The sequence below is a fragment of the Triticum aestivum genome, chromosome 4D (genome assembly GCF_018294505.1).
Source record: "Triticum aestivum cultivar Chinese Spring chromosome 4D, IWGSC CS RefSeq v2.1, whole genome shotgun sequence".
Classification (NCBI taxonomy): Eukaryota; Viridiplantae; Streptophyta; class Magnoliopsida; order Poales; family Poaceae; genus Triticum; species Triticum aestivum.
This window is the reverse complement of record NC_057805.1, coordinates 96,091,506-96,163,594: the sequence shown is the minus strand read 5'-3', so window position 1 is coordinate 96,163,594 and position 72,089 is coordinate 96,091,506. Positions and strand designations below refer to the sequence as shown.

Here is a 72,089-nt window from a genome sequence, read left to right as displayed (position 1 = left end):
GTGCCAAGTTAGAGCATACACCTCAGTGGGGGAATAGGACTGGTCATCTGTCTCTGAATCCATCTCTGAGGAGCTATCGGGACCCAACAAGAGATCTGCTTCGACAGGTAGCACTGTCTGCTCTGAAGGCCTTGTTTTCACTCCAGATTTTTCCATCTCCCACCCAAATGGCTGATTCACAGGAAGAGTAGTTTAATGTACAAGCATTGTCGACAAATGGAAATGTAATGAAGAAAAGGATGGGCAAGATATCATTCAAATATATGATGCCTGGTTAAACAGGATGGCATTGCACATTTCACATATATTATGGCTGGCTAAAAGACATGAGACTGCATAATTCCCATATATGATATAGAAACTAAACAGGTGGCATTACAGAACATGTCTAAACTAAGCAGATGACATATATGATGTCAAAAGTAGGCACTGCAAGGCAACATATGCATGATATGACTAACATCATCATGCCAAGGTAGAGCAAACACCTTGGGGGTAAATAGGAGTGGTCAGCGGTGTCTGAATCCGCCTCAGAACAGATATCTTCCTCTGGATTACAATCTGGAGAGGGGTGGGGAGGGTTTGCCATTGAACCCACCATGGAGCGATGTCTGCATGACATTGTATTGCCGCGCAAAACTCTTCTCTTTTTCTCTACATGTTCAGCATGACTGTGTACAATATCTGACATGCATACGTAAAAAATATGGTGAGATTATGTAAGGAGAGCATGCAGAAATTTAGAGTGATGGTAACAACCACTGGATCGACGTTTTTCCGTTGAACCAAAATAGCCCTAATGAATCGACGTGAATGTATAGTAATAAGTGATGCAACAAGTATACAACCTCTTTTCCGTAGCCGTGTCGACCTCAGCATCATTGGGTTGGTCGCTGAAGCAGTTGAGGCAGAGGTGGCTGTCGGAGGTGTGGAGGAAGATCTGAGGAATCTGTAGACGGCGTCCAGGGCACTGCTCTGTTGTGATGGATCGTTATGTCGTTGGAGCAGCTCCGGTGAGCCGTAAGACGTCAAGGCTGAAGCAGCACAAGACAGACATCGTCAATTTCAAGTGGGATTCTAATAGTATCTCCAATAGATGATGTATAATGGATGTAAAATTAACATCACCAAAAACCACCTGACTACAACAGATGAGGTAAAAACTGTTGACTCTGAACTTAACTGTCGAAACTGAAATTTACTGTGGAATCTGAATGCTACTGTCAAAACTGAACGCAATGGTAGCAGAGAGGCACTTGACATGTACTTTAGGGAGGGCCTGCAGTTCATCTTCAATCTGCACCCCCCTGAGCCGCCAGCCACCACCGGCTGAACTGCCGGCCCCAGCGCCGCCTCGCCGCCCCGAAACAACTCGCCACCGCCGCCCCAGCCAGCCCTCTAGGCCCCCCGCCCCCACCCTGAACCCTAGTATAGATAGTGGGGTACCTCTCCGGCGAGCCCCCGTCCCCGCTGCGGGTGGTTCTTCCTTAACTCCGGCGAGCCCCCCCAACCCCTGAAAATCGACTAACCCAAAAGTCAATTCAGTCGACTGAAGTGTGGCTTAATCGGAGCAGAGCAGCAGCACGAGCGAGGGGGACAGCAGCAGCAGCTGGGCGAGCGAGCGATCAAGCGAGAGCTGGAGCAGCAGCAGCAGCGCGAGCGAGCGAGAGCCGGAGCAGCAGCAACAGATCCGGCTGGTATGGACGCCGCCGCCGAAGGGGCCTCGCACTGGGGGAGAGCCGCCATGGAGATGTCGCCCGCGGCGCCGGCTTTAAGGTAGCCGCTCCATGGGGGTGCGGGATGGAGCACCATCGGCGCCGGGAGGTCGAGTTAAGGAGAAGGTGCGATGCGATGAGTGTACAACCTCTTTGGTGGCGCCGAATAGGCCTCGGCTTCGTCCGAGGAGTCGGTGAGGATGCTGCGGTTCCGGTGGAGCAGGTTAAGGCGGCGCTGTGGGGATGGAGCAGCCGCGATAGACGAGGCGATCGTCGGAGCAGCTCCTTGGAGGTGGAGGACGGGGCGGCTGAACCGGCGGGACGGCGAGATGGACGACGGATCCTCATCCGGGGAGGTGGACGAGGGACTTCAAGCTGTTGCGGTGGACAATGTCGTCAGGCAAGAGGCTCCGGCTGGGCAGCGGTGACGTGGCGGACGAAGGAGGGTGGGGTTTCGCGGCTGGGGCGGAGAGGTTATGGCGGCCTGGGATTTCGAATGGCGAAAAGGGGGCAATGGGAGGGGGTGAAGCGTGACTTAGGGACGCGCTTGTCCAAAATGTAGGGTGTGTTACAAAAGTACCCCCCCACCGATTTGAACTAGCGGCCCTTTCGGCTCAGGGTTAGAAGGGGGATTTCGCGTGTCGGGATTTGGCAGCTGGAGGGAGTTTTCGCGCGCGTTGTATTTCGGGATAGCAAGGCGCGGGTTGTGAAGGCGCCAGTTTTGGGAGCACGATATCTGAATTTTCGGGATATAACAAGACGCGGGTTGAATTTTAGGGACAAGCCTAACGTGTAGTAATATTGTACTTGTACGTACCAAATCAATTCGCACTTCCCTCAACCAAAAAGAAAACGAAAAAAATAAAACTATTCGCACCACACAAAGAGAGAGTCTTGCCCCGTTTTACTATACAAATGCTATTCAAAGCTACTCCCTCCTTCCATCTATATAGGGCCTATTGCGTTTTTTGATGCTAACTTTGACCAAATATTAGAGCAATGATATATGACATGCAACTTACACAAAGCACACAGTTAAATTCGTCTGTGAAAGGTTCTTTCAATGATATAATTTTCACATTGTGCATGTCATGTACTATTAATCTTGTCAATAGTCAAAGGCGGTCTTAAAAATCTCATTACGCCCTATATAGATGGAAGGAGGGAGTATGAATCCATGTTATGTCCGATTAAATTTTTTCGCTTGCTGTATAATGCATGTAACCTACTCATACCAACATTTTAGTGCATTTCAAATGTCTATACTATCGCTGCAATTCGAACTAAATTTGAATTCGTTTCTCTATTTCAATAAGAATCTACAATCATGATTGTTGCCAACTTCAACCATCATAGTTTCCTTGCTATCTACCAGATATAAATCGGACGACCTATAATACAGGATGGCAGGCACACCATCATCAACAACTCCATTTTTTTAAGAGTAGAGATAAAATATATTAAATGTAGTATAACATGTTCATAACCACACCATGTGTATCACCGTTATATATATTCACACATGCGTCGGTTTGAAACACTATGATAAATTCTTCAAATATCCGAATTCGCTTTTTATAATGAAGTATATATGATCTCTATTCGTCTTTTACACCCACACAACCCTCTTATCTTTGTAGCTAGCGCTAACTTTCTCTTGTGCATGCACACGCCCGCATCCCTCTCACCCTCCCTCAGCATTCTCTAGCTCCATCGTGCAAATTCGTCTTTTCACTTTAGGTCGTTCACCCACGGTGTGTGTAGGCCCCCCAGCTCCTTCTTTACGGCACACATCGATCGATATGCCTCTCTAGACAGGTGTGCCTAGCACAAACACAAGCTTCCCCTCTTCTCTTGTCACCGTCCATGCCTCACTCCCACCACTCTTTTCATCGTTCTCGTACTCGCACACTCCTCCCCCCTCGATATAGTATGCCTCTCGTACCACCTCCTACATGCATCCCTCTCTCTCTATCCTTCTCCTCGTGCCTCATTTGCTTCTAACACACACATGCATGTATACCGATCGATCTCCCAACATATACCTAGATCGACTTTAACTACCCCCCATCGATCGACGTACCTCACAAGTTATGTCTCTCCTTTCTCTAACAAAGGGAGATTGATCTTCCTATGTAGTTACGTCTGCTTACCAGAGCCACATCGTCCCCCCTCATCATTCGTGCATGCCTCGTGACCTGTCTCTCACACGCACGTGCACAGACAACAAGCAGCCATCTCCTCTCTTATTGATATTGCGGGCGTGCCCTCCGTTTGTCTAGCAAGCCTATCCCACCATTTGTTAGAAGCAACTCCACTACCACCCCCTCCAACACTCTAGCTCTATCTCTCTCCCAACCTTATTCCTCTCCTGCACATATGCATGGATGCCGATCGATCTCCCTTAATACATGAGGCAGATCGATCTCCTTAATACATGAGGTAGGCCTCTCTCCTCCTCCACACATATACCAGCCATTGTACCTCTATAGTTAATTGGGCCTCCCTCTTCCCCCACCACACACCGATAGTCGAGCGCTGCAGGTAGATATCCATGCCACAGAGACAAACTGCACATGTCCCATCTCACGTTCCAGTAGGCCAGCCACTCTATATCTTTGACGTGGGCACACACAAATTCGATGGCACTCTTTATCGATCACGCGCGCACACACACACACATCATCCCTCTCTTCGATTCTATGGACACCTCAAGCCGATGATACCTCCACTCTCTTCTCGTGGATCGCCCCCTCTATATATATGTTATATCCAGGACTCTATTTCACACACATTGCATATGTTACATTTTTTGATTGACCCCCCCCCCAAAAAAACTCTCAAGAACCCACACACTATATCTCTCTAGGTTTGTATCTCTCTCACACAACCCCACGTAGGTGGTGTACGTATACAAGAAGAGAATAGGTGCACCATGCACGTACTCACGCTTCGTGCCCAGCCACACCCGCGCGGGTGCACGGTGGAGCTCATTTCTTTACGAAATGGCAGCCCACGTGCTAATTTGAACGCCTGTAGCGGTTTTTTACCTAGGGAGGCCGTGTACCACGCGTGCACGAAACAAAGTTCGACTTGACGCGTTGCCGCGTTATTTTTTTAAATAAAGTTATAGCGCTCAATGGCACGTACACAGAATATAAAACGATTTTATGGAGAAAAAGGTAGTCCGCTCACTATATACAATGGAGCCTGCCTGCCTGGTTTGTCGCTCTTCAGAGTATCTCACACAAGGCTGCGGTGGCCTCTCTCTCTCTCTCTCACCGTTGGTCACTGATCCGGCCGCATCCCGTCCGCCGGGGGAAAGGGAGTGCGGTGGCCTCTCTCTCTCTCTCACCGTTGGTCACTGATCCGGCATCTATGATGATACCGGGTTTTGTCACAATTATCGTCATAGAAGTGTCATATGTATGACAGAATTTTTTTTCATTCGGCCCAAAATGTCACGGATGTGTCTTTTTTTACTAGTGATAGTAACTCGAACATGTAAGAAGAAGATAATGGACCGCACGGAAGTAAATAATTGTAATCACAAAGGAGTTCATCTATATCTCCAAGAACAAAAATATGACTACTCAAACATAAAGACGAACAACATAGAAGTTAGGGTGAAGTTACAAGGGGACATCGATCCGGTAAAGGGAGAAGTCATGGCGGTGTTGGTGGAGACGGCGGCACCGATGAAGATGGCGGCAGCGCCGGTGGTGGTGATGATGAGGGTGGCGCCGGTGGAGGTGCCGGTGCAGTGCAGATGGCATCGGCTTGAAGGCCGGTGCTCACGGTGGTGGAGCATTCTCTTCTTCCCTTGATCTTCTCTCTCTTTTATGGTGGTGGATGGGGAAGCAACGGAGATGAACTTGGATTCAGGCCGGTGCTCACGCTGGTGGAGCATTCTCTTCTCCCCTTGATCTTCTCCCTCTTCTATGGTGATAGATGGAGAAGCAATGGAGACGAACTTGGATGTGGTGGTCATGAACGAGAGATCTGACGACAACGAATAGGGTTGGAGGTGCATATATAGGACACTCCTCGGTCTCCTCTGTTGATGGGATGCATCCAAGGGCTCAAAGCGAGCATTATCCTTTACCAAAGCCTTCAGTATTGTCCAAAGATCACGTGAGAACAAACGGGGACGGAATCGGTGAAGAATCCTGGCTGAAAAGGCAACTACCAGAGCTGAAATCACCTCATACGACCGCGTGCGGTCGCATGGATGGTGGTCTTGCATTTTGTCTTTCTCCGATAAAACGACTAGTTTCCTCATATGGACTCCGATTTTGATGTTCTTGGGCTCATTGGATTCGCGACAGAGACACCATCATTCCAGTGGTGTTAGATCTTGATTCGGAGCACTTTGAAAAAATTACTTTTTCTACCTACCGAAACCCGAAGTCTGGTACTTTAAGTCCTTCATATTGAACGCATCTTTGATCCTTTCATCGTGCTTGGTCCTAGGTTCCTCCAAAACACCTGTAGACACAAGAAAACAAAGAAAATTAATAAAAACTAAATAAAAACAGAAATGTGTAATGCTCATAATGAAAAGTGTAAAAACTGGTAATCATGCATAATGGAGACACATTTGGTTCAATGGGGCACAATATATGAAGAGAACATGCAAAAAATGAGCTCTAAAAATGCGTAAAATATAGAGCCACCAACAATAGAGTTGGCTAGACCCAACTTATGAACTATCGCGGAATCATATCGTTCCGATGTTATCATTATTTATATAAAGTGTTAATATTTACTTAGTTTCTTAGACCATGACAATATAGTATACTAACGTACCAGATGGTTACTTTGAGGTTAACGAATGTCACTACGTAATTGGATGTGAATAGAAGTAACTTACGGGTATTACCAAAAACGTATGTCTCGGTATCGATAGTTTAGGACTAGGATTTGCTCCTCAAACGATAGAGAGATACTCTCTAGGCCTACATGTTATTATGGTATTATTGTTGTCTGGCTAGACACATGTGATTGAGATCAGAGAATACCATAATAAAATTACTAGTAAAAAGAACAAAATCGGTAACGAGGATAACCGCTATAGTGATCAAAGTGCTGATCACGGGGATACCAAAAATATATCTCACCTCGGATTTTTTGACGTATCACAAACCAAAGGAAATGGCATTCCATATTTTTTGACGTGTCACGAACAAAAGGTTCGCTCAAGAACTTCACGAGTATGCGGGACTTATTAGGGGTGTCTAGATCTTGCTGTTAACTATTGACCAAAAAGTGTTATGGGTCACACGCTTAGCGGGTGTAATTAAGAACTGAAGTTGAGGTAATGAGCACCGAAAGAGTTTCAGATGGATTCAAGAGTGTTCACTATGGTCTCGAAAGCATTTTTATAATTCCAGAATAATGTAACATGTCTGGAGATGTTTCGGGTCTATACATGGAAAGTTTCAAGAAGTTCTAGAATGTTCTAGAAACCTATAAAAAATTTAGAATATATTTTAGGAGAGAAGTCCCTATTGGGTTAGCCCAAGTGGTATCCCTTAGTGGGCCAAAAGGGCCCACAAGGTGTGCCCCCCCATATATGGAAGGGGTGGGCCGAATTGAGAGAAGGAGAAGGAGTCCTCCCTCTCTAGTTCGGGATGTAGGACTCCTCCTAGTCGGCTGCCCTTTGGGCCCTTGCCCTCTCCCACCTATATATGTTCGGAGACACCCCCCACTTTGAGCACAACAAATCCTAATGGGATCTCTCCCATGTAGTTTCTAATTAAACGGGCTCTAATACCGATCTAATTGGTCTAATAGAATCAGATGGAACGCCGCTAGGCTTATCTCTCTTTAGTTTTCTCGGACCCCTTCTTCTTGGACATTGAAGTATTGCGAATTACTACTACGGAATGTGTGGATACCTCGGAGGGGTCGTACACTTCGACTCTAGACCAACGGACCGCCCCGGAGATATTCTCGCGGCTGGGAGGTATAATCTAGCTGCGGGAATCGTCACCGCTTCACCAACTTCTTCACTGCTTGATGGTGAGTTTAATCGTTATCCACCATCTTCATAGTGTTCTTGGGTGTGATAGTGTAGCATGATTTTTTGTTGCGTGACGGGTTCTCCTACAATGGTTGGGTTCGGTCCATGCAACATCCGGGCTATCTAGCATGGCAAATAAGGGGAAAGTAGGGGTCAGGTTAGGAGGACAGTGGTATCCCAGCCCATCAGGGTTTAAATTCTGGTGCTGGCATTTATCCTGAATTTATTTTAAGATTTTTGGCGATACGCGTTCAGTGGGAGGAGACGTTTCCGTTGACTACGAGGTGTCTACGTTGACTTCGTAAAATCTCAGGATGACATGCTGGTTCAATCTCTCGGAGGTGCTCATAGGGATAGGATGTGCCATAGGGATAAGTGTATGCGCGTATATATGAGCCGATTGAGCGTATATATGAGCGATTGCGTCTGTACTATGTTAAAAAAATGACTCGGAAATAACTATTTATAAGTTTTCTTTGCGATGACTACTTAATTCTAAGTTTTGTTTTAAAAAAAATCCAACTTACTCATTAATTATCTTGACAGCACAAAGAACTTGAAAGTAACAAAAATTGTTGCAGTAGATGACTGCAATCACTGAAGCAAGTCGAAGGTGTGAGGTCATGATTATCCATCCCTCATAGACAACCAATAAGTCGCCGTACTAAGGTCCCAGACCAGAGCAACCAATGCAGGTAGCGACAGACGCAAGGTGATCATGGCCCTGCAAGTTCCGCATAGCCAAATGGGGTCACGAAAGACGCAATATGCTCCCCGAAATATTATTGGATTGGATGTGCGGTGCACCTTGCACAATTACTGGTGTTCTAAAAGGTGCCAAACCAGCAGAACGCTGATAGGTGGAGACCACCACAGAATGATATGATCTGTTAGAAGGGAGAGAGGGATTGTTGCGGAATATGATGGATGTATTATTGAGCCTCGAGGGCGAGTATATATTGAGTACAAGACTTGAAGGGCAAGACACCTCTCCTGGAGATAAGGTAGGAGACGGATTACAAATCCTAGACTACCAAATACAAGTATCCCAAATATATCTCTAACATCCCCCCGCAGTCGTAGCGGTAGCGTTGCGAACAACAGAAGCGTCGCGGACGGTCAGACTGGAGAGAATAGCAGCCGACGGACTGACATCCCACCGCAGTCCTAGCGGGAGCGTCGTGGACGGTGTCGCGTCGTGGACGCGTTGACTGTAGAGGAAGCCGACGAGTTGCTCAAGCGGATGATAGCCCTTTGTGCCGATGTCGATGTAGCCGAGAGCGTAGGGTGGTGTAGTCGTGGTCGAGGTAGCCGTGCGAAGAACGCCGTGGTCGATGTCGAGTCGAGGTAGCCGGTGTCGAGGGAGTCGCCTTGGCGACCGACGGGCAGACGCGCGGACGACGCGCGAGCCGCCGGGTCGGTGAAGAAGCCGGCCAATCGCGCCGGTGTTGGAGTAGAGGCGCACGGGGTCGACGGCGGCGGTGGGCGACGCAAACCGGATCACATAGACCGGAAAACCAAAAAGTAGACGCCAGTCAAAGCGACCGGCGAGAGAGAGAAAACCCGGATCAAAGGATCGGGAAAAAAAGACTCTCTAGGGCAGCCGGCCAACACGGCCGGCGGACGAACCCTAGGTACGGGCGGCGCGGCCCCCGGCGGCGGTCATGGAGGTCGACCGTCCCGGGGGCGGCGCGCAGGTGCGGAAGCGGCGGCGGCTAGAGTTTAGGATCGACTTGCGATAGATACCATGTTAGAAGGGAGAGAGGGATTGTTGCGGAATATGATGGATGTATTATTGAGCCTCGAGGGCGAGTATATATTGAGTACAAGACTTGAAGGGCAAGACGCCCCTCCTGGAGATAAGGTAGGAGACGGATTACAAATCCTAGACTACCAAATACAAGTATCCTAAATATATCTCTAACATAATCAAAATCAATGTGGACGGCTCATTTGTGCCGGGAAGAAAACCACGCTGGCTGGGGTGTGGTTGCGAGGGATATGGGGGGCTCCGTCATCTGTGCCCGCGCAGGGCGGCAAGAGCATGTTGGTGATGCTTTCGGCGCAGAGGTGAATGCCATGGCACAGGGCGTCGCACTAGTTGCTGACTTGGGCATGCTGAGGGTGATCTTTGAGACCGACTCCAACTTGTCGCGGATGCCATGGATCTGAGTAGGGTAGATTCTTCTGCTTACTCTGCAGTCATCGAGGACACTAAGCTCCAGCTGAAGTTATGGTTCTCGCGTCATGTAATCGTGTCATGTAAGAGAGAGGCAAATTCTGTAGCCCACGAACTCGTTAGTCGTGAACCACTCTGTGCAGTGGGACTATGATGTACCAGCCGTTGTGGCGGCTCGTGCCCTGGGTGACTTGCCTGGGCACCGTTAAGTATAAAGCTATGCTTTGTCTAAAAAAAAAGGAACATAGTATAAGACAAGGGTAGTTAAGAAAATGTGATTCCCAAATAATTATTTTGGGAAATTAGATTCATCATTTATGGTCCGTGTGGTCCAGGTTTTCTGTTTGTACGGCCTCTTTGATTCAACTGATATTCGTAGGATTTTTAGAAGATTAGAATCTTAAGAACTTTCCTATGTTGATCGTTCGATTTGTAGAATTGGCTTATGAATTTCTTTTTCATAAGGAATCACTTGTAGTGCATTTCATAGGAAATCTACCCTCCAGTGCAACCTCTTGGAAAAATTCTTTTGTATTTCCTGTGATGTAATCATACAAACTCAAATCCTGCAGACTTTGCATGGACATGGCGTTCCATTCCAGTGCTTTTTCTATTCTTGCGCTTTTACAACAATGTGAATCAAAGAGTGTCTATTTCTACCCGCAAAAAAAAGAGTGTCTATTTCTAAGTCAGCTAACAAATTCTGATATTTAAGTTGAGGATCATATTTCTCAAACAAGAAAAAAAGGTTGATGAACCTAAACATTAATATGGGAACCCAATACAAATTTGACATCATATTTTTTATCATGGCAATTTTTTTTTAAGGATGACAAGTTTAATTGGCGAATTCGTCTATGCTTATTTTCTCCAGAAAATTATCATGCTTGCAAATTAAATTTTCCATCATCATGCCTCTATAAATTGCCATAAAAATGCCAAATTTGCCATGCCTAAAAATCTGACATCAGCTTAGTGTTTCCGTTAATATTTCAGCCTATAAATTGAGCGGTTAAATATTCTGTAAATTTTGTGCAATTAAGAAAATAACGACCGCCCACTCGACTTAGAAATTGGATACACGTCTTTTTTCTGACTTCGATTCATTAATCTTGTATTTCGTCATGTCAAGCCTCTCGGGTTAAGTAACCCATCTCACTCACTCGCAGCAGGAGTGGTACACATCAACGATCGTCTAAATATTCTCACATTGTTCAAAGCAGTAATGGTGATCAGTACTGCCGTTTAATACATGCATGCATGCAACGGGTATATGCGAGCATGCAGTTCCCATCACCGTGGAGACGCTGGTACGTTTTGAAACCCTAACAGTTATGCACGCCTGAAACTCTGAATGCATTCTTACAGCATAATCTTTCCACGTTTTCAATCAACCTGCGTGTGCGTACTCTGCAGGCCAACTAGAAGCCGTCGCCATATATCCCTTTTCCTCATTAAAACCTCGCCTTTCTCACGTACGTATGAGTTGGACGTGGAGCTGTACGCATATCTGATCGTGCCGTGAACCTGCTCCAAAAACGATGATAATTAATCCTATAGACGTTGAAGGCTATTGTGCCGAAAAGCTAGCGATCGATGGAGTCGGTTTCGTCTACAAGTCGCACGTATGTACTGAACGTTATGTATGTTATGTTACTCACCCCGGCCGGCCACACTCACTGCATGCTCTCCCATATGCTAATTATGTTTACCTAAAAAAATGTTAATTATGTGATGGCACTGTCGTGGTTAAGATTGGTCCATATGTTAATTATGTGATGGCACTGTCGTGGTTAAGATTGGTCCATATGTTAATTATGTGATGGCACTGTCGTGGTTAAGATTGGTATTGAATTTTTAAAGGCGCGTGTGTGTCCCCCTGCCTGAAAGTTAATTAAGTGGAATGTGTATGGCAGGTTATGCAGCAAGTTGATGATTGAGGAGAAAAATAATAATTTTAAATGTTCATCATCAGTCATCGGTGACATGACATGACATGTAGGTTCTTGTCAATTTGCTTTTGTCTTCTTTTCTTTCTTGTATCTTTGACTTGTACAAACTTGATCTAGAAGCTATGGCTGTGTTGAACTGATCAATATATGAACTATATATTTATATTGAAATCCAACAACCCGCACAACGGTTTATGCTATTATGCTCTCCCTACGGTTTTCAAAATCTTATAGGGGCACATATTAAGTGCACTAGTAGACCATGCCCCTGGTATGATATTGTATACGTCTTAAAAAATGATTTTTTCCCTCAAAACAATAGTGTATATTTTCATATGATATATTATAAGTTCTTATATCCGAATTCGGTATACGACTCAACAAAAAAACCCGCTTTCGGCTATGAATTAGTAATGGTAGCAGGTTGTTGTTCAGTCCAACAGATATGAATTTTGTACTAGTCAGATTTTCTTTTCTTTTGCTTAAGAAGTTGTGATAATTAGTTGAACCTTGGATCCTGGCTTTTGGTATGAGGATGAGCTAGTTACTGAGGAGGAGAATGCTATTTTAGAAAAGCCCTTCCCTGAGAAGGAAATTAAGGCTCCATATGCTAGTGGTGCTCCTAGACCAGATAGTTTATCCTTTATTTTCTAGCAAACCTTTCGGGACTTGATTAAGAAAGATTTCATGTGGCTTATTAAAGATTTTGAGCATGGAACTTTGGATGTCTATCGACTAAATTTTGCCATTATCACTCTTATTCCTAAAGTTACTAATGCTAAAGAAATGAAAAGCTTCAGACGTGTAAGTTTGAGTAATTGTGCAATAAAGATTTTCTCTAAGGCCAAGACAATTAGAGCTTCTCCCTTGTGTGATAGGCTCATCTCTCCCAACTAGACTGCCTTTATTAAAGGTAGATTCGCCTTGGAAAATATGGTTATGGCCCATGAGGTCATCCATGGTATTCATAGGACTGGGGTTGGCGGACTGGTGTTAAAACTAGACTATGAGAAAGCCTATGACAGAGTAAGTTGGGATTTCCTTGTGGAGATGCTTACTTCTAGAGGCTTTGGTAGTAAATGGGTAAGTTTGATATGTAGTTCTCTACACAAAGTTCCTTTTGAATTACCATTAATGATACTAATGGCCTCACTTTAGGGGGGGGGGGGGCAAGAAGACCCTCTCTCTCCATTGCTCTTCAACATGGTAGTTGATGTCTTCTCTAAGATGTTATTTTAAGTTATTAATCATGGTTTGATTGCTGGTCTTCTTCCAGATGTTGTTCATGGTGGTGTTATCAGCCTGCAGTATGTTGATGACAACATCCATTCTTTTCTTACATGCTTTGTTTCGAGCATGGTAGGAACCTTAAATGGATTCTAGCCTATTTTGAATAACTTTCTGGTTTAATTTTTCTCATAAGAGTGATCTGCATGCGGATGAGGAAATATGTAAATGTTTTGCCCAAATATAATGTTGTCAAACCGGGGAATTTCTTTTCAAATACTTGGGTGTTTCTTTGCGTTTCAAAAAACTTAGGAGGGAGGACCTCCAACCTATTATTGGTAGGATCATTAAAATATCATTGAATGGCTGGGTAGGAATCTTCCATACACGGGCAAGCTTATTGTGCTTACTACCTGTATTACTAGTATCCCAACTTATCTTATGTCTCTTATGAAGTTCCCTAAATGGGCTCTTAAAGCCATTAATTCTCAGATGTCTCATTTTTTGGGGTAATTTAGGTGATGAACACAAATATTATCTTGCTAGTTGGGGGCTTATATCTAGGAAAATATAATTTGGTGGTATGGAGGTTACTAATCTTAGAGATTTCAATTTGGCTATGCTTTGCTTCTTGGAGTAAAATGTTTTTTGTTGAAAGAGATAGTGACTGGAAAAAGCTTCTTTGCTTCAAATATGCCACTAACAAAACTAATGTTCTTTAGACTAAATCTAGGGTTGGTTCTCCCTTCTGGAAGAGTATCTCCTGGGCTTTCACTGCTGCAAAAACATTTTACAAATAAATTCCTGGTGATGGACAAAATGTGGCCTTCTGACATGACATTTGGATAAGTGACTGCTCCCTTAAAACTATATTTTGTGGTCTTTTCTAGATCTGTCAGCAGCAAAATGCTACCATTGCACAAGTTTGAGATGGGGAGGTTCTGCTTCTTACATTTAGAAGACGTGTAGATGAACACACCTTGTTTAGATGGTTTGATTTAGTTACTATGGTTAAGAGTTTAACTTTTGTAGTGGTAAAGATCAATCGGTTTGGATGCTTGAACCTTCTGGTAAATATTCTATAAATCCCTTTACAAAATGGTTAACTCCAGGGGTGTGTATTTTAGGCTAATTCATTTGGAAAATTAAAGTTCCACCTAACATTCATGTGTTTCTTTGGCTTATTATTAATAATAAAAGCTTGACTAGAGATAATCTTGCTAAGCGGCAACATGTGGATGACACCTCTTGTGTCTTTTGCAATGAACCTGAAACCATAGAACACCAGTTCTTTGACAACATTGTTGCAGAAAATATTTAGTTTGTCATTGTTGAAAGTGTTTGCATTTCTGTACCTAATTATTTTTCCTTCTTACTCTCCTTCCGGAAGCTTAAGAAAATGTACGAGGCTTTTAACTTGGTTACATCTGCTATCTTATGGGGCTTATGGCTTTTGCGTAATGATTTGTGTTCTAGGGTCAAAAATGGCGAAGCGTGTGATGCATCCTGGATTTGGTTGGCTCACTCATCAGGCAATGGAAGATCTTGTGTTCTGACACTCAAGCTGCTCTACTTCTTCAGTGCTTAAGGTTGCTCGATCGTCGGTGAGGGGAGTTGCCTAGGATTGTTTGGTATGATGATATGTAGTGGTTGCTGATATCCTGTTTTGTTGCTCTAAAGTTGTATCCTATCGAGTGCTATTCATGTCTGTTTAGGGGCAAAAAACCGTTACACTTCACATGGACTATTGCAGCTACTTTTGGTCTGCGCTGAGAGCTGTAAACAGGGCTGTCTCCAGAAATTTGGGGGCCCTGGACGAAATGCAATATGGGGTCCTAAATTTTGATGTACTCATATAACTGAAGTTCTAAGCTTATCGTTTATAGCAAGATAAGAAACGAAAATGCTCATACCTTGAAATTTGAATGAGCAATTATCTCCAAAAATAGCTGCACTAATCCATGTGAAGGATAAACCTCCAACTACAAAGTGTAGAGAAAATTATCGTTTATCAATATATAGGAATGGCTAATGCTAAAATTTATTAACTATCAACATATTCTAGAAAAAAATCAATGTGGTCATTTTGTGCACCAAAACTCACAAACGAAGAGCATACATATAATAGTGTTGGCAGGAGTGTGTCTCTCGAGATTCGTTTGGGTCTTCTTTACTGTAATTCAGAAATTGGTTATGTGAATTCTGAAGAACTCATGTGGGATCATGGATTAGGGAACTAGTCAACTACGCCAGCAAACAGATCTTGCGAGGCTACAGGATGAAGCCTGTGTGAGGGACGAAGGGCAATGACGACCAGGGTGACAAGGCGAGTGATCGGGCAAGCAGCAGATGGAACAAGCCCTAGCGGTTATTATTAATGTTCTTTAGACTAAATCTAGGGTTGGTTCTCCCTTCTGGAAGAGTATCTCCTGGGCTTTCACTGCTGCAAAAACATTTTACAAATAAATTCCTGGTGATGGACAAAATGTGGCCTTCTGACATGACATTTGGATAAGTGACTGCTCCCTTAAAACTATATTTTGTGGTCTTTTCTAGATCTGTCAGCAGCAAAATGCTACCATTGCACAAGTTTGAGATGGGGAGGTTCTGCTTCTTACATTTAGAAGACGTGTAGATGAACACACCTTGTTTAGATGGTTTGATTTAGTTACTATGGTTAAGAGTTTAACTTTTGTAGTGGTAAAGATCAATCGGTTTGGATGCTTGAACCTTCTGGTAAATATTCTATAAATCCCTTTACAAAATGGTTAACTCCAGGGGTGTGTATTTTAGGCTAATTCATTTGGAAAATTAAAGTTCCACCTAACATTCATGTGTTTCTTTGGCTTATTATTAATAATAAGAGCTTGACTAGAGATAATCTTGCTAAGCGGCCGAGGTCGTGACCCGCTAGGCGTCTACGATAAGGATGAGCTTTGTTCGATCTGCCCCGACGTGCTCGTTTCGCTGGCCTCCTCGCTCGGCTAGACCTAGCGACTTGGGCCCCCCAGAATTTTGGGGGCCCTGGGCGGTTGGCCAATTTGGCCTGCCCCACCGACGGGCCTGGCTGTAAATTGTCTGACTCGGGTTTCTGGCTTGTGGTTTAATAAAAGTTGAGATAGGAGGAAACCCTTATGATTTCCAAAAAAATAAATTAGTCGACCTTTATAAGCGAACATGTAGCTTCACGCGGTACCCGTATCACGTAGTTCTGGATTCTGGCATTACTGGAACCAAATTCATTCAGTAGCAAAACAATTTTAAGTTAACACTAGCAAAAGAGCATGTGCGTTGTAACGGAAGAGAAAATAACACATGTTTTTAGCCCAATAACCATGACTCAAGATCTCAATAGGTCCATGTCCTTTATTTTCATTTTTTTTTAGAAAAGGAGATGACCCCGGCCTCTGCATCTGGGAGATGCATGCGGCCATGTTATTAATTATTCTCGAGAACCTTACAAAGTAGAACAACAATATGCCTAAATCCACCATCTTGGCAATCTGCTGTTACTCCTATCCATATGATGAAGGGGTGCAACCTGGGCCACATACCCGGACCTCTCACCTAAGCCTAACATCTAAAACCGGAGGCCCTGACCGAGCCATCTGCTAGGTCCGGGGCACAAACCGGTCCGACGCACTCACATGTGTCATCGCCGCCATCTTCCACCGGTCCATCTTCAGAGCAGATTGAGGTGTCAACCTTGGCAGGTCCTCCGCCATCGACGCCACCACGACGCCAAACGACGACCTCCACCTACGCGAGCCTTGGCAGGTCCTCCGCCATCGACGTCACCACGACGCCAAACGACGACCTCCACCTACGCGAGCCTTGGCAGGTCCTCCGCCATCGACGCCACCACGACGCCAAATGACAACATCCACCTACGCGAGCCTTGGCAGGTCCTCCGCCATCGACGCCACCACGACGCCAAACGTCGACCTCCACGAACGCGAGTCCATCTCCAAGCAACGGACGTAGATCCATGCTAGGATAGGACCGCACCACCGCGATCGCCCACCACCCGCAAGCGCCACCCAACCCCAAAGTTCCCAAAGCGGCGCCTTCAAGAAGGGAACGGCGCCATGAGCGCCGCCGCCGCCCAACAAAGTTAGGGCTTTCGCCCGGGAGACTTAGGGGAAGGGGAAGTGAGGAGATCAGTCCATACCGACGCCTTCCAAGGAGGAGAACGACGCCCTCAGGCGTCGTCGTCGGCGTGGCCGGTCATGGCCGGCCAGGCATTTCGCCCGAACTAGATCCCCGCCACATGCAGCGCCTCATGTACAGAACCGGCGACCAAGGGAGCCACGGCCCGACCAGGCTGGCCCGCACGCCGAAAAGGGGAGGAGGGGAGGCGCCAGATCGCGCGCACCGACCGCCGCAGAAGCCGCCGCCAGCCGCCAACGACCACGGGGATCCCGTCGCCCATGTGACCAGGACGCCAGATCCACCGCCCACACGGCTGCTCGCCGGAGCCTGCCGTGCCTCGCCAAAGGAGCCGCCGCTCCAGATCCGGGACTCCCCACGCAGGTAGGGCAGCCGAGGCCCCGCCGCCACCATCCTTAGCGCCCCAGGCTTGCCCGGCGGCTGCCTCAGGCGGCGGCGAGGAGGTGGGGCGAGGTGGGGAGGGTGTCGTGGCGGCGCAGCTAGGATTCCCCCGCCGCCGCCGGGGGAGGCGACGCGGGGGTCGCAGGACATTTGTGTTGCCGACGGTGGGCTCAGTGCTCACACAATAAAACACGTTTGAATGTGGTCAATCCTAAGGCATCGCGCGCACACATGCACACTCGCTCGGAATAAGATGAGAAATATTGTTGCAAGGGTTTTTTTTCTTTCTGTTTGCCGAGTACGTATCCACAATTCTTTTTGTCTCTTAGAATGAGACAACCAGATCACATCAGTACGAGCGCGGAGTGTACTGGTTAGGTGCAAAGCATATAATAAGAGATAAGTGTAACAATATCCTGTAAATAACAAGTCGCGACTTAGCTGCCGCTGATCCATTGACTGATTGCTACTTCTCTGCGCCGAAGCCTCTGGGCAGGTTCGCCGTGGAGATGACGCCGCCATACCATGCATGCATCATGCATGAGAGTAGTACCAGTATTATCCTTGGAGACTGCTTTTCGATAAAGATTATCCTGGGAGTTGGTGGAGTGGTCGTTAACCCGTCAGTTTGGTGCAGAGTCTCTCCCGCCGAGCGCCTGTTCCAGTTGACACTCTTTTTGCGGCTGGACTAGATGCATTCACCACCCGCCTCGTTATCAGCACGTAAGTACTCCTGCTAGGTGCAGCCATGCAGCGATGCCCCGGTCGTCACTCATGCGCGTGGACCTGGCGTTTGCGCCGCTGTTGTGCGAAGCAGACCGTGGAATTGGGCATAGGAGGGTAGTCGTCCAGGTGCTCGAGTCCAAACGGACTCGTGGTCATGTCTCAGTTCACACGGCAGTCGTCCGATGCATCCGCTTTGATTCACGCGTCGTATAGTCGTGGCGCGGAACTGCGGATGCGAGATAATGAGACTGGATTGCACCTGTCCAACACACTGGAAGGTGCCTTTTTCCCGTGGGAGACATCCTGTATGACGTCGGAGACTTCGCTAAAGGCTGCGGTTTTTTTTCTTTGGGTTTTATCCAAAAAAGTGTCTGTTATTTTTAGGAACTAAATATTTTTTAAATTGTTTTTTTCGAATGTAGATATTTAAAAAATCTATTAGAAATAGGAATATATAATTTATAAAACTGTTCAGTATATAAAGAAAGTTCAATGAATATGAGAAGATGTTCACTGTCTGCCGCAAAAAAAAGGAAAAGATGTTCACTGTGTGTTATTAAAAGGTTCATGTATAATTGATAATGGTTCAACCTGAGCCCTCGCGTCGCTCCCTCCCCGGGGCGACACGAGCGGCGGCTCAGCCCCGTCCACCGCGCGCCCTCCTCCCACTCACTTCCCTCGCCGTCGCCGGTGGGCTCCGTCGGGCGAAGCCCGCGCGGATCCGGCGGCGTCGGGGCCTCTTCTCCCCGTCGTTTCCTGGGCGCTCGCGAGGGGGAGCTCGCGGCGGCGGGCGGCGGATGGCGGCCGGCGCGCGGAGCTTCGCGTAGGCTGCGGGCGGAGGGAAGGGTGCTGGGGCGGCGGCTTCGGTCCAAGCTCCCGGCGCGGCCTGGGCGTGGACTGCGTGGGCAGGCGGCGTGCGTGTGCGCGGCGACTTCGGATGCGCGCGTGGGGCGCGGACCGGCGGCCGGCGCGCGGCGGGGGCGGCGACTGCTGGGCGTGGTGGGCTTGACGTCCCCGTAGCGCGAGGTGCGCTGCGTGTGGAGGGCCGCTCCTGCTCAGCTGCTTCGCTCGAGCGGTTCGATCTGGATCTGGCGTGTCGGTGCTCCGTTCTGGTTGCTGCTTCTTGCGATGCAGGTGGTTGCTGCGGTGGTGGTTGGCGGCTACGGCCAGGGGTGGTGCATATCTGGGCGTGGTGGATCGTGGGATCCCGCGGTCAGTGTGAGGTCGACCTCGGCTGGGATGGTGGATCGTGGGCGGCGGTCGGTGACGATTGATGGTGGCACAACTCTGGGAGCATCGGAGCCGGCGACGGTGGCGCCCGCGGGTGTCGTGACCTTTCTTGGAGGCGTCGTCTTGAGCTGTGCTCCTCCTCTCCACGGCATTGGCTTCGGAGGGAAACCTCAGATCAGCTGGATCGGGCGATGGAAGCGTCTTCGCGTATTTCTCCTTGGGGGCATCGTCTCGGAGCCGACTACGACTGGGAGGCTGGTGGATGGCGGCATCTTCGCTGCGTGGCTTGCTGAGCGGGGCGTTGGTTTCTGTTTTGGCAACGATGATGGTGTTGAGAGGAGCTCGGATCGCAGCGTGGACTTCGGTAGTCGGTTCTTCCCGGCGTGTCCGAGGTGCCCTTTCGTTATGGATGGCACGTTCGGCGCAAGTCCTGCATATTTCCCTTTCGAAGCTCGTCGTCAAAGTCGGAGCTGACGGTTGCTTGCGCGTGTGGCCATCTGTTGGCATGTGCCGTCGTGGCTTTGGCGGCTGTTTGCGGGTTGACTTCGATGGTGGAGCTCTACGGTGAAGTCGGAGTCGCCCGTTCGAGGCAACCGGTGATGACGATAACGCTTGCGACTCCTCGGCGGATGTCTTTCTTCTTTGTAGCTCCGAGTTTTATGTCAGTGGCCAGGTTGGCCGGTGGTGCCCATGTCACGTGGGTTGAGTTGTATCGGTTTTAGCCCGGTTTTCCGCCAATTAACGGGGCAATTCTCTTCTTCTTAATCAATGAAATGGCAAGTCTTTTACCTCGTTTCAAAAATAATGATTCAACATATATATTAATAAATGTTAAATGTATATAAGTATATATATATAAATGTTCATCATATTAGCAAAATGTTCAGTGTATATTGAAAAATTGTTCACTGTATAAACTATAAGAAATAGGAAAGATTAAGAAAAGTAGAAAAATTAGAAAACATCATAAAAAACTGTAAAAGGGGAAATAAAGAAAAACCGAAAAAGAAATCCGAAAGCAATAGCACATACAGAAAAAAGAACCGAAAAGGAAAAAATGTGTGCACGCGTCAAATGGGCTGGCTCTCTTGCGTCGCCCTTCAGCTAAGCGCGCCTATATGACGCATGCCGGCGTCATATAGGGTTTTCCCTTTATATATCGCTCCTACGTCTCGCCTTTGGCGTCCGCACAATTTGGGCCAGACATAAATCAGGTTTCTTAGCAACTTTCGCCCGCCTTGGTCGATGGACTTGTCCGGGAGGGCAACTAATGGGAACCAGTTGCAGGAGCCCTTCGGGTTCACCCGCCACCACGCGTCGCATGTTGAGCGCTTCATCTGGATTATTTTTTGCTGTACGCGTTTTCTAGTTTTTGATGGGTTTTTGTTTTTTTTCTTTTTGGTTTTTGCCTGATTTTTCCCGAGTTTTGAACAAAAAAAATTACGCGAAGAAACACGTCTTTTCTTCCGCGAGAGGCACACCAGTGCCTCTCGAAATGAAAAAATAATGTGTTTTTTTCTTCCGCAAGAGGCATAGATTTGCTTCTCGTGACGTCACAATTTTACTTTCAAGAGAGGCACGACCGCGACTGTCGGAAAAAGAAAAAACATGTGTTTTCCTCTTTTGGAGAGGCATATATTTGCTTCTCGTGGAGGCACAGTTTTGCTTCTGAGAAACGCACTGTTGTGCCTCTCGGAAAAGAAAAGAAAAAACGAGTTTTTCTTCTTTCGCGTGAGGCACATATTTGCTTCTAGTGGAGGCACATATTTGCTTCCACGAGACGCATAACTGTGCCTTTCGGAAAGAGAAACGGTGGGGTGAAATTGTGCTTCCGGCTTGGGTTTTTTCGTGGAAAATAAGTTCGTCGAAACCTATTAACCTAGGATATAGTTTCTAAGATCTCGACGTGAAAATTCCAACGATGAAAATGGTTCCCGATTTGGACGCACGATTTAACAGATAATATGTTTTGAATAAACAAATCTATGAAAAAAGGGAAAACTTCAAGGTTGCAACAAGTCGTGCACATGTAATGCGTTACTTGTCGCAACCTAGGAAGATGGGAGTGACCTTTGCAAGGGCCACCCTTAATTAGTGATTTCGCTTGTCTGGATTTTCTTTGTCTTTGTTGTCTAACTAGCTGTGGTTCGGCTTTTACTATTTTCCCTTTTCGATGTATTTCCTTAAGGTTTTCTTCTGTTTTTATTGAGTTTTTATTTTTATTTCTTTCGTTTTAGTGTTTTCTTAACGTTTTCACTAGTTATTATTATTTTATTCTATTTTTATACATATTTTTTCTTTTATTTTCATTTCGTGTGTCAGATTCAATAGTCTTTGCCTCCTGTCTCTCGTCCTAGCGAGTGTGCGACTGGGGTTTCTGTTTCCTGTCGTGGAGCTGCCGACCTGCCTTTTCTCCTATGGCCTTGGGGCCATGGGGCGCCGTGGATCCCGACCCTTCGGCGGGAGGGATCCGTTTGTAGATGTTTCTTTGAGTTTTGTTAGGATTTGTGTCCTGCTCAGTAAGAGGAGACGACACACGACTCTTTGGAGATGGAATAAGGTTCTTCCTGTCTAACATCGTCAGAGGGTGTGCGAAGGTGTTTCTCTGGCGGATTTGTCTTTCGTGGATCTTCTCGGATTTGGCCTTCGTTCGTGTGTCTTTAGGTTGGATCATTCCGATCTATGCTTCTCTTCATTGGTGGCGTTGCTATTCAGGTGTGCTGGTCCTATAAGGACTTAGCACAACGACTTTCCAACTATCTGCTACAACAAGTTTTGCCTGACTCCAACGAGGGAGGGGCGATGATGGCAGCGTGCCTTCGCCTCGCTTCATTTTTTGTAGTCATTGTTACGTGGCCTACGGGTCTAGATGTAATTTTTATTATTTCTGATGTTCATTGTACCGGCATGATTGAAAATGAATAGATCAAAAAAATTCCCGCAAGAAAACAATTTCTACATTTTTTATTATTTTATTCACTGCTCAGTTTCCTTGGGACTTTTTATACACATTTAACTTTTTCAAATATATAATTAATATTTTTCATATGCATATATTTTTAATACATCTATTTTACATATGTTTAACATTTCTAAATACACTAGTAAATATGTACATGTAATGCACGTTGCTATTTGACATTATATTAATTGCACATGAAGATATTACTTGCTCATTAATTATGTGATTAATGATGATGCTAATATTTGGTATGATATTAATAACATATGAACATGTGCGCTAATCATTGAAGCAATCTAGGTCATTAGATTGACCTAATTTGACAGCCAAGATTAACTGAACCTGCTCCTTTGGGTCTTTTTTATAGTTATAGATGGTTAATATTATTTTTAAGTACGTCTTGTGAACATTTCTTCGAATAGACATTGAAACATCTTTTTGTGTGATACAAAACCTTTTTGAACTATGTGGACATTTTTTTAATGTATTAACATTTTTTTAAATGTCACTCACGTTTGTTTGAGCACCAAAATTTAAAAAAAATGTAACTTCGTTTTTTTAATGGTACAAAATAATTTTTTGAAAATCACATGAAGATTTATTTACATTGTATGATATTTTTCAAAAATATGACGTACATTTTTTTGAAACACATGAATATTTTTAGAAATGTCACATTTTTTGAATGCTACATACTCCCTTTGTCCCATATTAGTTGTCCCTGAAACGGGTCTAACTAGATGTACTTAAGTGCTAGACTCATCCATTTGAGTGACAACTAATATGGGACATGTGAATTAATCTGTGATTGGATGGTTAGATGGACAGTGGTATCTCCAGCCCACAAGGATTCAAATCCTGGTGCTCACATTTAACTTAGATTTATTTCGGAATTTCCGGCGATGCGCGTTCTGTGGGAGGAGACGTTCCCGTCAATCACGAGGCGCCTACGGTGACTTCGTAAATCTTAAGATGATATGTCGGCTTAGTCTCTCGGAGGTGGTCATAAAATTAGGGTGTGCGTGCATTTATATAGGTGAGTGTATACATGTATATATGAGCGCTTGCGTCTGTACTGTGTTAAAAGAAACTAATATGGGACAGAGGGAGTATGTTTTCTTAAACTTAAGCGAACTTCTTTTACACGGCGAACATTTTAAAAAATTAACTAAATTATTTTACATAATATATGTCGTTAGTATTTTTAAAGATATAAACAAAATAAAAAGACATATGTGACGCCAATATGACAAAAGCATGTACCGGCTCCCTGCTTTCTTCAGTCTCGCATAAAACGAGGTAGGGATAATTAATTTGGTGCCCTTAGTTGTGTCCCACTCGGCAGTTTTGCCCCTAATTTCGAAAAACCCTTGGTCTTGCCTAAGTGCGTTGGTCTCCTTATGCTTTTGCCCTTCCGTTCCAGTTCCGTCCGGTCAAAGGCATTTGACCGTTAGTCAGACATTATTTTGGACCATTTTGCCCTTTCTTATGTATTGGCAATGACCGGTGGGCAACTGGATCAGTGGGTCCACCTATCATAGAGTGAATGCTTTTTTCTAGTTGCCTCACTACCACGTATGGCCCACATGTCATGAAAAATAAACCTTCCTCCCAATCACTTCCCTACCCGATCCAGATCGGGATCCCACCTAGTGCCAGCTGACGTCGTTGCCGGCAGCGTGCGTACAGGGACATGGCGAAGTGCTCCAGAGAGCGAAGCCGGGGACGTGGAGCAGCTGCTCCGTTTGGGCCACCGAGACCTCGCGCTACTCTGCCGCGAGCAGGTCATCCGGGAGCGGCGGCGGGGCTCGTCTACGCGGCCAACCGGTGTGGCGACTTGCCAGAGCTGCCGGACGCCCGCGGCCTCCTCGCCGTGCAGAGCTGCAGGACGCCCGAGCCCTCAACACCGCCAAGTTCGGAAGGGCTTCGCGTCCACCGCCGCAAAGTTGCAGCGCCGCGCCTCGGAACTAGCCTCTGGCGCCCTTCCTCGGCGTCCGTGGCAGCAGGCTCGCCTGCGCCGCCGCCAGGAGAGGACTCGCATCGCGCCGGCAGATCCGGCACCTACCCAGGTCACCGCACCGCTGGACCATCGCCGGTGACGAGTACCAGGACCCCGCCACCCTTCTCATTCCTTTCCTCCCTCTGTTTCTTCCCATCTGAGTGCGCCGCCATTCTCTCGCAGGTTCAGGCCACCATGGCCATGGCGCCCTGAGCCCCAGGACGAAAACAACTGCTGATCTGCCTCGCCGCCGGTCGCCAGCGCCTCCCCGACCTCCATCCCTGCCGTATCCGGTCCACCCCGAGTCTCCCGTGGCCCAGATCCGCCCGTCTCTCCATCGCGCCCGCATGCCCCGTGCCGATTTGGGCCTCCCCTGCATCCACCGCCGCCCCTTGTAGTTTGACCTCGCCTGACGCCACCTCGCGCCCTCCGGCCCAGCTCGCCAACTCGCCGGCCTGCCCTGACTTTCCGATGGCAATTGCTCGCCGTCGCTGTGGCAGAGAGAGTGAGAGAGGGGAGAGGAGAGAGAGACTGATTTTTCTATTGCCTTTTTTTTCTTTTCTATACGGTTTGGACCCACTTGTAAGTGTCATGTTTTCTCTCTCTATATTTTTACTGGAGTTGTAAGGAGGGGTAAAATTGTCCAGAGAAATATCTCTCTAACGATCAAACGCCTTTGACCGAACGGAATTGAGACGGAAGGGCAAAAGCGTAAGAGAACCAAACACACTTGGGCAAGACCGAGGGTTTTTGGAAATTAGGGGCAAAACTGCCGAGTGTGACCCAACTAGGGGCATAAAATCAATTATCCCAACGAGGTATAGGATGGCCTCCCTTTTTCCTTTCTTCGTTTTTTTGAGCCAACTGCATCCTTTATTAAACGTTCAAACACATAGGGATATAGATGATATCGGGCAAGCTAGTAAATCACAAGTGGCGCCCAGGGCTAAGGGAAGCAGCTGCCTTTGCTAAGGCATGGGCCTCCCCATTATGTTTCCTACTTTCATGAATAAACTTTACATCCTGAAATAAACTCCTTTGGTACTTTATGGCCTTGTTTGGTTCGGCTGTGGATTTCTAAAAGCAGCTGTGGAAAATCTGCTGTGGAAAATCTGATGTGAAAAAGATGTAGGACATTTGGCAAACCAGCTGATACAGCTTTTTCAGATTTTGGCCCGCAACGGAATCAGATTTTGGAAAGCATGTCCTGGGCTGCTTCCGCTTTTGGTTCAGATTTTGGCAGCGGATTTCTCGAATCGGATTCTGCTGGGTTCGCCCTTTGGTACAGATTCTGCTGCGCGGCAGCGGAATCCGTCGATAAAAGCTGAACCAAACAGGGCCTATATCCTGCAAGATAGCAAAATACCGGCATGGAACTTCAGCTTCTATATTGCTCACCGCTTCCAAACAGTCTAAAGCGACACATACATACTGAACTTGCAGGTCCATAGCGAGCGAAAGGGCCTCACTACATGCTTGTGCTTCAAGAACTGTAGGATCCAGGAGGCCCTTGTATATAATGGCGGATGCACCGAGAGAAGTGCCCCTTTTATCTCTGCAGATCACCGCTGAAGCTGCACGGTCACCGATCTTTGAGAAACCACCATCGAAATTTATTTTGACATCGTGGCTGTCGGGCGGAAGCCACAAGCTTGGCTGCGCCTGCTTATTTGTACTCCCTGTATTCACATGTAGGTCCCAGGTTCTTGTAGTGCACCGGAGGAGGCTCTCGGTTTACTAGGTCTTTTTTATTTTTTTCACGTAAACGGTTTACTAGGCCTTGTATTGGTTCTACAATTTATTTTCAAGGCAGGGTTAGAATTTGCAACTGCAGCAACAATATGCTTTAATTTCCTCGGACAAAACCTATAACAGGTTTTCTACTTTTGCATTTCATACACCCCAAAAATCATGTGATCAGGCAGCTTAAAAACGAAATGTATTTGTGTACTTGTTTAGATTTTGTATCCAGCATTCATATTTATTTTTTAATGTACAAAATATCGGCCCATTCAACAATTAACCGGCCAATTTATCGTTACTTGGTGGGTGACCGATAAGATTATGCATTGTCTTTGCTATCTGTCGTTTTGGCCACTAGTTGTTGACAATGTCTGGGAAGACTGGATTCAACCAAACTAGTTGGCGGAGGGTTTATGGGGTTCCTTGCACCGGTTGCACTACGGCTCCAGCTCTAGGGCGAGGAGGAGGTAGGAAGCAACGTGATGAGAAGAGGCTGATGAACCGGCTGATGCATGACGAGGCGGTGTCCATTGTTGGCCAGTCGTGAATTAAGTTTGCCAACACGGTCAACATGGGCAGCATCTGCGGCGGCCGGGGAAGTCAGGGGCAAGGGGGAGACGCCGCCACCGGTCGCTGGCGACGAGGCGCGGTGATAGTGGCGGGTTGAGTTGAGCGGGACAGGGGCGAGGGGATGGGATCAGAGGGAGAGAGCTGCCTGTAGGGTCAAAGGACCCGATTGTTTTTTTAAATGTGAGAGAAGGATCCTTCTATAAAAAGACAAAGGCTAATTATAGTCAAAAAGACCAGACGAAAAACAAAAAAAAACCGCCTACATGGCATGCCTAGTCAGCACAAAATTGTTGGGGAACGTAGTAATTTCAAAAAAAATTCCTACGCACATGCAAGATCATGGTGATGCATAGCAACGAGAGGGGAGAGTGTGTCCACGTACCCTCGTAGACCGAAAGCGGAAGCGTTAGCACAACGCGGTTGATGTAGTCGTACGTCTTCACGATCCGACCGATCAAGTACCGAACGTACGGCACCTCCGAGTTCTGCACACGTTCAACTCGATGACGTCCCTCGAACTCTGATCCAGCCGAGCTTTGAGGGAGAGTTCCGTCAGCACGATGGCGTGGTGACGGTGATGATGTTGCTACCGACGCAGGGCTTCGCCTAAGCACCGCTACGATATGATCGAGGTGGATTATGGTGGAGGGGGCACCGCACACGGCTAAGAGATCAAGAGATCAATTGTTGTGTCTATGGGGTGCCCCCCTCCTCCGTATATAAAGGGGGGAGGAGAGGGTCGGCCAAGGAGAGGAGGCGCGCCCAAGGGGGGGAGTCCTACTCCCACCGGGAGTAGGACTCCTCCTTTTCCTATTTGGAGAGGGAGAGGGAAGGAAGAGGAAGGAGGGAGGAAGGAAAGGGGGGGGGCCTCCCAATTCGGATTGGGCTTGGGGGGGCCTCCCTTGCTCCTTTCCCCTCCTTTCCACTAAAGCCCATTAAGGCCCATATACCTCCCGGGGGGTTCCGATAACCTCCCGGTGCTCCGGTATTATCCCGATCTCACCCGAAACCATTCCGGTGTCCAAATATAGTCGTCCAATATATCGATCTTTATGTCTCGACCATTTCGAGACTCCTCGTCATGTCCGTGATCACAGCTGGGACTCCGAACCACCTTCGGTACATCAAAACACATAAACTCATAATATAACCGTCATCGAACTTTAAGTGTGCGGACCCTACGGGTTCGAGAACTATGTAGACATGACCGAGACACGTCTCCGGTCAATAACCAATAGCGGAACCTGGATGCTCATATTGGCTCCACATATTCTACAAAGATCTTTATCGGTCAAACCGCATAACAACATACGTTGTTCCCTTTGTCATCGGTATGTTACTTGCCCGAGATTCGATCGTCGGTATCTCAATACCTAGTTCAATCTCGTTACCGGCAAGTCTCTTTACTCGTTCCGTAACACATCATCCCGTAACTATCTCATTAGTTACAATGCTTGCAAGGCTTATAGTGATGTGCATTACCGAGTGGGCCTAGAGATACCTCTCCGACAATCGGAGTGACAAATCCTAATCTCGAAATATGCCAACCCAACAAGTACCTTCGGAGACACCTGTAGAGCACCTTTATAATCACCCAGTTACGTTGTGACGTTTGGTAGCACACAAAGTGTTCCTCCGGTAACGGGAGTTGCATAATCTCATAGTCATAGGAACATGTATAAGTCATGAAGAAAGCAATAGCAACATACTAAACGATCAAGTGCTAAGCTAACGGAATGGGTCAAGTCAATCATAATAATGTGATCTCGTTAATCAAATGACAACTCATGTCTATAGCTAGGAAACGTAACCATCTTTGATCAACAAGCTAGTCAAGTAGAGACATACTAGTGACACTTTGTTTGTCTATGTATTCACACAAGTATTATGTTTCTGGTTAATACAATTCTAGCATGAATAATAAACATTTATCATGATGTAAGGAAAAAAATAATAACTTTATTATTGCCTCTAGGGCATATTTCCTTCAGTCTCCCACTTGCACTAGAGTCAATAATCTAGCTTACATAGTAATGATTCTAACACCCATGGAGCCTTGGTGCTGATCATGTTTTGCTCGTGGAAGAGGCTTAGTCAACGGGTCTGCAACATTCAGATCTGTATGTATCTTGCAAATCTCTATGTCTCCCAACTGGACTTGATCCCGGATGGAGTTGAAGCGTCTCTTGATGTGCTTGGTTCTCTTGTAAAATCCGGATTCCTTTGCCAAGGCAATTGCACCAGTATTGTCACAAAAGATTTTCATTGGACCCGATGCACTAGGTATGACACCTAGATCGGATATGAACTCCTTCATCCAGACTCCTTCATTTGCTGCTTCCGAAGCAGCAATGTACTCCGCTTCACACGTAGATCCCGTCACGACGCTCTGTTTAGAACTGCTCCAACTGACAGCTCCACCGTTCAATATAAACACGTATCCGGTTTGCGATTTAGAATCGTCCGGATCAGTGTCAAAGCTTGCATCGACGTAACCATTTACGACGAGCTCTTTTTCACCTTCATAAACGAGAAACATATCCTTAGTCCTCTTCAGGTATTTCAGGATGTTCTTGACCGCTGTCCAGTGATCCACTCCTGGATTACTTTGGTACCTCCCTGCTAGACTAATAGCAAGGCACACATCAGGTCTGGTACACAACATCGCATACATGATAGAGCCTATGGCTGAAGCATAGGGAACAACTTTCATTTTCTCTCTATCTTCTGCAGTGGTCGGGCATTGAGTCTTACTCAACTTCACACCTTGTAACACAGGCAAGAACACTTTTTTTTTGCTTGATCCATTTTAAACTTCTTCAAAACTTTGTCAAGGTATGTGCTTTGTGAAAGTCCAATTAAGCGTCTTGATCTATCTCTATAGATCTTGATGCCCAATATATAAGCAGCTTCACCGAGGTCCTTCATTGAAAAACTCTTATTCAAATATCCCTTTATGCTATCCAGAAATTCTATATCATTTCCAATCAACAATATGTCATCCACATATAATATCAGAAATGCTACAGAGCTCCCACTCACTTTCTTGTAAATACAGGCTTCTCCAAAAGTCTGTATAAAACCATATGCTTTGATCACACTATCAAAACGTTTATTACAACTCCGAGAGGCTTGCACCAGTCCATAAATGGATCGCTAGAGCTTGCACACTTTGTTAGCTCCCTTTGGATCGACAAAACCTTCCGGTTGCACCATATACAACTCTTCTTCCAGAAATCCATTCAGGAATACAATTTTGACATCCATTTGCCAAATTTCATAATCATAAAATGCGGCAATTGCTAACATGATTCGGACAGACTTAAGCATCGCTACGGGTGAGAAGGTCTCATCGTAGTCAATCCATTGAACTTGTCGAAAACGTTTTGCAACAAGTCGAGCTTTATAGACATTAACATTACCGTCAGCGTCAGTCTTCTTCTTGAAGATCCATTTATTCTCGATGGCTTGCCGATCATCGGGCAAGTCAACCAAAGTCCATACTTTGTTCTCATACATGGATCCCATCTCAGATTACATGGCCTCAAGCCATTTTGCGGAATCTGGGCTCACCATCGCTTCTTCATAGTTCGTAGGTTCGTCATGGTCTAGTAACATAACCTCCAGAACAGGATTACCGTACCACTCTGGTGCGGATCTTACTCTGGTTGACCTACGAGGTTCAGTAGCAACTTGATCTGAAGTTTCATGATCATCATCATTAACTTCCTCACTAATTGGTATAGACGTCACAGAAACCGGTTTCTGTGATGAACTACTTTCCAATAAGGGAGCAGGTACAGTTACCTCATCAAGTTCTATTTTCCTCCCACTCACTTCTTTCGAGAGAAACTCCTTCTCTAGAAAGGATCCATTCTTGGCAACGAATGTCTTGCCTTCGGATCTGTGATAGAAGGTGTACCCAACAGTTTCCTTTGGGTATCCTATGAAGACACATTTTTCCGATTTGGGTTCGAGCTTATCAGGTTGAAGCTTTTTCACATAAGCATCGCAGCCCCAAACTTTAAGAAACGACAACTTTGGTTTCTTGCCAAACCACAGTTCATAAGGCGTCGTCTCAACGGATTTTGATGGTGCCCTATTTAACGTGAATGCAGCCGTCTCTAAAGCATAACCCCAAAACGATAGCGGTAAATCAGTAAGAGACATCATAGATTGCACCATATCTAGTAAAGTACGATTACGACGTTCGGACACACCATTACGCTGTGGTGTTCTAGGTGGCGTGAGTTGCGAAACTATTCCGCATTGTTTCAAATGTAGACCAAACTCGTAACTCAAATATTCTCCTCCACGATCAGATCATAGAAACCTTATTTTCTTGTTACGATGATTTTCAACTTCACTCTGAAATTCTTTGAACTTTTCAAATGTTTCAGACTTATGTTTCATTAAGTAGATATACCCATATCTGCTTAAATCATCTTTGAAGGTGAGAAAATAACGATACCCGCCTCGAGCTTCAACATTCATTGGACCACATACATCAGTATGTATGATCTCGAACAAATCAGTTGCTCGCTCCATAGTTCCGGAGAACGGCGTTTTAGTCATCTTGCTCATAAGGCACGGTTCGCAAGTACCAAGTGATTCATAATCAAGTGATTCCAAAAGTCCATCAGTATGGAGTTTCTTCATGCGCTTTACACCAATATGACCCAAACGGCAGTGCCACAAATAAGTTACACTATCATTATCAACTCTGCATCTTTTGGCTTCAACATTATGAATATGTGTATCACTACTATCGAGATTCAACAAAAATAGACCACTCTTCAAGGGTGCATGACCATAAAAGATATTACTCGTATAAATAGAACAACCATTATTCTCAGATTTAAATGAATAATCGTCTCGCATCAAACAAGATCCAGATATAATGTTCATGCTTAACGCTGGCACCAAATAACAATTATTTAGGTCTAAAACTAATCCCGAAGGTAGATGTAGAGGTAGCGTGCCGACGACGATCACATCGACTTTGGTACCATTTCCCACGCGCATCGTCACCTCATCCTTAGCCAGTCTTCGCTTAATCCGTAGTCCCTGTTTCGAGTTGCAAATATTAGCAACATAACCAGTATCAAATACCCAGGTGGTATTGTGAGCTCTAGTAAGGTACACATCAATAACATGTATATCACATATACCTTTGTTCACCTTGCCATCCTTCTTATCCGCCAAATACTTGGGGCAGTTCCGCTTCCAGTGACCAGTCTGCTTGCAGTAGAAGCACTCAGTCTCAGGCTTAGGTCCAGACTTGGGTTTCTTCTCTTGAGCAGCAACTTGTTTGCTGTTCTTCTTGAAGTTCCCCTTCTTCTTCCCTTTGCCCTTTTTCTTAAAACTGGTGGTCTTGTTGACCACCAACACTTGATGCTCCTTCTTGATTTCTACCTCCGCAGCCTTTAGCATTGCGAAGAGCTCGGGAATTGTCTTATCCATCCCTTGCATGTTATAGTTCATCACGAAGCTCTTGTAGCTTGGTGGCAGTGATTGAAGAATTCTGTCAATGACGCTATCATCCGGAAGATTAACTCCCAGTTGAATCAAGTGATTGTTATACCCAGACATTCTAAGTATATGCTCACTGACAGAACTATTCTCTCCATCTTGCAGCTGTAGAACTTATTGGAGACTTCATATCTCTCAATCCGGGCATTTGCTTGAAATATTAACTTCAACTCCTGGAACATCTCATATGCTCCACGATGTTCAAAACGTCGTTGAAGTCCCGGTTCTAAGCCGTAAAGCATGGCACACTGAACTATCGAGTAGTCATCAGCTTTGCTCTGCCAGACGTTCATAACATCTGGTGTTGCTCCTGCAGCAGGTCTGGCACCTAGCGGTGCTTCTAGGACGTAATTCTTCTGTGCAGCAATGAGGATAATCCCCAAGTTACGGACCCAGTCCGTGTAATTGCTACCATCATCTTTCAACTTTGCTTTCTCAAGGAACGCATTAAAATTCAACGGAACAACAGCACGGGCCATCTATCTACAATCAACATAGACAAGCAAAATACTATCAGGTACTAAGTTCATGATAAATTTAAGTTCAATTAATCATATTACTTAAGAACTCCCACTTAGATAGACATCCCTCTAATCATCTAAGTGATCACGTGATCCAAATCAACTAAACCATGTCCGATCATCACGTGAGATGGAGTAGTTTTCAATGGTGAACATCAATATGTTGATCATATCTACTATATGATTCACGCTCGACCTTTCGGTCTCAGTGTTCCGAGGCCATATCTGCATATGCTAGGCTCGTCAAGTTTAACCTGAGTATTCTGCGTGTGCAAAACTGGCTTGCACCCGTTGTAGATGAACGTAGAGCTTATCACACCCGATCATCATGTGGTGTCTCGGCACGACGAACTTTGGCAACGGTGCATACTCAGGGAGAACACTTTTATCTTGAAATTTAGTGAGAGATCATCTTATAATGCTACCGTCAATCAAAGCAAAATAATATGCATAAAAGATAAACATCACATGCAATCAATATAAGTGATATGATATGGCCATCATCATCTTGTGCTTGTGATCTCCATCTCTGAAGCACCGTCATGATCACCATCGTCACCGGCGCGACACCTTGATCTCCATTGTAGCATCGTTGTCGTCTCGCCAACTATTTCTTCTACGACTATCGCTACCGCTTAGTGATAAAGTAAAGCAATTATAGGGCAATTGCATTGCATACAATAAAGCAACAACCATATGGCTCCTGCCAGTTGCCGATAACTCGGTTACAAAACATGATCATCTCATACAATAAAATATAGCATCATGTCTTGACCATATCACATCACAACATGCCCTACAAAAACAAGTTAGACGTCCTCTACTTTGTTGTTGCAAGTTTTACGTGGCTGCTACGGGCTGAGCAAGAACCGTTATAACCTACGCATCAAAACCACAACGATAGTTCGTCAAGTTAGTGCTATTTTAACCTTCTCAAGGACTGGGCGTAGCCACACTCGGTTCAACTAAAGTTGGAGAAACTGACACCCGCCAGCCACCTGTGTGCAAAGCACGTCGGTAGAACCAGTCTCGCGTAAGCGTACGCGTAATGTCGGTCCGGGCCGCTTCATCCAACAATACCGCCGAACCAAAGTATGACATGCTGGTAAGCAATATGACTTGTATCGCCCACAACCCACTTGTGTTCTACTCGTGCAAATAACATCAACGCATAAAACCAGGCTCGAATGACACTGTTGGGGAACGTAGTAATTTCAAAAAAATTCCTATGCACACACAAGATCATGGTGATGCATAGCAACGAGAGGGGAGAGTGTGTCCACGTACCCTCGTAGACCGAAAGCGGAAGCGTTAGCGCAACACGGTTGATGTAGTCGTACGTCTTCACGATCCGACCGATCAAGTACCGAACGTACGGCACCTCCGAGTTCTGCACACGTTCAACTCGATGACGTCCCTCGAACTCCGATCCAGCCGAGCTTTGAGGGAGAGTTCCGTCAGCACGACGGCGTGGTGACGGTGATGATGTTGCTACCGACGCAGGGCTTCGCCTAAGCACCGCTACGATATGATCGAGGTGGATTATGGTGGAGGGGGGCACCGCACACGGCTAAGAGATCAAGAGATCAATTGTTGTGTCTATGAGGTGCCCCCCTCCTCCGTATATAAAGGGGGGAGGAGAGGGCCGGCCAAGGGGAGGAGGCGCGCCCAAGGGGGGGAGTCCTACTCCCACCGGGAGTAGGACTCCTCCTTTTCCTATTTGGAGAGGGAGAGGGAAGGAAGAGGAAGGAGGGAGGAAGGAAAGGGGGGGGGGGGCGGCCCCCCTCCCAATTCGGATTGGGCTTGGGGGGGCCCTCCCTTGCTCCTTTCCCCTCCTTTCCACTAAAGCCCATTAAGGCCCATATACCTCCCGGGGGGTTCCGATAACCTCCCGGTGCTCCGGTATTATCCCGATCTCACCCGGAACAATTCCGGTGTCCAAATATAGTCGTCCAATATATCGATCTTTATGTCTCGACCATTTCGAGACTCCTCGTCATGTCCGTGATCACATCCGGGGCTCCGTCGGTACATCAAAACACATAAACTTAATTGTCATCGAACTTTAAGCGTGCGGACCCTACGGGTTCGAGAACTATGTAGACATGACCGAGACACGTCTCCGGTCAATAACCAATAGCGGAACCTGGATGCTCATATTGGCTTCCACATATTCTACGAAGATCTTTATCGGTCAAACCGCATAACAACATACATTGTTCCCTTTGTCATCGGTATGTTACTTGCCCGAGATTCGATCGTCGGTATCTCAATACCTAGTTCAATCTCGTTACCGGCAAGTCTCTTTACTCGTTCCGTAACACATCATCCCGTAACTATCTCATTAGTTACAATGCTTGCAAGGCTTATAGTGATGTGCATTACCGAGTGGGCCTAGAGATACCTCTCCGACAATCGGAGTGACAAATCCTAATCTCGAAATACGCCAACCCAACAAGTACCTTCGGAGACACCTGTAGAGCACCTTTATAATCACCCAGTTACGTTGTGACGTTTGGTAGCACACAAAGTGTTCCTCCGGTAAACGGGAGTTGCATAATCTCATAGTCATAGGAACATGTATAAGTCACGAAGAAAGCAATAGCAACATACTAAACGATCAAGTGCTAAGCTAACGGAATGGGTCTAGTCAATCACATCATTCTCCTAATGATGTGATCTCGTTAATCAAATGACAACTCATGTCTATGGCTAGGAAACGTAACCATCGTTGATCAACAAGCTAGTCAAGTAGAGGCATACTAGTGACACTTTGTTTGTCTATGTATTCACACAAGTATTATGTTTCCGGTTAATACAATTCTAGCATGAATAATAAACATTTATCATGATGTAAGGAAATAAATAATAACTTTATTATTGCCTCTAGGGCATATTTCCTTCAAAAATACATATGAAATTCGATTTGGTGAATGGGGGGGGGGGGGGTGTGGAGAGTCTTAAAATTAGGGGTAAAAATATGACTGATTCCCGATTTGGGAGTAATTTCGGTCACAAGGGTCAATCTTGGGGGTAAAAATGAAATTAACTCTTTATTATCCCTCACCATTGCACTTTTGTTGAAGACCTTTCTCATTTTTCATCTTGTGTATTATCTATCATCATTAATTTACACGGTACTTGCATTTTTCATTATACTCAAGCTCTAGCTTTTTTTAAATACAATCAGCCCCTGGGTGCCCCTTCCCTTCCTCTGTCGGGTACAAGCGCTACCACATGTGGCGGCCAATGGAGGAGGAGGTTTGGTCTCCCCGACGAGCTTCGCCGTGCAGGAGCAGCCCAACAACCCGCCCCCTCGTGCTCGAGTTTGGCTTGATGCTGCCGGCAGAGGCGCATGTGACTTGTTTGAGTAAGTTCCCAACATATAATTAGTTTTGAGAATGACAAGTGTCGATACTAAGGAGTAGGCCCCACATCCAACATAAAGGTTTGTCTAATCATCAATATTTATTGCCATGTGGCCCTAACGGGCGGGCCACAAATGTTATAAGCGTGATTAAAACTAAACCAAATGGCAACTAGGGTTTTTTAAAGGAAAAACCACTGGAGTGGTAGGCATCAATCGCGTTTAAAAAGCGATTGTCTTTTAGAACCCTAACATGTAATGTGATAATTTTATGTTATTTACTCGAGGTTTGTACCCTATCTTGAATTACTTTCATTGAATAACTTTATTTGTTCTCTCTCTCCTTGACGTTGTTGAATACTTCCTTCTTGTCTTATGGTTTCTACATTCAGGCGACATAGTTACAACGACCATGGCCTAGTTACAACACTGGAAACTTATTCTGAGATATGAAGGATAGTTGTGATTTTTTTATTGTGAAAGAAATATTGTCATCATATCTCAAGATAAGAGGCGGCATTGGGAAGAATATTGTCATCATGTTACCAACCCATACAAAATAGATAATGCTTCTAATCTCCTTTGACTTATTAAATGTGCACACCAACCATGGCAACCTCCACATAATCTTCTTTAAGAGTTCCCCTCGTGCTTGAAGCATTTCGTTGGAGATAGCCACAAAAAACATGTGTTCAAATTAATTATACCGTATGCAACAATTGAAAGGTAAAACAGGTTGCTAAGGTAAAAAAAATGAGAAAATAAAATTAATTGATACAGATAAACTTTTGTTCAGACATATATTATATTCTTGTATGTCGTAAATCCTTTCATACATACGGACAGGCGCAGCAATGTGCGCATTCATGGTCAGGTAGGAAAATGCCCACGCCAGCCTATATGGGCTGGAAGGGAAGCGGCCCATTTACGTTTGCATTTTTTATCTCAAAATATTAGTTACTCCTTGTGATCTAGACGCTCTTATATTTGTTTACAGAGAGAGTACTTGTTTAAAAATTATAGTTTTTTTATAAAACAAAAATAAGTTATAAATAATTCATATACTAAAAAAATTATGTTTTCCAAAATTTCACTTTATATTTAAAAAATATCCGGTGTGTGTTTGTAAATGTTCATCATGTTTAAAAAAAATATTCATTAGTTCTTTAAAAAATAATCACCGCATATTAAAAAATTGTTCAGAATATATTGTTTTATATCACCATTTTTGAAAAAGGTTAACCATGTTTTGTGAAAAATATATGTGAGACATGTTCATGTATAAAAATTAGATTTAGAAATGAAAAAGAAAATAAGATAAAAGACCCAACTAAAAACCCGAACAATGTGAAAAACAATTTGAAGGAGAAGAAGAAAAAAATGTTGAAAACCGAAGACCTAAAAACTGAAACAAAATAAAAATAAGTATTTTTTAGGACAAATAAAAATCTGTAAAACCAAATGCGAAATCATTAGTTGAGGAGTACTTGTTGCAAAGATCACTCCAACTCCCCAGGCAGCACGCCACTTGTCGCAACCTGGGAGTTTTCCCTTTTTTTCGTAGATCCGTTTATTCAAAACGTTTATCTCTCAAACCGTGCGTCCAAATCTCAAACCGCTTTCACTGTTGGATTTCCCGCGTCGAGATCTTCATAACTAGATAGTTTTGACGAACTTTTTTTCATGAAAAAACCGGACGAAAAAACTGAACCGGAACACGGGTTTTTTCCCCTTTCCGAAAGAGGCACGCCCGTGTCTCTCAGGAAAACACATCTATGCCTCTCGCAGAAGCAAAACCGTGACTCTCGTGGAAGGAAAGAAAAAAAAAGCGTTTTTTTTCATTTCCGAGAGGCACGGCCGTGACTCTCGTGAAAGCACAACCGTGCCTCTCGCGGAAGCAAAACCGTGACTCTCGCGAAAGAAAAAAAAACAAGAAACGCGTATTTTCGCAGGAAATTTTTATTAAAATTTTTTGGTCGAAAAGCTAAGGAAGACCGGTGAAAAACCAAAACGTCAAAAACATTTGAAAACCCCGTTTAAATAACCGAAAACGCGTGCAAAAAATAAAAAAAAACAAAATCTAAAAAAACGCTCAAAACGTGACACGTGGCGAATGGCTGAGAGTACGCCAAGTGACGCTGATCGTTGCGAGGCTCCAGAAGAAGCGCACCTTAACCAGTGGCTCCCAAATGCGAAATCACTCACGAGCGCGAACCGGGCAGTGCCGGGCCGGGCCGGGAGCAAGCGTTTGCGGGCGTCAAATAAGAATTGTCGCCTATGTCGAGGAACTCTGAAGCCTGTAAGCCGAAACCAATCCGTCACACTGTCCCACGTTTTCTCGTCTCCTCCGTCTTCCTCCCCATGGTTTTTCCCATATCATCTTCCTCCCTCGTATTCTGCACCAACTCCCCTGCGCGATCTCCTCCTTGTCGGCGCGCCACTGATCCAGCCTCCTCGGAAGCGATGGCGTCTGCATGCGTCCCCAACTGTCTCAGGTACCACAGGCATCGAGCACGGTGTGCACCGACGCTGTTCGACGTAATGCCCCCACGGAGAGGCTCACAACTCTTTGTGTCTTATGCCAAGCGTTATCGTCTCCCACCGGAGGCATATTTTGATGATTTGCATCAACGAGGCAAGTATCGCTTGTTGTGCATTCACTATAGATGTCTACGAGTCCGTGGCGTTTTGCCTGTTCTGACGGCCCTGTCAGCCCTACTCAGCAATTTAAGTAGGTAAGGTGAGAATTTGGAAAGAGGCACAAGGAAATATATAGGGCAATGCAATCCAATGCAACACTTAGGGCACTAGCAATCTTTGTGACAATATTGTTCTAGTGACCAAAGGAGAGTAATTCAGGAGATGGGAATGCGTTGCTTCGATCTTTTGTGTGTTTCTGTGCTGTGCTGAATTGATAGTTGTGTCTTGCAGTTCGGTTCCATAATTATCCTTCCAACCATGTTTTGTACCTTCTGTATGTATTTCCTCCACAGTGACATGCCTAAAACAGCAAGCTGGTCTCCCATTTCCTGTGAGGTTCCCTTAGTTACAACTTTGTTTACTACATACAGTTCGTTAATCAGAAAAAAAAGACAATGTGAGATGTGTATGCGTACTGTGGTTGGTTTAGTTGGTGCATTGGTGTCTGTCAATTGCTTGGTAGGTGTTTCCATGTTTTAGGGACCCATGGGATTTATATATGGAAGTTTATTTTGCTTTCCAAAGTGTTCTCGTGCTTCTGGCCTTAACCTTTTGTACCTGTGTCATTTCCAGAGACTGCTTAGTACTGTTTTTTATGAGAGAAACTGCATAGTACTGTTGGGGAAGCAGAAAGCTTCATTGTTTGAATCAATTCATAATATGGCACCTTTATCTTCTGCTAAATGCCGTGATGCTAGAAGATATATTGTTGGCGACCTCTGTATGTTGCTCTACATGTTTGTATGAATGGGTTTGTATATCTGTTCATGTTACAAGCCGACACCGCTATCAGCCAGCATTATAACTGATAGGAATATGCAACTTGTATTTCCAGGTGGCCATAGGCCAGTATATATACATGTACAGGTGTGAAATATATGCAGGAAACCCCTTATACAATAGGGTAAATACGAAAGGTTACATGGCTATATATATATAACTCTAACACCCCCCTCAAACTCATGGTGGATTAACAACACTGAGTTTGGAGAGATAGAAGCCATGCTGCGCTCTAGTCTGGGCCTTCGTCAGAAAATCCGCCAACTGCAACTCGAAAGGCACATACTGAAGAGCAATAACCTGATCCCGCACACCAGCGCGCACATAGAAAGCATCAACACCAATATGTTTGGTGAGCTCATGCTTCACAGGATCACGCGCAATGCTAATAGCACCTGTACTGTCAGACAAGAGCGGAGTAGGTATAGTAACAGAAACACCAAAATCCTGAAGTAACCACCGTAACCAAGTCACCTCTGCAGTCAAAAGAGCCATATCTCGTAACTCAGCCTCTGCACTCGAACGGGAAACTACAGTCTGTTTCTTCGTCTTCTAGGCAATGAGAGAATCACCAAGAAAAACACAGTAAGCAGAAAGTGAACGGCGATCGGAGGGATCACTAGCCCACGTAGCATTCGAATAGGCCTGAAGCTGTAAAGAACTGGAGCGAGGAAAGAATAGACGGTGAGAGATCGTGCCCCGAAAATATCGGAGAACACGAAGGAGGTGACTATAGTGAACCGAAGTGGGAGCGGAGACAAACTGACTCAGAATATGAACCGAATAAGAGATATCCGGACGAGTGACAACTAGATAGATAAGACTCCCAACAAGATGACGATAATGCGTCGGGTCAGGCAAGGGATCACCATCAGTATCATGGAGGTGAACATTGAGCTCCATTGGAGTCTCAACAATGCGCTCATCGGTAAGAGCAACACGAACAAGAAGATCTTGTATATACTTTTCCTGGGATATAAAAAAGCCATCAAAGGTAGAAGAGACTTCAATCCCAAGAAAGTAGCGAAGAGGTCCAAGATCGGACATAAGGAACTGCTCACTAAGACGGGCCTTTACAAAGGCAATATACTCGGGGTCGTCGTCAGTGATGATCATGTCATCAACATAGAGAAGAAGAAGAGTCCGACCACGAGGAGAAAGATGGACAAACAATGCTGGATCATGAGCACTTGCTGAAAAACCAGCGGCAGTCACCACAGAGGCAAAACGCTCAAACCGGGCGCGGGGGGCTTGCTTAAGGCCATAGAGAGAGCGACGAAGACGACATACCATGCCATCAGGAACAGAATACCCAGGTGGTGGCTGCATGTATACCTCCTCACACAACTCACCGTTAAGAAAGGCATTCTTAACATCAAGCTGGGATACATACCAGTGGCGTGCATAGGCCACGGCAAGAAGTGTGCAGATAGTGGTCATATGGGCCACAGGAGCAAATGTCTCATCATAATCACGACCATGCTCCTGCTGAAAACCACGAGCCACAAGACGAGCTTTGTAACGCTCAAGAGAATCATCAGAGCAAGTCTTAACCTTGTAGACCCACTTACAAGTGATGGGACGGACACCTGGAGGAAGAGAAACAAGATCCCATGTACCAGTGCGTTCAAGAGCAGCAATCTCCTCTGCCATCGCAAACTGCCATTCAGGATGAACAACAACTTCACGATAAGAAGTCGACTCAAGAACAACAGCACCAGCGGTTGAAAAACCAAGGCGATCAACAGGCGGAAGCGGACGAGGACGCAAGACATAGGTAGGCTGAGACGAGGAGGACGGCACGTCAGCAGACACATCCACATTACGTGAACGACGAGTGTAATACTGAGGCAAAGATGGAAGAATACGAGGAGGAATAGCCGAGGTAGAATCAGGAGGTGGAGACGAAGAAATCACCGGGGATGAAGGTGCAGAATCCGGTGACATGCGAGGTGAGGAAACCATGGGAGATGGTGGCGGCAAATCGGCAAGCGGTGGAGAAGTAGAGTGAGTAGGACGGAGAGACAAGGGCTCAACTGGAGTGATAGGTGTCTCGGGAAAAGTGAGGAAAGAGATATCCTCCACAGAAAAGGTCGAGGAAGATGGACACGGGTAGAAGGGACGAGACTCATCAAAAGTCACATCCCGAGAAATACGCATCCGACGACCGATAGGATCCCAACAACGATAGCCCTTATGCTCATCACTATAGCCTAAGAAAACACACTCAACAGACTAAGCGGTCAGTTTGGTGCGTTCCCGAGGGGCAAGAAGAACATAGCAAACACAACCAAACAAGCGAAGCGTCGAATAATCAGGAGAACAATCAAAGAGACGCTCAAAAGGAACACCACCCTGGAGAGCAGCGGACAGCTGAAGGTTGATGAGGTAGGTGGAGGTGAATATAGCCTCGGCCCAAAAATGAGGTGGAAGAGAAGCGGCGATCATCAACGCACGAGCCGTCTCAAGAAGGTGGCGATGCTTTCACTCAGCCACGCCATTCTGAGCATGAGCACCAGGACAAGAGAACCGAGGAAGAGTGCCCTGCTCAGCAATAACTCCACGCAACATCTTGGAAATATACTCGCCAGCGGAGTCAGCACGGAACACACGAATAGGTGAAGAGAACTGAGTGTGAACCATGGCAGCAAAACGCTTATAGATGGAAAGAACCTCACTACGAGAAGTCATAAAATAAAGCCAAGTGTAACGAGAGAAATCATCTATGAAAATAATATAGTATCGATGGCCCCCTTTCGAAGCGAAGGGAGCCGGACCCCATACATCAGAATGGACCAAATCAAAAGGACGCTGAGACACCGACTCACTAGTAGGGTAAGGTAACTGAATCTGGTTTCCTAGTCTACAACCCTGACACTCTAAAGAGACATCTCCTGAGACAGACCCCAGAAGACCTCGACGAACTAATGACGACAAGTGAGACCCACAAAGATGACCAAGTCGATGATGCCACTGCTGGAAGGTGCCGGTGGCTGAAGCGACAGAAGCGGATGGACTGGCGATAGTGGTGGTAGCGGAAGGAACATGAAGCCAGTCTAGCTCCCAAAGACCCTGAGAGTCACGGCGGCAAGGGTCAGCCCCAACCAAAGTGTGCGTTCGACGATCCTGAACAGAACAAGAGTCAACGTCAAGGATGGCGCGACAACCAGAATCAGTAAGTTGACCGGCAGAAAAAAGATTCATGGTAAGTCGAGGAACATGAGCAACATCAGGAACAGAGTAAGAAGGTGTGGAAAGATTGCCTCGACTAGCAACAGAAAGAGGAGTACCATCAGCGGTGAGTACATGAACAGGAAAATCAAGCGATTGAAGAGAGGACAAATTTGAAGAATGAGAAGACATATGAAAAGAAGCTCCGGAGTCCAGAACCCTCGATGTAACACCCCGGATGTAACTTTCCATATTTGTAAATCCAACTCTTGCCATTTTCGGCTATGTGTTATGATATTCCCTCCGTGGTCGGGTTTTGTCTTTCGTTTTGCATTTTGTTTTCGTCATGCATCTCATATCATGTCATCATGTGCATTGCATTTGCATACGTGTTCGTCTCATGCATCCGAGCATTTTCCCCGTTGTCCGTTTTGCAATCCGGCACTCCCACCTTCTCCGACGCACCCCTCTTGTTTCTTTTCATGAGCGGGTGTTGAACGTTCTCGGAATGGACCGAGCCTTGTCAAGTGGCCTTGGTATACCACCGGTAGACCACCGGTCAAGTTTCGTTCCATTTAGAGGTCGTTTGGTACTCCAACGGTTAACCGGGTAACCGCAAAGTCTGTTTGTGTGTTGCAGCAAAACCCCTCTCTAAACAGCCCAAAACCCCTCTAAGTCACTTCCATGTTCTAGGTCGTTCGATCACGGTCGTGTGGGCGAAAACCGCTCTCCGTTTGGAGTCTCCTAGCTCCCTCTACCTATATATACACCTCCCCTCCCGAAACATTTCGCAAATCAAACCCTAAAAATCGCCCTCTCCGCGGCCGGACGCGTCCGCCGCCGCGCCCGGCCAATCAGGGGCTGCCACGTGGCCCCCGGCCACCGCGTGCACCGCCGGCCCGCCTGGCCCGCAGCCGGCCCCCGCGGCCCGAGCCGGTTCCGCCCGCGCCCCGGCACCTTCTTCCTCCTCCGCCCGCGTCTTCGCCCGTCCCCGCCGCCACGTCGCCGTTGCCTCCGACCGCCGCCGACGCCGGACGCCGCCTCCGTCGGGTCGCCGCGCCACCGACGCCGCGCCGCCGCGCCCGTCCGTGCCCGAGCCGGCGCCCCTCTCCTCCCACTCCGGCCGCCGTCCTCCCCTTCTCCCCCGTCGGACGCCGACCCTCTCCTCCGTCCTCCTTCTCCGGCAGCCCTCCGGCAAGTTCGGCCGGGCCCGATCCCGATCCAGTCAACGCCGAAGGTTGACTCTCCCCTCTCCCGAATTTCTCTAAGTCCCATACATTTTACAGTACATGCCCATGTTCATCGCATCATAACCCTCTGCATATAGCTCCGTTTCGTGCGTGTAATATATCAAAATGTTCGTCTCGAGATGCTATTCATTTTATTCCATTGCACCATGTTCATTTGAGTCCATCTTGATGCCCAAATCTCTGGTGCAAGAGTGCTAGTTGCTGTTATCTGCTGTTACTTATCAGAACTTGAGGATTTGTTATTTTTTTGTTGCATTTGATGTGTGCATCTTATGGGCATGAGCTCTACATGTGTTTTGATGTATGCCATACCATCTTTACAGATGTGTATGCCATGTATTTTTGTGATCTCTGTGGTGACTAGCACAAGCATGCAAACTAGGCTTCGTAATGTTTCTGATTTCAGGGACTTGGTAACTGCTGTTATTTTCTTGCTATGTATCCATGTGGCTACAGAGAGATCCATGTTCCGTTTGGTGATGTTCAGTAAAGATGTTTTGTAGATATAGTTGTGCTCTATCCATCCATGCCCTTTTTTGCAATTATGGAGTGCCATAACATGTCTCAATCTTGCTCTACTTTTGCTATAAAATGTTTCTGGCAGATTGTTTACGTGTTATTCAATTTTGCCAAGCTTGTTGTAGTTGATCTATTCATGCTATGTACTTTCTCTTGCCTTGGATAACTTCATAAACATGCCATATTGCTGTAGGTATGCTTGTTTTGTCATGCATTATTTTGTGGTAAGTGTATCAAGCTCACCAAGATGCCCTCATAATGTCTGTTTCTGCCATGCTCTGTTTTCTGCTAAGTCTGGAACCTGTTAACGAAACTTGCTATGTTTACATGGTTGCCATCATATCTTCTAGTCCTTTTTGGCTCATGGTCAGTAAGGGACTTTTGTTCTATACATTTAGTAGATTCATGCCATGCCTTGTTTTGCTATGTTAAGTTCCTGTAGCATGTTGACTGCTTGCTCTGAACATTGCTACCTGATGCTGTTTATGCCATGTCCAGTAATTTCACCAGTCTGTGAACCTGTTATCTTTTGCACTTTTGCCATGCTTGTTTGAACCTGTTATGTTGTGATCTAGCCGTAGATCAGTGTTCATCTTTTGTCAAGCATCTTCTGTAGATTACTGCCATATGCTTTGTTGATATGTTAGAGTGCTGTAGCATAGTTACTTGTTGCATTCTAAGTGCTATCATGCTGTTAATCGCAGAATCGTGTCATTCTTGTTTTGCTTGCCATTTGCAAACCGTGCATCCGTTTCCGGTGATCTTTATATCGATTTCGACCGAAATCATCTCATCTTTCTAGTGGCATGCTTGGTTTGCCAAGTTACTGCCTTGTTCATCATTTTTCTTCCGGAGCACGCATATGCATCGCATATCATATTCCGCATATCATGCATGTTTTGCATCATGTTGCTTGTGCATTTCCCGTGATTGATTGTGGTTCCGTTGCTTGTGTTCTTGTTTTGGGTAGAGCCGGGAGACGAGTTCGTGAACGAGGAACCTGTTGAGTACGCTTACGAGGATCAAGCTTTCGACAACTCTGAGAACCTTGCAGGCAAGATGACCATACCCTCGAAATCACTTCTATCTTTGCTTTGCTAGTTGTTCGTTCTATTGCCATGTTGCGCTACCTACCACTTGCTATATCATGCCTCCCATATTTGCCATGTCAAACCTCTAACCATCCTTTCCTAGCAAACCGTTGTTTGGCTAAGTACCACTTTTGCTCAGCCCTTCTTATAGCGTTGCTAGTTGCAGGTGAAGTTGAAGTTGGTTCCATGTTGGAACATGGATATTTTGGAATATCACAATATCTCTTATTTAATTAATGCATCTATATATTTGGTAAAGGGTGGAAGGCTCGGCCTTATGCCTGGTGTTTTGTTCCACTCTTGCCGCCCTAGTTTCCGTCATACCGGGATTATGTTCCTTGAGTTTGCGTTCCTTACGCGGTTGGGTGATTTATGGGACCCCCTTGACAGTTCGCCTTGAATAAAAACTCCTCCAGCAAGGCCCAACTTTGGTTTTACCATTTGCCACCTAAGCCTTTTCCCCCGGGTTTTCGCGAGCCCGAGGGTCATCTTTATTTAAACCCCCGGGCCAGTGTTCCTCTGAGTGCTGGTCCAAACTAGAGCCACTTGCAACGCCATCTTGGGGAAACTCGAGGATTGGTTTTAGTTGTACGTAGTGTTCATCCGGTGTGCCCTGAGAACGAGATATGTGCAGCTCCTATCGGGATTTGTCGGCACATCGGGCGGTTTTGCTGGTCTTGTTTTACCATTGTCGAAATGTCTTGTAAACCAGGATTCCGAGACTGATCGGGTCTTCCTGGGAGAAGGTTTATCCTTCGTTGACCGTGAGAGCTTATAATGGGCTAAGTTGGGACACCCCTGCAGGGTATTATCTTTCGAAAGCCGTGCCCGCGGTTATGAGGCAGATGGGAATTTGTTAATGTCCGGTTGTAGAGAACTTGTCACTTGACTTAATTAAAATACATCAACCGTGTGTAGCCGTGATGGTCTCTTCTCGGCGGAGTCCGGGAAGTGAACACGGTTTGAGTTATGCATGAACGTAAGTAGTTTCAGGATCACTTCTTGATCATTTCTAGCTTCGCGACCATTGCGTTGCCTCTCTTCTCGCTCTCATTTGCGTATGTTAGCCACCATATGCTTAGTGCTTGCTGCAGCTCCACCTCATTACACCATCCTTTCCTATAAGCTTAAATAGTCTTGATCTCGCGGGTGTGAGATTGCTGAGTCCTCGTGACTCACAAATTCTACCAAAACAGTTGTAGGTGCCGACGATGCCAGTGCAGATGACGCAACCGAGCTCAAGTGAGAGTTCGATGAGGAACGTGGTCGTTACTATGTGTCTTTTCCTGATGATCAGTAGTGGAGCCCAGTTGGGTCGATCGGGGATCTAGCATTTGGGGTTATCTTATTTTCATTTGGTTTTGACCGTAGTCGGTCTATGTGTGGATTTTGGATGATGTATGAATTATATTTATGTATTGTGTGAAGTGGCGATTGTAAGCCAACTCTCGTTATCCCATTCTTGTTCATTACATGGGATTGTGTGAAGATGACCCTTCTTGCGACAAAACCACAATGCGGTTATGCCTCTAAGTCGTGCCTCGACACGTGGGAGATATAGCCGCATCATGGGCGTTACACACGAGGATGTACCTGACTGTGTAGAGGGTGGTTGCTCAGTGCGGGAAGCATCAGTCACAGAACCTGCAGTACCCGTCGAAGGAGAACCTGAAGCGGCAAGCAGACGCTTAAGTTGCAAAATATCGTGCTCAGTCAAGGCGGTGGCTGAAGATGTCGAAGTAGAAGAAGTCCCTGAAGCTGATGATCGCGCCTTACGCAGGTGTTTCTTCTTCTGGAAACACTGAGACTCAACATGACCATCCATCTTGCAGTAGCCGCAGTGAGGACGAGACCAACCCTGGCCGCCCGTAGGAGTAGGCAAGAGCGGCGGAGCACTCGAGTGGGAAGGAGTCGGTGCAGCAGGCATAGCAGGAACTCGAGTAGTGAGCACAGAGGGAACCTCAAGTAAACTAGCGCCACGGAGGCGAATCTCCTCAGCACGGATCTCAGAAAGCGCTTCCATGGGGGAGATACGACCACGAGCAAACAACTGAGCGCGACGGGGCTCAAACTCCTTACGGAGTCGAGACAAGAACTCGTAGACACGATGAAACTCCAAATCAGCCCGCACAGCCTAGCAACACTGACAAGTACGACAACCAGCGGTGCGTAGAGAATCAAGCTGACGCCAGATAGCAGAACTCTGTGCATAGAACTCATCAACAGTGGAGTCACCCTGCTGAAGAGCATGCTCCTGACGAACCACAGACAGGTATAAGGCATCATCAGAGGGCTGATAGCGCTGACGAAGCCGAGTCCACATCTCAAATACAGTAGAGAGGCCGAGAAACTCAGAGGCAAACTGAGGCAGAACATTAGCAGTCAAAACAGCTGCGGCACGAGCGTCATCATCAAGCCACTGAGTGTAAGCAGACAGAGCTGCATGATAAGTCTGAAGTGCGTCCTCATAGGTCTGAACCTGCTCATCATAAGCAAGAACGGCAGCGTCATCAGCCAGCTTAGCTGCATCCTTTGCAGCCTGATCAGCGTCGGCAGCAAGAACCGGTGGCGGCGGCGGAGTAGGAGCCATAGGAGGAACTGGACACGGCGGACTGGGGACCTCGCCAGAAAGAACGCCCCATAGACGGATGCCACGCATATGAATGCGCATGAAGCCAACGAACTCGGTGTAGTTAGTGCCATCAAAAATCACCGGACAACGAGGAACAACAACATAGCCCGATGCAGCAGACATTTTTTTCTTTCTTTTTTGTTGGAAAGATGCAGCTCTCCTGCTAAGAAGACGAACCAGAGCCGGGTCGGGCGGGAGGACGAGCGGCAGGACCTGGCGACGGGCGATCTGAGCCGGGACGGGCGCTGCAGGATCGAGCAGGTGGACGAGCGGGAGGACCTGGCGACGGGCCTGAGCCGGGTCAGGCGGGAGGACGAGCGGGAGGACCTGGCGACGGGCGATCTGAGCCGGGTCGGGCGCGGCCGGATCGAGCGATCGGGCGAGCGGGATCAGGCAAGCGAGCTGGCGATCTGGCGACGGTGGACCTGGCGATGCGGGATGCGCCTAGCGAGCGGGATCGGGCGCTGCTTGCTCGGGCGATCGGGGCGAATGGGAGAAGCGGGCCTGGCGATGGCGAGCGGTTGGAGCGGGCCTGGCGGCGGGGAGAGAGAGGAGAAACCGGCAGCCAGACCAGAGGAAACACGGCGGCGGCGGTGAAGAGGATCAAGCACGAGTTACAAGTGCTAAAAAAAACCTATGCTCTAATACCATGATAGGAATATGCAACTTGTATTTCCAGGTGGCCATAGGCCAGTATATATACATGTACATACAATAGGGTAAATACGAAAGGTTACATGGCTATATATATATATAACTCTAACAATAACAAGTGAACGACAGACAGTCTGAGATATGAGAGTTTCTTAAATTATTACCTTATTTTTGTCGTGGCATTGCTATGTGCGGAGAGGTCCTCTTGCTGTCTTGGTTGGGAAAAGCTGGCATCAGGTTAGATATTCCTCTTTGTCTGGTAATAGATACTCTCACATGCAACCGTTATTCTTATCAATCTATACACAAAACGTGATCAGAATGACTGTGCTCATCATCATTTTGATGCAATGCCGGTCAAAAGTGTAGTCTCATGTAGCACCATGATTGCTGGGTACTCGTAGTGGAGTTCTGGTACCTTTTTCCAGTGATGCACCAAGAAGGGATGCACATGAGTGAATTTACCTTTAGCAGCACTCTATGTGCATGTCCTGGAAAATATGCTTTGTGTAAATGCAAGCAGTTACACGCCATGGTCCTCAACCTTGCACCGGACTCCAGTAGTTCTGTCAGAACTGTAGTTCGTGATGTTTATGCAAAGCTCAATATGATTTAAGGATGCAAGCCGGATTTGTGAAAAGATGCCACAGAGAACTGCAGTTACATGTAGCTCGTTGCTTGCAGGGTATGCGCATAATGCTCTTCAGATAGCACAAAGGGAAGGTGTACTGTTGAATGGATTCACTCTTTCTGTTATCCTTAGTACATGTGCATGTTTAGCATTGATAATTGAGGGTCTCTCAGCTGAATACAATAATTGCAAAGTACAATTTTCATGGAAACATCTTGGTTGGAGCATATCTCCTGGATATCATCTATGCATGGGTTGCCTGCAGGTTGGAGGAAGGGGCGTGGGGGGGTGCAATGGTCGCTGGTTTTTCTAGGCATGCTCGCTCTTGAGGAGTTAAGATTCTTTTCAAGCAAATTCAGGGGTTAAGGGTTTCTCTGAAGGTAAGGTACCTGTTTACCTGTATTGTCAGTATGCAGTCATCCGGGCTTATTTGTAGAGGTCCATCACTACTTAAGATTGCTAATGAGTGATGACTGATCATTCGGTTGAACCTGGCTAATATCTTTCTCTGCTTTTTAAAGGTTGATGTTTCTGGATGAGCTAGGAAGACTGACAAGGCCTGGGATTTGGTTTTAGTAACGGTGTTTGAACCTACTGCTTCTATGTGAGGATCTTTGCCAGGGTAATGCAGGAGCTACAGGAGAATAAGATTAGCCAGAATAGAGACCGAGCAGTTTTTCCAACTTGGACCTGACAAGGGTGGAAACCATATTTGACATTCAGATATGTATGCTGCCAGTCCAAAGTGGGATATTATCTTGACGACAGAGACAGAGCACCCTCTATAGTAAGTTAAAGGTAATTTACCGTGAGATGAGAAGATCTCTTCACAGGACCAGCTAATACACAATGTGACCTTCATGTATGTGCATGACTACTCGAAGGGGGAGGCTGGAGCTGCTTAAACACCTAAGTGAGGATTTGTCACTTTCTTTGGTTTAATCAACTTAAGTTAGTATTACCAATTATTATGATATGCAAAACCTTAGGATCTGTATATTCCATTTCTCCATGAGTTCATGAAGACTGCAACCCATCTTATTGAACGCCTGGTCATTGCCAGATATCTGTAGATTCAACCATTTTAAGGATGGTTCATGTTCTTGTGGGGACTTCTGGGGATTGACAACTGAATGAGACCAATCATCTTGAGTGGTGCTCCCATCATGTAGCAAATTATTGTCCCGTGAGTAGTGGCTCTGCTGCTTTAAAGATCCATGTCGACTTATATTGTGAATTGGCCATTCAAGTCAATAATGTCATGCTGCTGACCCCATTTGGTGTAATATCAGCAGTGTCATCTGAACTGTGCACAGCAAATGGTTGCCCAGATGTGGGTCCTTGATCATCTGAACAGACCGAGTGACCTACAAGCTCTTATCTTGTACAGTAGTTGCGCCATACATCATAAGACAATACCTACATGTGCAAGATTTATTCATGTAGAAATATGCTGGAAGTGGATTTCTTTGTGCCGTGCCCCTGTTGATTTGGGTGTCTCAGGAAATAATTCGCAATACTGGGCACTATTGTCTATGGGTGTGCTGCAGTAGATAACTGCAGCGATTGATACACATCTTGGTTTGCTACCTTATGATTTCACCATCCTCATTGTTGTTTCCGATCAAAGAATGATGAGCTATGGAAAGTGGTATGTTCCATTCCCTCATCAGTGTTCCCACTCTCATGTGTTCTGCAATTTGTTAACACTTATTTGTTATTTCATATTTGATACTGTATTTCACCTTGTTGCGTTGAACATAATTGTTACTGGAAAATGTGCTGCATCAATGCAAACCTACTCTATGTAGGATTTAAATCTATTTAACTTTTTGGAGAAATTTTGCACGGATCTTAATGTAAGATCTCATGGATACAACATCGACTGAGACCTCGTGAAGTCTCTGTCGACTGAGACTTAGCAAGACTGCAGGAAAAATCCATGTATAACTTGATTCTGTGATTCATCTCTTGTGACTTGTACAGTTGGAAACCAAGTTACCCTGAATCTTTAGTCAGACATTATACAAAATTTTATTTCTCAACAATATTTGTCTTTGTCTACCATCTGGGTAGCTCCCATTTGACATGTAGCTGTTTCCTCTTTGCAGACAACTGTTTTTATTTGTTTCTCCAGAAAATAAAATAACCCCGAATTCTGATGCTTTGTTTTTTTTCCTTTGGAAAGTGTCATCACTTTCATTGCTCAAAATTAAATATTAAACTAATCTATTTGTTGTCATATGGTCTAGGGGGTTGCTATTCTGAGACTTGACTCATATCTCGCCAACGATTCGGAGGCCTACTCATTCTCTTTGTACCACAACAAGACACGGGACAAAATCTCAGACACAGTGTATATGCTTGTCCATATGTTATCATTAACAGCTTAAATATATGCGTAGTTTCCACATTGGCACATCATATAGTTTTATAGGACAATCAGGTATACCTTAGGCACTTATTACAGTCCTCCAATGGCCCGCCATCTCTGCATCCTGCACCTGTTTTTCTCAAGGAAAGTACTGTTTCTGTACAAAAGCAGGCGTCTAGAACCACTAGCAGGTACTGGGGAGAACGGCAAACGATGCATATAACTACAGTAAGACATGAGCATTCATCAGGCCAGCCCGTTCCTTGTGGACCATGCTGGCTCATGAGCCTCACCTCATGAAGGCAGTGACTTATTTGGAAAGCAACGAGATCCAGTGGCTGATGCCTGATGGGTGCATCATGGCCAGCATATTGTAGGCCCCGTTCGTGTGTCGATCCGGCCTCTGGCACCCCGTTTGCATCGTGTGGGTCGATCCAGTGGCTGATTCACTCATCTGATGCACCCTCGTGGCACTGTTGCTCATGTTTTGCTTTGATGTTTCTTCCGTAGTCCTGTATATTTTTTTTTGACTTTTCACAATAATGCTACACAGTAGGGCATAGTTAATAGGTTTTGTTCCCAGCTTAAAAAACTGCAGATTTGGCTGCAAGTCTTTACGCAGATGATGCGATTAGCCTGCACTTTTCAGCTGCACCTTCTCGGTATGTGTTACATAGAGTGAGAGTCTGCTTTACCATTATGGCACTCACATGACCCATTTGCGCTAATGCTAAGATAGATTGGTTTTGGTGTTCAAAAGTGTTAATCATGTAACCCTGGGATGAAATGCATTCATGCTTTTGGAATTAGTGAAAGCTTGCCCCTGCAGTGCACATGGCTCGTGTTTCAGTAGTGGACAGGAAATCTCGCTGTTGATACAGTAGTTAGCCTGCTAGTTTTAATCATCGTTTCCACAGTTGATCAGTCGAATGATCTAGGACCTTGTTTAATTAGCTTGTCTCGGTATTCTCCACTACGTACTTGCATGTATGTAGCAAGACCTACTTCTCAGGCAACTTGCACCTGCAATCTCTAGTCTTTACAACAAGTGCTTACACCAGATTGGTGACCTAGGTGTTAGGCTTTTAATCTAGATTCTCCAGGCACTTTATTTTAGCCTCGGCGTGTTTCGCAAGCTGGCAGTACGGCTAATCTTTTATGGCTGGCGACGGCTTGCCCTCTGCTAAGACTTGGAAGAGCAGGTATCACCAAGTCAGTTTAGCTCATGTTCCTCCAGCATCTACTTTGTAACATTGACTGGTAATAACAATAACATGTTGTTTGTCTCATGCTGGTTTGTTTACGTAGGCAACAAAGCTGGAGACATAGCTCTAATTTTCTTTTGGTACATGTTTGTGAGGAATCATGCTGGTTATTGGAGTTTAGCGGCCTTTTGTGTCTGGACTTGGTGCCTGTTAGACCATCAGCTTAGCCAGCCTTTTCTTTCAGTATCCTATTAGGGGAAACTGAGCCCACTTGCACATTCATCTTTTGTTGAACTTTTCCTCCCCGAGGGAACAAAAAGGTTGAGACCGACCACTAAATATTAAGATAAGGGAAAATCCGCAGCTGTGGGCATCATTTATGCTAGTACATCATTTTTTAGTGTTGGGCATTTGCTAAATTTTCCTTTCATGAAATTGTTATATGTTTCCATGTATTCACATGAATCAGTTCATGCCCGGCACAGACATGAAAAATATCCCTTATTCGCTTATTCCTAACAGGGCCTTTTTTTTTTGAAGCGGAGGCAAAAGATTTAAAGTAACAGAATACATTGCTACTTAATCCTTGCACCTCTAGGTGGGAGTGAAAGCATTGAGCCTATTGATTGCAAAAGTGAAAGCAGTTACACCACCACCAATTGATTGCATGAGCTCTACAACAGTAGAACTGTACATAAAAGAGAGAGGGGAGAGAACAAAATCCCCATGGGGATGTTTCTTGAGCAGGCAGGAGAGGATACATCAGCTTCAGAGGTTCTTCTTGGCCCCCACTGAAGCACTCACTCACAGACATGACACATACATACACAAGTCTGTCTCTCTGTCTAGCTCTCTCTCCCCCTCTCTTTTTCCTGAATCCTCCCCTCACCCATGCCTGCCGCCGTACATCAAATGGTGTTTCTGGAAGACAAAAAGGGGAGAAAACAAGAAAAAGAAAAGGGGCGATGAATGGATGGATGGATGGGTGGATGGAAGATTGACTGGGGAACAAGGGATCTCCCCACTTCCTCTCTTTTCCTTCCACGGGTCAATTCAAACCTGTCACTTGGTGCATAGCAGCAGTAGTAGCCTGGTGGTGGTGGTAGTAAACTTGTTCCACTTGTTCAGCTCATGCAAAGAAAGGCATGGCATCAGATCTCCTCGTCATCTTCTTCATGAACTGCCCCTGTCATGTCAAGTTCTTGATTGGTCAATTTTCAGAATTATATGTGGCTACTTGTCGCGATCAGTGATGATTCAACTCATTGATGTTTCAGTACTGACCAGTTGCTGGGAACTGGAGACACGGCGGCGTAGGGGCTCTGGTGCACGTAGCCGTACATCGCCGGCGTCGCGGGGGCGGCTTCTGCCTCTGGCTCTGGCCCGCAGTCGAGGTTCACGCCGAACAGCCTGAGCTGGCGTGTCGGTGCCGAGGCTGGGCTGCAGCTCCTTGTGTCCGCGTCCCACTGGGATTCTCCTGCGATTGTTCATTCACCAGAAATGGCGTTAGAGGTATGAAATGGTAACGTGTCTTGTTCTGTTCCTCAGTTCATGCAGTCTTAACCTTACCTGCATGATGCATGTCGCTGTGATCGTGCTCTGCTGAGCGACGGTAGGCGTGGGAGGTGGCCGGGCTAGTAGGGTATGAGGTGGATGTGCTGTAGCACATCGGGCTCCATGGCTGCTGGTGCTGCTGCTGCTCCCTGGGACTCTGACCAGACGCCGGCACAACACGCACGGCAGGCGGTGGTGCCACTGCCGTTGATGCACCAACGTCGCCGCGACGCCTGCAGCCGATGAAGAGTCGGTCGCCGGTGCCGAGACCGCGCACCCTCTCAAAGTGCACGACGTCACCGGCTTCCAGATGCTTCTCCTTGACGTACCGGCTCCAGCCCTTGGTGAGCACGTAGCTCTGGCTGCTCGTCCAGTACGAGTACCGGAACCGCCATGGCTTGCCGGCCTCGTCGTCGAAGGACAGGAGCAGGCCCTTCTCCCCAGAGTCGCCGCCAAGAGGGAAGCATCTCTCGGCGTGCTGCTTGGGGATCACCAGCCTGTTGAGCTTGCCTACATCGCTGGGCGTGAGGGCCTTCTCAAACAGGTGCTCCTTCTCGTAGTGGTACTGCTGGTAGTGCAGGTTCGTGTACATGGCCACGCCCCATGGCCATGCATTGGGGTGCTCCTGGGAGAGAGGATTCATGGCCATCCTAGCTAGCTGCTGGGTGGAAAACGTGTTAGGCTCTTGTTGTCTCTGGCAAAAGCTGGGACGATCGATCGAGTAGGAATAGCTAGCAGTGGTGATGGTGTGTGGTGTAGAGAACCATGCAGATGTCATGGGCAGGCATTTATAGCCTACCAAGGGGAGGGAGCTTTGGGGGTGCCCATGTGATGAATTAATATTTTCTCTGGCACATGAGGGCTCAGCAGCTAGCTCAGTGCATTTTGATCTTGGAGGGAGCATAGTATTTTTAAACCTAGGTAGACAGGAAGAATCGTTGCTGGGGTTAGAATATATTTATGTGTGGTTTCTTTCAGTGTGTAGCTGCTGCTGATGCTGAGGTTAGAATATGTAGTTTCAGTGTGTAGCTAGCTGCTGATGAGGAATGATCAGGTGGTGGTGCTTCAAAGTTGGTGCCTGGCCATTGTGGCCTAATCACAGCCATCCAAGAGGTGGAGTAGAATAGAGTAGGCCCTACCACTGCTTCCATGTGCCTTGGTGGTTGGAGGCTATGTGTGAGTAACCACTGTCATTAGCTTCCCATTTCCTCTAACCAGGGAATATATTCCAGCTTTCCCATTCTATTTCCAAGTATCCGGCCTCCCATTTTTACCTGGCTTTGGCAGTCGATTGCCAATAAGAGTCCATTCTACTGTGCACTTTCAACTGAATAACATGCAGTAGTAGTAGTAGTAGTAATTGACCGACATGATGGATTAGCTGGAAGAGATGGGTTGATAATTTGGCAGAAATTTTTATGGTTTAAACCTGTGGTCCGCTTGGAATAGCTGGTAGGCAATTACTTGTTCAGGTCCGTCTTGGTACTGCCTGGCCTCGCCGGATGTGACATTTGAGGGCGTATGGACCGTGGGATTTAAGTATCATGCGCTATCATGTGGTACTAGCACCAGCCATTTTTATTTTTCCATCTCAGATTCAACACAATCAAGAGTCCTGCCAGGTCTGTCTAATTGAATGCCTGGCTGACAACCTAACCGAGCAGAAGGACTTGCAAGCAAGGTGCTGGTTTTGGCTGGATTCTTACACAATGGCTTCAATTTGACTGTAAGGTAGTAGTACTAGTGTTATTTCCATTTGGTGCAGGACAACTCGTGTCATAAATAAATCAAACGAGTTCATGGCTGGGCAGTGGGCAAGTAGGGAGAAGTGGACAATTGATGTGCGATTGAGAGACCAATTATTTCCTCCTACTCATTAATCTCGCAAGTTTAGCATTTTCTAAGGTTGACACGATTGTGTATCTTCTAAAACTCAAACTCTGTTTCTGAAAGTTCAGTCCAACTTCTAGTAAAATAAATTCAGTCCAACAAACTAAACCCGCTTCGCTGGTGCGTGCTGTCATAGTGCTACAATCCAGTATGTGCGCTACAGTGCCTGCAACGGTCCAGGAGGCCATGACAACCTGCCTCTCTTGAGGGTACAGAAGGGGGGGTTTTGGTTGGATGAATGATTTAATTTCTTGTGTCCTAATAAACATTAGGCGTTTGGGGAGCACCTATCGTCGCTAAAGGATTGGAATCACAGGACATTGGGTGATCTGTTTTTTTTCTTTCTTTTATAAATCTATAATGGCAGATCTGTATCAGATTCCATAAAATATCAGGGACAAAATCCGCGATGTCGCTTTGCTTGCTTCTTTGGAGACAGGCATTCCGTCACATGGTTTTGGGGGAAGCTGTTATGGCTAGATGCATTGTGTGCTGACTAATGCATGCATGCTTATGTTAACTGTTATTCAGTTTGCCAAACTTTGGAGGAACCAGAGAGGTCATTTTTATGTTAGGGTGTACTGTCAAGAATCTAATCATAGCAATGATTTAATAGATCTAAACAAATCACCCTCCTGTTCATTTCATTTTCTTTCATTCTGCCCCCTGCTTTCTGTTAATCCTGCACCAGAATAATGGGGATATACATGTACGTGATCATAATCTCACGTGGCCTTGTCATTGCCTCTTCTGCTTTCTGTTCAGCGTTCATGGTGATGGTGCTTCAAGTTCCCAAACGCCAGGATGAGAACTGGACCTGCACAGAGATCGTGCACCCTTCTCCAGTTTCCAACGGATTGTGAATCAGGTGATAAGATTTTTGTCCCCAGTTAGTCTCCACTATTTCGTATTTGCGTTGTCAGCGTGTACAGCTCCCAGCCCTCATAGTTACTCCTATTTTATACAAATTCCCAGGAAATTATATATTCCGTAGTTTTCTTTGTGCGTGCACACAGATTATGCAATAAAAAAAATTGAGTCTCAGTAGCTACATGATTATATATACTTAATCACATGGATTGACCTCGTTAAACTACAAGTGTTGTGTTTAGCCCTAGGTGTGGTGCTATGCAGAAATGGAATAAGCGCTCACTATTTTGTTTTGAGAAAACTGGTAATACGCGCATTATGTGCACGCATGATATATCTAGTGGAATTTAAGATGTTTGATCAATACGATTTTCTTTTCTTTCAGAATCACAAGTTGGGTGTGGAGTAATGGACTAGTTTAACATAGTCAGTTAAATTTCGTCCTGTCGACTGCATGTCTAGACTTGGCCAAGAATCAAGAACGAACTGCAATCATATATACGTAAGTACCTGCAAGTTGCAACTTGATTTTATTGTGTGTTTGTCAAGGAGTGGCTGGGTAACTAGAATATTATCAGTCATATGCCGAACACATTGGTGTAGTGCATGCACTTGTGAAATTTGACCAAGTGTATCATACTTAAACATGACCATGAATAGGGAGGGACTAGGGAGCCACGCTGCAGGTCCTTTTTCCTTAGCTCAATGATGCAGCTCACCTGCCCAATCTTTTGATAATGCAGGTTTGGTTTCTCCATGCACATGAATGAGTTGGTATCCCATGGAATTGAATACAAGATAACTCAAGATAAGGGGACACATGCTAATGCTCCTAGTTTAGTTATCCCTGTGGTCTCAGCTCCTTTCCAAGAGGCGATGCATGTTTTGCCAAGTTCATGCAGATGTGGGACTTGGAGCCTTGAGTGCAGCATGTTACTCCCCCCCTATTCACAAATATATACATGCCACCATGGGAAGTGTGCAATTAAGCATTACCAATCTTGGACCTTTTAATATTGCAAAACCAAAGGTATCTAGATGCCTTCATTTGAAATCATAATTGCCCATTATGGGGTTAATGATCGGTTGGAAAATATATTTCACAAAAAGAAAATTCAGCATCCTAGCTGTTTGCTGACATATCATTACCTCTTGGAGACTGAGGCTATGTTAAAAGGCTAAAATGTCATGTCAACCTAATATGTAGAGCATTATGATGGCATTAGCTTAAGAGCCATGGTTCTTGCATCTAACACTTTGTGGTGATGGGCTGGCGAGCATCTACAATGTGATTCTGTTTTATCGAACACTGCCGCCTATTTATATCCTTGTTTTAAGCAGCCGCCTGTTTATATTGAAAACTCATTTCAAGATTCCGCTGCATGGTTTCCATTGTTTGGACTTTGGAGTGATAAAACCCTCCAAAATTAGTTGAGCTCGTTTTGTCATGGATACTTTTGTGTTTCTATGGAGAGAGAATCATAATTGTTTACCCTTGTTCAATTCATTTTATTATAAGACGTGAGCATTCGTGTATTGGGACCATGGTGCGCACAGCTGCTGTTTACCATTCTGCATTCATTGCCCGTCTGTGCGTGCCTCCTAAATTTCTGTCCCAGGAAATGGTGTGAGTGTGTGCAGCTGCCTGACCCTGACTGAACTGAATCTGCCCCCGCTGCAGCGATCTTTTGAGCAGATCCTTGTGGTGCGGTGGGATTGGGAACACGCAAGCGTGAGGTGAGGTCCAGACCAGCAGACGATCTAAACAGGGCTGGACTCTCTCCTTGCGCACTGAAAGAGTGACGTGATGGCGAAGAAGGTGACGGATGAGAGAAGGAAAAATGTTTCGTTTTCAGATGCCTTTAGTTTCCCCTTCCGGAGCCAGCATGCTGTCACAAGGTTGTCGATATCGATATCGGGGTACTGGCTACGTAGATCATTTCGGAATTGTATGATCGTATCTGCAACGTACTGTTGAATCATATCAGTATCGGGTTGTATTGTTACTCGGAAGATGGTCTGGTAGAAGATAGAATCATACTAGTATCGTAAATAAAATAGTAAGATACGTATCCTCCAGTCCAGTCAGCAGGGAGACCATTGACGAGGAGAAAGGAAGACGCAAGAGTAGGGCGCGGGGAGAGCTAAGCCTAAGGTGAAACTAGGGGAAATTTGCTGTCGGTCACGTAAGCATTTCGGAATTTAGGGCATATCCAACGCGCAACTCGCAAATTTTCTTCCACATTCGTTCGTGGACACGATTGCGGTAGACCGTCATTCAACCATAGCCGCATACATTTCAAACTCTTTTTTAACAAACTAGATGAAATTCGTGCAAACATGATCATATTTCATATAAATATGACGAATTTCGTACAAACACGGTGGATTTTCATTGCATTTCGAACCAAAAAAAAGGCCCAATCCTAAACCTATCCTACAGCGGCGGTGCCCGGCGTCTAAGCCCGTGTCTTCCTCCATCCGCCGTCTCCAAGAGCACCAGCGATAAGACCAGTGAAGTGAAGGTGCGGTCTCCGGCGAGAAAGAGTAGAACACGGAAGACTGACCGGCCCACATGGGACATAAGGCACTGCCGCCTCCCATGGCCTACCCATCCTCGGAGAAATTCGTGACCTGTCCGTTGCCAGTGGACGTGAGGTCCACGATGGAAATGGTAGCGCTGACGCTGTCGTCGTCCCACCGGGCCGCCGGATAGTTCGTCGGCGGCGCGTAGGAGGGGCAGTTGGCGTTATTCTCCTTCGCGAACGCCTGCAGCTGCGCCTCCGTGGATGCTGCTTCCTGGCGACCGACGGGTTGAGCGCGGACGACAACGTAGATGGCACGCTGCTCCGCAATGAAGTTGGGGTTCGCTGTGGCCATGGCCACCACGGCCTCCTCGCTCGTCGTAGATCTGGCCCTCCGCCAGCCGGTGTTGCTCCAAGAGGAACATGTTGTACCGTTGTTCCTCCTGTGCCTGCTGGAACGCCGACAAAGGCGCTGGCGCAGGCTGCACCTCCTCCATGGCGGTGTTGTAGTGCGCTTGCGTCTGCTTCATGGTGAAGCCGACGTGCACAGGAGGCGCGGGAGCCGGGGCGGTGTCGTTGGAGCCCATCTTCATTGTGGTGTCGTCCTCATCGTCGGAGACCTCGGGCGAGCTAGCCGGCAAGCCGGCCTCTATCCGCCTAGCACAGTGGCTCTGCCATGCGGCGGCAAGGGCGGCCACGTCGTGCTTCATCTTCGTGGAAAGGCTCTCCCACAGAGCTTCGTCGTCTGCAGTCATGGCAGATGTAGTGCAAGGGAGGAGGATGGAGAACGGCTTGTGTTGTGGTGTGGAGTTACCCGGGTGTGATCGCCTTTAAATAGCGGATTCCGGTGAGGCGAGGCGTCCGGGTGCGTCAATGCGCAGCGCTGGAGTGGGTTTCTCGGCCGGCGAGCCTGCTTAATGGCAGCATACGGACGGATAGGGGCATTGAGCGGGCGTGGTAGATATCCGTCCCATCCCTCCAGTCACGTGTCTTCGGCATTGAACAAGCGCGAACAGCGGAGAGCCGTCGCTGGCGGCGCGCCACTTGAATGGCGGAGGCAATGAGAGGCCGCGTCCGCCCTGAGCCGTCTTCAATGTGGAGTTGCGCGGTCTACAACGACATGAATGCGGGTAGTTGGCGCCGGGCAAGGGAGCAGGGGTTTTGATGGGCCAGGGTGGTCAGAAGCGGACGTGGGAGCAGTCCGGAGTCCCGCAAAACTCCCAACATTTGTCTCTGGTTTACGGGACAAACACGTTCAAACCGTATCACAGATTGATATAAGACTATGTTGGATGGCTTCCGCGGTCCGGACAGTGCATTTCAAATGCATGCGAGAGGTTTGCACCCTTGATTGCCGCCAGCTCATAGTCATCGCAAAACAACGTACCATGCGCGTACGTTTGGCACCGGTACCAAGCTGATTCGTTGTTTACGGTTGAGCAAACAGTGAAGAGTAATGGTGACGATGAACAAGGTGAGGTGTGCGTGACCGTGCGAGCGGTGCGCATACACAGTGGGGGTGTGCTGCGGACTGATGGCGTGTTGCAGGACGCTGTGTGATCCATGTCCGGGCAAAAGGCACACCCGGCCGGCCGGCCGGCCAGCAGGCGAGTGATCGAGTAGGTGACCGTAACGCAGGGAGGGGCAGGTGCCGTGGTATGCCATTGCCTTGCCACGGCGCGCCATCACTGCGTGCACGCCATCGATCACCGTCAGCGGCAGCTACAGGAGCTGGTCCTTTTCCTTCCCCGGCCGGCCCATGGCAACAGTTCGCCGCAGTCTGCGCCTCGCACGCGGGTGCTCCTCTCCTCTCCTCTCCTGGTCCCCGTGCCCAGCTGCCATCCTTCACTTGCGCGGCAGCAGCGCATGCGAAGCGACTTGCACTCCTCCTGGTCCTGCTCCTGCGCCACGGGATCTAAACAGTGGTACCCTCTTTTTTTTCCCACTTAACCGAACAGAGGTCTCGTTCTCTTCCGCTGCGGTCTGATGCTGTGAAACGACTGATCGTACCAACACGTATTAGTCCCTAGCTAGTGAGTGTATGATACAAAGCTCAATTTAGAAGATACTTGCAACCCTTGAAATCCCCGGTAATTTTAGCTGAGTTCCGCGTTAAACAGACGTCGGTTAAAGTCTAGCATGCTGCTGCAAGATGCATCGTCAGTTCATCCTAGTACTCGGCGACTATTCTCCTATTCGAACATGTCAGTGTCATGAATTTCGGCCAATGGCCCTTCGACGAACATGTCAGTGTCATGATCTCATCCCTGGGCGGGCCGTACGTTATACCACTGTGTGCCCACTGAAACCCGCTCCTTTTTTCTACCCATGTGACGAACAGACGACGTGCGCCAAAAGTGAGCCAGTGATTATTTCCCCCCACCTGTTGCAGGGGGTCTCCGTCAGATGAGGAACGTGACACCTGAAACTCGTGTGCCAGGCACGGAGTGACGTCACCGGACCCGCGCGGCAGCGTGGGCCTTTTTCTGCCGTATGAACGGATCCGGCTTGTCAGGCCCGCGTGCTGGCTACCTCGGCTTCCCTGGATCATGTTCTTCAGTTCTACGGCAGCTCCCTGACACATCGCTCTGATATTAGGGCAACTCCAACGGGGCGACCCAAACGGACATGGATTTTGTTTCTTTTTTGTCCGTTTGTGTCGCCCGTCCGCCTAGCGGACATGAGGCGGACACGCACGGTCCGTGGATGTACCCAACACGCCGCTCGTGGATGACCCAAAGCGGACAAGCGAGATGCAGCTTTCCGCCTGACGCCGGCGCGTTTCTCCGTCGCCACAGCTTGCACTGGGAGAGTACGAGATCGAGGTGAGCGGGCGGAGTCGACGGCCAGCTCCGACGGCGACCTCCCACCCCTGCTTCCACGCGCCGCCGTCCACGTCGTCGAACTGGATCTGGTCGTAGAGGTCCCTGGCGGCGACGGCGGCCGCGGCGGAGGGCCGGCCTGCGGGTGAGGCGGGCGTGAGGGCCGGCGGGGGACGACGCGGTGGACCGAGAGGAGGGGAAGCTTAGGCGGAGGAAGGCGATGAGGAAGAAGAAGCAGGCGGCGGCGAGCTGGAGGACGCGGCGGGAGGAGGAGGAGGCGGAGGCGGGGCGGGGGTCGCGGCCGCCGCCGCCCGAGAAGAGGTGCATCGCCGCCGACAGGGAGTTGCTGCTGGTGCGGCTGTGGGAGGAGGCGGAGGTGGGGTGGGGGTCGCGGCTAGGGTCTTTCGATTGATTTTCTGGCTCGGTCACTGATACGTGGGTCCAGGGGTGGGTCCAGGGGCGGATATGAGAGGGAGGCAGCAGACGAGAGCGGACGACGAGAGCGCCCGCTTTTGTTCGCGCGAACCCATTTGTGGCCCATTTTTGCGTTCAGTTTGGGTCGGGACGGATGACAAACGGACAGCAGGCGGACACGGCGTCCGTTTGGGTCGCCCCGTTGGGCCAACTTTTGTGTCCGGATGACCCAAACGGATAAAATGGGTCGCCCCATTGGAGTTGCTCTTATGCTGTTGGATGGAGTTTTTTTTTTGCGGAGGTAATAGCACCAGTGGTCCTGGAACTTGTCCAGGATGTAATGATCTAGTACAAAACTTGCAAAAACAAACTATTGCATCCCACAACTTGCACCCAATGTGCAAATTTAGTCCTAGCCAATCACACGATGACAAGTGGAGCCTAGTCAGCAGAGCAGGTCAGTGCAACACATTTTGCAATCACCCCCCTGGACTTAGCACTAATGAACCCGCACTACACCGCACTTTTCACCTGAATTTATTGGGTCTCACCTCCCCTCGCCCAATCATTCATCCTCCTCCCTCCCTGTCCGTGACCGGCCGACAGGCCGTGCTGGCTGCGCTCGCGTGAGCCATGGCGTCGTCGCCGGACTTCACCGGCGGTGTGCACCCGCCGCCTACCGCGCACCAAGTTCGGCAGTTCGGTGTCAACCCTCCGGATTATGGTTAGTCATCCATCCTCTCTGCTCTGTTCCTCCTCGATGTCAACCCTCTCGGTCGGTGTTCTTCTCCCCGTTGGATCGCCCAGTTTTGAGCTCGTTTCAGGCCCATTGGGTGGTAGTGCGTGGTTGTAGTGCTTCCCGTGACATCAAACTGGTTATTGGGTAGTCGATTGTAGTCTAGGGTTTAGGGTGAAGTTGGGGATTTTAGGCAAGAACCTAGGTGTTCTTGTTTTGAATGTTTTTCGGCCAGACTTTAGGTTTATGGCTAGTACACACATACTATTTTGCAAATACGTGCCAATTTGGCCTAGGGTTTGTGCGTAGGGGACAACATTTGCAGTGTAAAAAGTTTGAACTTTGTTTGACCAATGTAGGGCACGGCTTGACATAAGTAGTGGATTAGTACTTAGTTTGTACATTAGCCATGCTAAATTAGTTTGTTAATGCTTTTGTCGAGTTAATTTGCAAGCTGTAGTTAACTGAATTTATTTCGTTAACTGAATTCAGTTGCAAATTATAGTTACTTTATTTTTTTCAGTTAACTCAGTTTCTGAAGATAACTGAATTTATTCAGCTTAGTTAAAGATGCAGTTAACTTGAAGATTCATTTAACTTGAAGATGCAGTTAAATGTATTTATTCAGTTATCTTTATTGATGCTTGTGCTTACATTCTGCACTGTGTGGTTGTAGTTTGTGATTCAGCAATGGGACTCAGTGTGGACACCCCTTTCTTCACATTAGAACTGGAGCATGGTGGACTATTCTGTGGACCAATGAATAACATGGAGTACTATAATCCTTCAGTGGAGGTGCTTGACTATGTTGATGCTGACACATTCTCATATGCAGTCATTGAAGAGCACCTGCTATGGTTGGGATATCCTGTCAATGAGCACATCATTTATTGGTGCATGCCTGACAAAACAGTTTCAGATGGTATGCTCAGAATCAGAGGTGATGAGGATGTGAAGCAAATGATAACAGCCAGTGCTCAGCATAAGGTTCCTGCAATCATGGTTGATCATTTAGATTTCATCAGTAATTTCAGGCAAGATTTGATATGTACAATGGGAGCAGTAGGGAATCCTATCAGAGTGGTAAACCCAAATGTTGTTGCAGCCAGTGCAGCTAGTTCTCACAACATCATTTCAGTCAATGCTGAAGATCCAATTTCAGAGTTTGCAACACATGAGACAGAAGCAGACAACTTGCTGGCAAATGTTGCAGAAGAAGAGCATTTGCTGACTGATGTTGCACAAGGAGAGCACTTGCTGACTGATGTTGCACAAGGAGAGCACTTGTTGTTTGATGTTGCAGTAGAAGAGCATTTGCTGATTGATTTTGCTGAAGAAGATCACTTGCTGACTGATTTTGCTGAAGAAGATCACTTGCTGACTGATTTTGCTGAAGAAGATCACTTGCTGACTGATGTTGCAGAAGATGTAGTGCTTTCAGATTCTGATTTTCAGTGACAGTGATTATGACATAGATGATGGAGATGGTGATCTTTATGAAGAGAACATTGACTTTGATGTTGATGAAGAAGCTGAGCAAGAGGAGGAAGAGGTGGAACCTGACTATGTACTTGATGATGAAGATTTGAATCTATCAAGAGAAGAAGAAGAAGAGCAACTGATGTACAAGTTCAAAGCTTTCAATTCCAAGGTGGACATGAAAAACCCTGTATTTAAAGTAGGGATGGTCTTTGCTGATGTGGTTGAGCTGAGGAAAGCTATTACTGCATATTCAATAAGGAACAGGGTGCAGATCAAAAAGTTGAAAAATGACAAGATCAGATTTCATGCAGTTTGTCAGAGTGGTTGCCCATGGCTGCTTAAGGCTGGCAATGACAACAGGACAGGAGGATTTGTCATCAAGGCCTACTATGGGGATCATATGTGTCAGAAGAAGTGGAGGTTGAAGGACACGACAGCTAAATTCCTTTGCAACTATTTCATAGATGAGTTCAGAGATAACCAGAAGATGTCACTTGGAACATTTTCAAGGAAAATAACAAAGGAGTTTAATTGCACCCCTAACAGATGGAAGCTAGCTAGGGCTAGGACAGCAGCATTGAAGGATATCCATGGTGATGAAGAAGAGCAATTCAGTAGACTATGGGATTATGGACATGAGTTAAGAGACAAGAACCATGGCTCAACTTTTTTGCTGACAACTGGACTGGTCAAAGATACAAAATTTCCATTGGGCAGAAAATGTTTGAAAACACTATATTGGTTATATGATGCCTGTAAGAGAGGGTGGCTTAAGTGCTGTAGGCCTATTATCTTCATAGATGGCTGTCATATGAAAAATAGGTTCAAAGGTGTGCTGCTTAGTGCAGTTGGCATTGATCCTAATGACTGCATTTTCCCCATTGCTATGGGCTGGGTGGAAGTAGAATGCACAAGTTCTTGGGAGTGGTTTCTCATAACTTTGAAAGATGATTTGAACATCACCAACAGTGCCTCTTTCACACTTATGAGTGACAAGCAGAAAGGTCTGATAAATGCTCTCCACAAAGTTTGGCCAGATGCAGAGCACAGGTTTTGTGTGAGGCATATTTACCAAAATTTCAATGAGAAGCACAAAGGAGAGATATTGAAGCAAGTGATGGGGAACGTAGTATTTCAAAAAAATTCCTACGATCACGCAAGATCTATCTAGGAGAAGCATAGCAACGAGCGGGGAGAGTGTGTCCACGTATCCTCGTAGACCGAAAGCGGAAGCGTTAAGTAACGCAGTTGATGTAGTCGAACGTCTTCGCGATCCAACCGATCAAGTACCAAACGCACGGCACCTCCGCGATCTGCACACGTTCAGCTCGGTGACGTCCCTCGAACTTTAGATCCAGCTGAGGCCGAGGGAGAGTTTTGTCAGCACGACGGCATGGTGACGGTGATGATGAAGTTACCGACGCAGGGCTTCGCCTAAGTACTACGACAATATGACCGAGGTGGAAATCTGTGTAGGGGGCACCACACACGGCTAAGAAATCAACTTGTGTGTCTATGGGGTGCCCCCTCCCCCGTATATAAAGGAGTGGAGGAGGGGGCCGGTCGGCCTCATGGGGTGCACCCCAAAGGGGGGAATCCTACTCCTACTAGGAGTAGGTTCCCCCCTTTCCTAGTCCAACTAGGAGGGAAAGGAAAGGGAAGAGGGAGAGAAGGAAAGGGGGGGCTGCCCCCCTCCCAATTTGGATTGGGCTTGGGGGCCGGGCCCCTCCACTTGGCTGCCTCCTCCTCTCTTCCAGTAAAGCCCATGAAGGCCCATTAACCCCCCGGTACTCCGGTAAATACCCGATACACCTCGGAACCATTCCGGTGTCCAAATATAGTCATCCAATATATCAATCTTTATGTCACGATCATTTCGAGACTCCTCGTCATGTCCGTGATCTCATCCGGGACTCGGAACTACCTTCGGTACATCAAAACACATAAACTCATAATACCGATCGTCATCGAACGTTAAGCGCTTGGACCCTACGGGTTCGAGAACTATGTAGACATGACCGAGACTCATCTCCGGTCAATAACCAATAGCGGAACCTAGATGGTCATATTGGTTCCTACATATTCTACGAAGATCTTTATCGGTCAAACCGCATAACAACATACGTTGTTCCCTTTGTCATCGGTATGTTACTTGCCCGAGATTCGATCGTCGGTATCATCATACCTAGTTCAATCTCGTTACCGGCAAGTCTCTTTACTCGTTCGGTAATGCATCATCCCATAACTAACTCATTAGTCACATTGCTTGCAAGGCTTATAGTGATGTGCATTACCGAGAGGGCCCAGAGATACCTCTCCGACAATCGGAGTGACAAATCCTAATCTCGATCTATGCCAACTCAACAAACACCATCGGAGACACCTGTAGAGCATCTTTATAATCACCCAGTTACGTTGTGACGTTTCATAGCACACTAAGTGTTCCTCCGGTATTCGGGAGTTGCATAATCTCATAGTCTTAGGAACATGTATAAGAAAGCAATAGCAATAAACAAAATGATCATAGTGCTAAGCTAACAGATGGGTCAAGTCAATCACATCATTCTCTAATGATGTGATCCCGTTCATCAAATGACAACTCATGTCTATGGCTAGGAAAGTTAACCATCTTTGATTAACGAGCTAGTCAAGTAGAGGCATACTAGTGACATTCTGTTTGTCTATGTATTCACACATGTACTAAGTTTCCGGTTAATACAATTATAGCATGAATAATGAACATTTATCATGATATAAGGAAATATAAATAACAACTTTATTATTGCCTCTAGGGCATATTTCCTTCAGTCTCGCACTTGCACTAGAGTCAATAATCTAGATTACACAGTAATGATTCTAACACCCATGGAGTCTTGGTGCTGATCATGTTTTGCTCATGAGAGAGGCTTAGTCAACGGGTCTGCAACATTCAGATCCGTATGTATCTTGCAAATTTCTATGTCTCCCTCCTTGACTTGATCGCAGATGGAATTGAAGTGTCTCTTGATGTGCTTGGTTCTCTTGTGAAATCTGGATTCCTTTGCCAGGGCAATTGCACCAGTATTGTCACAAAAGATTTTCATTGGACCCGATGCACTAGGTATGACACCTAGATCGGATATGAACTCCTCCATCCAGACTCCTTCATTTGCTGCTTCCGAAGCAGCTATGTATTCCACTTCACACGTAGATCCCGCCACGACGCTCTGCTTGGTACTGCACCAACTGACAGCTCCACCATTCAATAAAAATACGTATCCGGTTTGTGATTTAGAGTCATCCGGATCAGTGCCAAAGCTTGCATCGACGTAACCATTTACGACAAGCTCTTTGTCACCTCCATAAACGAGAAACATATCCTTAGTCCTTTTCAGGTATTTCAGGATGTTCTTGACCGCTGTCCAGTGATCCACTCCTGGATTACTTTGGTACCTCCCTGCTAAACTAATAGCAAGGAACACATTAGGTCTGGTACACAACATTGCATACTTGATAGAACCTATGGCTGGAGCATAGGGAATGACTTTCATTTTCTCTCTATCTTCTGCAGTGGTCGGACATTGAGTGTGACTCAACTTCACACCTTGTAACACAGGCAATAACCCTTTCTTTGCTTGATCCATTTTGAACTTATTCAAAACTTTATCAAGGTATGTGCTTTGTGAAAGTCCAATTAAACGTCTTGATCTATCTCTATAGATCTTGATGCCCAATATATAAGCAGCTTCACCGAGGTCTTTCATTGAAAAATTCTTATTCAAGTATCCTTTATGCTATTCAGCAATTCAGTATTATTTTTTATCAACAATATGTCATCCACATATAATATCAGAAATGCTACAGAGCTCCCACTCACTTTCTTGTAAATACAGGCTTCTCCAAAAGACTGTATAAAACCATATGCTTTGATCACACTATCAAAGCGTATATTCCAACTCCGAGAGGCTTGCACCAGTCCATAAATGGATCGCTAGAGCTTGCACACTTTGTTAGCACCTTTTGGATCGACAAAACCTTCTGGTTGCATCATATACAACTCTTCTTTAAGATATCCATTAAGGAATGCAGTTTTGACATCCATTTGCCAAATTTCATAATCATAAAATGCGGCAATTGCTAACATGATTCGGACGGACTTAAGCATTGCTACGGGTGAGAAGGTCTCATCGTAGTCAACTCCTTGAACTTGTCGAAAACCTTTCGCAACAAGTCGAGCTTTGTAGACAGTAACATTACCATCAGCGTCAATCTTCTTCTTGAAGATCCATTTATTCTCTATGGCTTGCCGATCATCGGGCAAGTCAACAAAAGTCCACACTTTGTTCTCATACATGGATCCACTACTAGGTAAAACCATAGTAGTAGCGCGGGTTTTGAGGCTATCAGCAGCGCGGGCAGCCGCACTACTACTACGGGGCTACAGCTAACTGTTAGCAGTAGCGCGGTATGTACCCGTGCTACTAATATTGACTATAACAGCAGTGCTTTTCCAGAACGCGCTACTATTACTTAGCTGTAGCGCTTTCCTAGCCCCGCGCTACTGCTATATCTTTCATCATTTTCCCCCGCTTCCTACCCCATTTCAGTTTCAATAAACTACAATTTCCAGATACTAGGTACTACTAGATATCTGCAATTTCCAGATATCAATTTCATAAAGCATTATAGGTATTGGGTAGTACTAGATAACAATTTCATATATAGTCAACATGCATCCTCAAACAGTACTAGGTGATATCGACGACGATCATCATATGTAGTTCTAGATGATATCGACGACGATCATCATATGTAGTTCTAGATGATATCGACGACGATCGTCATATGTAGTTCTAGATGATATAGCCACACACACATATGTAGTTCTAGATGATATCAACGACGATCATCATCCTGAAGCCTGGGCGGTGGGTGTTCCTGATAGTAATTAGGATGACCTGTCCAACACGAAGATTCTTGCCAACGAGGAATCTCCTCCACCCAACCGAGTTTAAGTGTGTGCGACCGTCTATGTCCATGCGGTAAGTTCAGGTGGTGACGGAGCCCCTTGCGGTAAGGCGTAGTCCAGTTGAGCCTTCTTCATCAGGCTCAATACCACAACTCACAGATAGGTTCTTTGGCAATTTCTGAATAAGAAAAACATATCAATTAATAAATAGCCTCGCACATACTCTTGCAAATATATTTCTATTAAGTATAGATTTCTACACTATCAAAAGACACAGTACTACGCATTTGTACTAATTAAGCATGAATTCTACTAATAAGTATATATGGATTATCTACACTATTAATAGTTCCTTGGATTCTACACTAATAAGCATGTGATCAGACTCTACACTAAAGCATATCATCGACTAGATTCCACACAGCATATCATTGGACTCTACACTAAGCATATCATCGAATTTACTAAGCATATCATCGGATAATTTGCATTTGTAAGTATAACAATAAAGCATATATATATCATCAAATTACTACAGTCATTATAACATACCATTTCATGCCGACCGACCATGGTACTTGTCAGGCGGGTCACGAATGGCACCCCGACAAAGTCATCACATGGCGGAATTATGTCCCATAGGTTGCACACCTCCTCCTCGCCCAGCCTCATTCTTTGAGTTACGATGGCTTCATGAAGTGGGTTCTCATCATCTTCATCGAGTGGGTCCTCATTATCTTCATCATCTTCGTCATCTTCATCATCTTCGTCATCTTCATCATCTCCGTCATCTTCATCATCTTCCACCAGGTTGATATAAATGACAGCCAGCTTGGGTCTTTCTGCTCTGAAGGAGAAGCTGATCAACTCACCACCAATAAGACGCATCCGGACGAGGAAACGGGCCCATCCATCTCCTCCAATCTGCGACATATTGCATCCTTTCTCGACCTCCATAGTGTACGGCCCCCCAGGAGCCTAAAATGTCACAGTGTCTCCTATCAGCTTGTTGAATTTCAACCTCACATTGCATGGGACGATCTGTGTAAAAACAGCAAAATGACCAATGTAGTAATGCCAACACTAAAAATAAAATAGTTGTTACATTTCATCTGATTTCTTACCGCCGCATGACGAAAACTCGGCTGGAAGTAGATGCCGAACAGCTTGCCAGTTGCAAGGCTGCTGGCGTATCTTGACTTGCACAGTCGACATGGTAGTGGTGGTGGTGGCGCCATTTTCCTAAAGCAATATGAGCAAAGGATTAACAATCCACTTCACAGGAAAGAAAAACAGTAGCATGTGATATTTTTGGTTCTTCTTCAGTTATATTTTCATAGTGGAACCCGATCCCAAAAAGTAAACAACAAGCTCTCAATTAACTTACTAACACCTTCTATAATAGAACCAACAGCTAGCAGGCAAATGCCAAATCAGCCAACAAGACTCACAACCAACAAGTTCTCAATTAGCTTACTAACACCTTCTAGAATATATCTAGATGAAGAGATTCTTCCGCGAGAAGCAATTTGATGGACAATT

The 72,089-nt window shown here is 46.3% G+C and overlaps 1 protein-coding gene and 1 long non-coding RNA gene across 2 annotated transcripts; one reads left to right on the top strand and one right to left on the bottom strand.

Moving 5' to 3' along the window:
• Positions 1-53,911: 53,911 nt before the first annotated feature.
• On the bottom strand, positions 53,912-55,749 carry LOC123096453 (B3 domain-containing protein Os11g0156000). The gene is made up of 3 exons (XM_044518198.1): positions 54,876-55,749; positions 54,591-54,783; positions 53,912-54,492 (listed from the first exon to the last, which is right to left on the bottom strand). The coding sequence occupies exons 1-3, from the start codon at positions 55,636-55,638 to the stop codon at positions 54,480-54,482; spliced, it is 969 nt and encodes a 322-aa protein (XP_044374133.1). The 5' UTR covers positions 55,639-55,749; the 3' UTR covers positions 53,912-54,479.
• Positions 54,682-58,731, top strand: LOC123096454 (uncharacterized). The gene is made up of 4 exons (XR_006446603.1): positions 54,682-54,818; positions 57,516-57,618; positions 58,006-58,122; positions 58,364-58,731. It is a non-coding gene; the product is annotated as an uncharacterized lncRNA (long non-coding RNA).
• Positions 58,732-72,089: the final 13,358 nt, after the last annotated feature.

Bases quoted from the DNA above. Each gene is read 5' to 3' on its own strand.
- LOC123096453 (XM_044518198.1), bottom strand. From the start codon at position 55,638: ATGACATCTGCATGGTTCTCTACACCACACACCATCACCACTGCTAGC. The intron at 54,784-54,875 runs GTAAGGTTAAGA...GAACAATCGCAG, and splicing joins CAGCGACATGCATCATGCAG to GAGAATCCCAGTGGGACGCG.